Raw genomic sequence first — 72,089 nt, 5'->3', positions numbered from 1 at the left:
CCTAACCCACCCCAATCTTTGCCGCCTGTGACTAGCTGTTGGGGTCACAACCTTGCTTTCAGGCGGGCTTCATAAAGCGGAGTTTTAACCGAACGTATTGATGTTGAAATTCGGTCATCTCAGGATATTGATTATTGTACCCACAATTCGTCATTTTGTCTGTTCAATGCCGGCCTGTAACCGTCTCAGAGGCATATTGAGGCGTGTGTTTTGTTCAATTGCATAATTAGTGATTGTGAGTTACCCCAGAGGCGCAAACACCTTGGCTTCTGTGTGCAATTGCATCACATGCTGTTCATACATGATGCGACATTGCAGTGTGATTAGATGTTGTGTTCAGATGCAGCCATGCACGTACACCTCAACGATAGCGACATTCATATCATTTGCTCCCGTATTATTTGTCAGTACAAATATTTTCATGATATTGCCAATGATTAATTAACTACCTTATTCAAGTGTAGCAAAACAGTTTCCCTACAGTCGTTTCAGCTATCGTGTTCCAATGCATTCTACAATCATTTAAATATTCTGGAACACACAGTGTCCATACATCAGCGCCATAATGAGTGTGTGCTTCCAGTGATCTGTTAAGGGCATACACCCATGGGAACTACCACTTGGTTCTATTGAGACTCAACGATCGATCAACCATGCATGCAGTCATCAACAACTATTGCTGTGTGTATTTGCACCCCGGTTCAACAAACATCCAAAACAGATTATTTACCTGTAAGTGTCATCAACCAAGACGTACTTTGATATCGTTTTTCGAACAACACCTAAATTGTATAACTCACTGCATCGGTTGTGAGGTGAAAATGTCCCCTTTATAACACGGATGTCCGTGTACTTACTGCAGAGTTTTGAACGTTGTGGTCTTGAAAAAAGAGCCTCAATATGAATAAAACATTCGGATATTGAATTGACAAAAAGAAAAAGAACCGTGTGTGAATAAACTTAATTTAGTGCTGGACCTCGACATTCGCTCTCAGCAGTGTAAGTCGCACTGGTGGGTCTACATGATGGGACATGTACACAAGTGTTAGTAGTCACAGTAGTCACCGCGCGGCATTGGGTCTGTGTAGATCTGTACAGGTTGTTCTGTTTATATCCACTTTCTCAAATCAGAGGGACGCAAATTGACACTCCGCAGAAAGCAATCCCAGCGCTTCGCCTACTGTACCTCGCATACGATAGTCAACGTCGCAACGCTGAGATCGCTCGTGTGAGTTAGTGAGTGGGGGAAGGCTCCTATGTGCCGTGTGCCGGGAGCCACACAGAGGTGCCAGTAAGCGTGAACCCAGGGGAGAGTTGGGTTACATAGACTGGCGGCAAGTCTCCCTCGCCATATCCCTTATTACGAGGCTGTGGAAATATGGGACGCCCCCAGCTCACCATCTGTCTCCAGAACTCTCACGCCGACTTCTTGAGATTTTTTCAATGTTCTGTACTTTTTAATATCAAAATACACTTAATGTTTGTCAGAAGAGTTAGTTACATACTTAATCAATTCTAAGTCGATTAAATGGTTTGTTTACGGTAGACGAAATTACATGACCATAGTGTCATTGCCAAACCCTTCAGTTCAATTCTAATTGATCAAGACTGCACAATATCGGGGGAAATCATCATTACATCTCTAGTTTTTTTTTGTACCTTTAACGAAGGCGAAAATATTGCATTAGTGTGTCACATCATGTATGACGAACAATACGCAATACATTACTTAAAATACAACATCTGGCCGATTCAAATGACGGGGATTGCTAATTGTAACAACCTGTAAATACCTCCTATTGTCGTTGAGACGCCAATTATGCATTTCAGATCGAAGTGCGGCGAGGGGGTTAAGAAAAGTAGAACTTGATATTAAATTAATGTACAAGCTTTTCAACTACTACGTATATAAAGTTAGATCTAGGGAAAGTAAATCTTTCCCAAAATCTAAGACCATAGTAAGATTGAAAATGAACTTCATCTTCAACAGTATCACAATAACAGAATTTACAAAAATCGTTTTTTAAGTGGGCATTTTAATGATATTTTTGTTTAAGTATTTTTAACAATCCTATTTCGTAAAAATGATTTCTTAGCTATGCTTTGTTAAAACCTACATTTGTAGGTTTCAATGGGTATAGGCTGCCTGATGAAGACAGTGCCTTCTCACGTTAGCAAATTCCGACCCTCTTTGATGTTATTGTTAGACATCGGGGAATTCGTAATTCGAATTGATAACGCAATCACGCGGCATACGGACGTTCATTAAGAAATGAAGGACTATTGGCTTGGTGGTGTTCATCCAGGCGTGGTCACCCGCTACTAACAATATTAACCCGTGAAGCGCCGTGTTAGAATTGGTCGTCAGCAACCCATGCATGTCGTAAAAGGTGACTAACGGGATCGGGTGTTCGGCTCGCTGACTTAGTTGATGTACGTCATCGTATCCCAATTGTGCAGATCGATTCTCATGATGTTAATCACTTGATTGTCTGGTGCAGGTTCGATTATTTACAGACGCCGTCATATAGCTAGAATACTGGTGAGTCTGGCGTTAAACAACAAACACACAAATGTAGATCTACAGTCATTTGGTGTAGCCTACCGTGAGGACGAGCGCAGAATTCTCTGGAATGCAGAGAACATCGCAATCAATAGGTACAAAGCTTTGAAATTCATTTTGCCTCCAACATTTGAGAGAATTACCCCATCGCATCAGCATTGCGCATTCATGCAAGGGTTTCTTGACGTTCATTGTGTAGTGCAGTGGAATATCTGCTTTAGACTTCATGAAGTCATTGTTTTGACATCCAGGCGAAATTAACGTTTTACTTTTTGTGGGGTCAAAAGTTAGTCTGATTTAGACATAGGTCCGTATTAGGAATAGTACATGTATAACAGATGATAACACATGTAAATGGAAACAAAGTTCAAAGAAGTGTTATTGTTAATCGGAGTACATTCGGCACAACTAATATCGCCTTGTATTACAACGCTGATTAGTTAAAGTCCTGACTCGACAGTGTACGCGGTAATATTTGAAAATGTAATATGTGTGAAGAAAATATGTCCATATTAGCGATAAAGTAGCTCAGTGTCTCAATCAAGTTTTGGCACGTCACGCCCAAACTGCCAAGCTCGATTCCTTTCATCGGGGTAATGTTTCTAATGAAGCCCATTCCTGCAGCCACCCGACGCCGTGATATAGCCGTTGAAGCGTATAACACCATACACCTGTATTAAGTGCACTTATAAACTGATTTGAAAAAAATATTTTCACATTCCTTAACTATTTAGGCACAAAATAACGTTAAAGGAATCGCTCTGTACCCCGTTTGGATAACTTTACAGCTTCCCTTTAAGACCATCTAAGACTGTCTATGCAAACGTCTCTGTGGAAAAAGCTTGAAAACTTTGTGGCACATCTGGGAGCCCCACATTTTTCGCATCAAAATACTTTTAAATACGGATTGAAATACTATTTTCTCCTTCCTTAACTATTTCGGTATAAAATGAGGTAAAATGAGTCGCTCAGTACCCCGTTTGCTGAACTATACATCTTCCCTCTAACACCGGTGGGTGTCTATGCAACTGGGAGCCTCGCATTTTCGCATGGAAATACTTTGAAATACGGGTTTGAAATATTATTTTCTCTTTCCGAAACCACTGAGGCATAAAAATAACTCTAAAACAGACCCTCTATACCCCCATTTGGAAACAATATTGCTTCCCTTTAACACAAGCTGTTGTCTGTGCAAACGTCCCTATGGAAATAGCCTGAAAACTTAGTGGCACATCTGGGAGCCTCGCATTTTTCGCATGGAAATAGCTTAATATACGGGTTTAAAATATTATTATATCTTTACTTCACCATTTAGGCATAAAATGAAGTAAAAGATGTAGCTCTATATCCTGTCTCGGAAACTATATAGCTTCCCTTTAACACAGGGGGGCGTCTTTTCAAACGTCCCTTTGGAAAAAGACTGAAAACTTAGTGGCACATCTGGGAGCCTCGCATGTTTCGCATGGAAATAGTTTAAAATACGTGTTTGAAATATTATTATCTCTTTCTTGAACCATTTAGGCATACAATAACTTTAAAACAGTCGCTCTATATCCTTTCTTGGAAACTATATCGCTTCTTTTTACTGCAGGGGGTCGTCTATACAAACGTCCCTTTGGAAAAAGCTTGAAAACTTAGTGGCACATCTGGGAGCCTCGCATGTTTCGCATGGAAATAGAGTAAAATTCGTGTTTGAAATATTATTATCTCTTTCCTGAACCATTTAGGCAAACAATAACTCTAAAACAGTCGCTCTATATCCCCATTTGGAAACTATACAGCTTCCCTTTACCACATGGGGTTGTCTATGCAAACGTCCCTATGGATATAGCCTAAAAACTTAGTGGCACATCTGGGAGCCTCGCATGTTTCGCATGGAAATAGTTTGAAATACGGGTTTGAAATATTATATACCTGAGTCTTATTGAGAGTATATTGTGATATGCCCTGAGTATGTAGAAGATCTTAGATACTGTGATTATTGTCAAGCTAGAAGTGTTAACATACTTGAAGATGAATTTCATTTTCTATTAATATGTCCCAAATATAAAGATATCAGAGTAAAATATATACATAAATACTATTGGGAAAGGCCATCTGAATTAAAACTAGTTAGCCTGCTACAAACAAGTTGTAAAACACAACTATTATACATTTCTAAATATATTAAATCCTTCTTACAGTAAATATGAAATCGTGTCCTTCCTCCATTGTCAATATATTTTTTTTTTTGTATCTGTTATACGAGGGGCTGAAGTCCAAGTCATTTTCATGAATAAATACATGGTCTGTTCTGTTAAAGGCTGACCACTGTCTAAGTTTCCAACATCTGTAGCTAGCTGGTGTTAGCACTCTTATCATGCAGCAGGATGCTCCTTGTTTATACGTATCAGTTAGCCCTGTCAACTCCAGGAACTTCACTCTTACATAAGGTCAACTGCTGGCCCCATTCCGGGTTTCAGGTAGTATAGTACCAGGCCAAATGCAAGAAATGTGCTTATCTTTTGGGATCTCACAGAAGCACTAAATGTGTCATCCAGTTATTGCTGTGACATCTCTAACTCCCTGGAAACTCCTCTAGGATCTGGAACTTGCCACGGAAAGTATCATGTTACAATAAACAAACAAGTCCCCTAACAGACCCTATAAAGAAAGGGTCTAGAAAGTCTAGACTTTTTGTTTCTAAAAATGAAGAAGTTCATTCTGGATTAAGAAAGGGCTACCGAACATCAAGTAATGTATTTGTTCATAAAATATTTATTTAATAGTTTCAACAAAAAGTAAAAAGAAAAAAGTATGCACTTGCTTTGTAGACTTTCAAAAGGCCTTTGATTCAGTTGACAGAGCACTACCCCTAACAAGTCTATTTCAAATAAAAAGTCAGGAAATTCTAGTTATGGATAGATATAATTATTTATGAATAACATTTAAAGCAAATGGTAAACAAAATAATAGCGCCAAACATACCTTGAAAGAGGGCCTAGGTCCTACCATAAGCTTCAGTCTACCAATAAACTACTCTGGGGTATAGAAGCAATCCCCCTAGTCTGAACAACTTTGATTAATTAATCCCCGAGAAACTGCTGCGCATATGTTGTAAATCCATGTTAGGTGTCAACAAAACAACACACAATTGGGCAAGGCGAGCAGAACTAGGATTCTATACTCTTATGTACACAGTACTAATATAAATTACGAAATGATATCACTATGTTGGTTCTTCAACATAGTGAAATTCTGGTTCTGGGATGGGAATACCAACTCAATCTATTCTCAGAAAAACAAAATATGTAAGTCTTTAAAAGAGACAATAAAGTCTAAATTCCACTCCCTCTTCAAGTGAGTTAGGTTTCACGCCGCTTTGAACAATATTCCAGTTATATCACGGTGTGTCAGTTCCATGTGAGAGTGAGTGAGTATGGTTTTACGCCGCTTTTAGTAATATTCCAGCAATATCACGGTGGGGGACACCAGAAATAGGCTTCACACATTGTGCCCATGTCGGGATTCGAACTAGGGTCTTCGGCGTGACGAACTAAGGCTTTAAAGACTAGGCTACCCGACCGCCTCGTTCCATGTGAGAGGAAAGCCCGAAGTGATGCAGGTGTCAGACGTCAACCACTTCGGTGAAACCCACGAGCACGGTTGTCGTACTGACAAAATCTAGAAACATAATCGGGGCGAACCGGGATTCGAACCCACGATCATAGATTTCTGGCGTGCCCAAGGGACGCTCATTCCGGCACAGCGAATTGCTGCGACTGAGCCAACCATGCCCCTAAAGGCGCAAGAAAAAACTGAGGACATTCAGGACAGTTAAAAATGAAATGAAATTAGAATCCTATTTCAGTCACTGTAAAATAAGAAAATATCGAGTGCACTTTTCTAAACTAAGAGTAAGTAACCATAAATTAACTATAGAACTTGGAAGACATACAAAGCCACCCTACCCACAACATCAGAAACTATGTCGTACATGTTCAACCATTGATGAGGAAAAACACTACCTACTTTATTGTACCAAACACACAAAAGAAAGAAATATACTATTTGGAAAAGTATCCACACAAAATGTAAATGTCCACAATAATGAAAATATATTATTTCACCACATCCTCTCAAATATTGAGCCATCAACATCAATTGCATATGTCTCAAATGGATGATGTCAAGCAATAGATTCATGTTGATCAACCTATGACATTTTATGTATAATATCATCAAATCTGTACTGTTGATACTTTCTATACATTAAATCATTTCTTTGTGTTTTCAGGTATGTATGTCTGTCTGTATATGTGTATGTATGAATTATGATGTGTGTTTTTTTCGGGAAAGGAATGTTTTCTGCAATGAATATCCTTTCAGATACAAATAAATCAGATATCTAGATTGCTGCAGTATCAGGGTTTGTACAAATCTGCTGAATTCACAGGCCTCGTAATCATCAGTTAATCTCCAGCTGGTATTAGTGACACCACACCAAGACCTCCTGCTCTTCCCCCTGCCACTCGAGCACTGGCCAGACATGTGTGATTTTGGAGACCTGGTGACATATACGATCTTTGTATTTTCTTTACTTTTTTAATTGGTTGGCATTTCCGGTTAAAATTAATAGGAACATTGATGACTTAATTGCTTTATCACCAAAGAAAGCAAATATACAGAGCAATCCGTCTTCGGTTCCATTTGATTGATATAAAAAATAACAGTCTTTTCAAATGACTTCACAAGTTGGCTTAAAATATTGTCCACTCAAGTTGCCTCACATAAACATGTTCGACACACGTTATGTGAAGAACATTCTCGATGTACTGCTCTTTGAAAACTTTGCAGTCAGAAGGAATGTCTCTGTCTTAGAACTTCCAATAAAAACGTATATTCTGTTCGATGCTACATCAATCAAACTGCCATACAACAATCAAGTCTCGTTAATCCGACAATCGGCTTTATCCGACACTAATGATGGGAACCGATTAAATCAGTGCTATTTAGACCCGTTAATCCGACAGTCTCGCATTCCGACTCCGACACACCTAATTTGCAACGAATCACCGAAATCACTCATTAATCAGTCTCGTTAATCTGACACAGTGATCAGCTTATTCCGTGGTCATCTGCCCTTTACTTCTATTTTAAGTGAAAGAATTAATAATTATCTAGAAAATAATAATTTGTTATCAGAATCAAAAGGAGGATTACGATACGGATATTCTACTGTTGATAACATGTTCGTATTGCACTCCCTCATTGAATACCTCAGGACACACAAAAAGAAACTGTATTGTACATTTATAGATTTCTCTAAGGCCTTCGATAACGTTTGGTGCTTTGGACTCTGGCAAAAATTAATTAAAAACAAATGTACAAGGTAAACGTTTCGAGATCATATTTAACATGTATCAAGGCATAAAGTCGTATGAAAATTCATCGTTTTTCTCTAGTAATATCGGAGTTAGACAGGGGGAAAATCTATCGCCAATTCTCTTTGCCCTGTACCTAAATGACCTTGAAGAATATCTAAAACAGAAAATATGTAAAGGTATTGATGTCATATCGGAAGATGAAGTAGTTAGATGATACTATTATACTTGCAGATAACCCCTGTGACCTTAGAGAAAAATAATATGAATGTTTTTTTTATGAATATTGAAAACAATGGAAGTTGAATATTAATAAAACTAATGTGGTTGTATTCTGATCAAGAAAGAACAATAATGTGTATGGATAGGCGATAATGTTGTTGTAGTAGTAGATAAATATAAGTACTTGGGTCTGGTTTTTAAACGAAATGGAAATTTCCTAGCAGCCAAGATGTTGTTAGTGGCTCAAGCTAGAAAAGCTATGCACTTATTATATATTAGAATACGTAATCTTGACTTGCCAATAGACTGCCAGCTATTATTATTTGATCAAACAATCGTACCTATATTAACATATGGTTCCGAAATTTGGGGATTTGGTAAACTAGATATGATAGAAAAGGTTCACACAGATTTCTTAATATATATACTAAGGGTAAAAAAAGCACACCCCACTATTTTTTATATGGTAAGCTGGGAATAACCCCTATAACGGATTTAATTAAACAAAGAATGGTGACATATTGGTCTAAGATAACTTATAATAAACCAACGAAATTGTGTACTGTTATGTATAATGTATTATTTGCAGACTCCTGTAACCATAAATAAAGACTATTCGATGGATTAGGCCTTAGTTTTACACGGACCCAACAATTCATGCCAAATATAAACGGATTAAAATATGCTATTAAACAACTATCTTTGATCAGACGTGGACAAGTTATGTAAACAACTCTCCCAAGGCAGTATTTTACCGAATATTTAAACATAAACTCCAGTTGGAAAATCATCTGCTGTCGCTACCCTGAAGACTCAGTACCCCGATTACTAAAATAAGATCCACAAACCATAGATTACCAATAGAAAAGGGGCGATGGGAAAATATACCGCGGGAAGAATTTGTAGTCACTGTAATAAACATGACTTAGGTGACGAATATCACTATCTACTAATATGTCCTTTTCTGCATAACTTGCGTTAGTTATATCTTCAAAAGAAGTATTTTACAAGACCTAGTGCGATACTACTTGATATGTTACTCAATACTGAAAGTTTATCAGATCAAAGAAAACAAGCACAGTTTGTAAAAGAAATCCTCAAGATGCTTAATTAAATGTATGAGTGTGTTGCAGTTAAACGTAAAGTCCCTTGCCTCGTGTCACCATACATCTCCATTTGTACCTTCAGCATGTCATAGCTATGACCTTGAAGCGAAATATACGTTTGTTGCTTGTTATTGTGTTGTTGTTGCCCGCGAGTACACAGCCTTGTGTTTAGATGCGAGACGAGTCCGCGAGTAGCTGCATATTTCAACGGCTTCAGAGATAAACTTGCTCAACAATAAACAATTACTGCTTTAAATAAACATACCTCAATCTCATAAAATCGGATACAAGTTCTCGCTACCACTGAGGACATCCCATTACAAGTATATATAGTGCAAACCGTAAATAACTTTGAAATCGTTGTCGGATTTTTCGAGAGATTTCTGGACATTAGACACTTAACCTCTCTCAACTGCCCACGACTGACAGTGAGAGTGTGTGTGTTTGGGGAGAGGCAGTAGCGTCAGTAAATATTCCTGTCAGACACACTTTCAGTGGCCTGTCAGTGATGGGTGATAGCATTCTTTACGTGTGTTTTGAATTTCCTGGCAATTATAGCTCTACAGATTTGTTTAGTCTCTGAAAATGAAGAGTGTATTTGTTATTAATATATTTCATAATTAATATTTAACAACTGGTTTTATCTATAAAATATGTTAATTTCAGAGAAAAGATGTTCGTCTAAGACATAGCATGTCGTCATTGTTACGGTTTGTGGCTGCTTTAGTTTTGAGGCACACTCACCAAGAAAGGGTGATGACCAACAGTAACACACCCCGAGACACCAACCAATTCCAGATGGGAAACGAAGAGATTGTATAAGAAGATATGAAGATAAAATGGAGTAAAAGATATAGCAGAATCGCTGCAAACCCCCCATCCCCACTCCTAACCCCCAACACCCACGAGAGGGAAGTTATATAGTTTTCACCAGGTGGTATAGAGCGACTCCTTTTACGTTAATTTAAGCATGGATGGTTAAGGAATTAGAAAATATTATTTCCAAAAATATAAGATATATATCGAGCGACTGTTTTAAAGTTATTGTATGCCTAAATGGTTCAGGAAAGAGATAATAATATTTCAAACACGTATTTTAAACTATTTCCATGCGAAACATGCGAGGCTCCCAGATGTGCCACTAAGTTTTCAGGCTTTTTCCAAAGGGACGTTTGTATAGACAACCCCCTGTGTTAAAGGGAAGCTATATAGTTTCCGAGACAGGATAAAGAGCTACACCTTTTACTTCATTTTATGCCTAAATGGTTAAGTAAAAATATAATAATATTTCAAACACGTATATTAAACTATTTCCATGCGAAACATGCGAGGCTCCCAGATGTGCCACTAAGTTTTCAGGCTATTTCCATAGGGACGTTTGCATAGACAACCCCCTGTGGTAAAGGGAAGCTGGAAAGAGATAACAATATTTCAAACCCGTATTTTAAACTATTTCCATGCGAAACATGGGAGGCTCCCAGATGTGCCACTAAGTTTTCAGGCTATTTCCATAGTGACGTTTGGATAGAGAAATCCCCGTGTTAAAGGAAAGACATATAGTTTCCGAGAGAGGTTATAGATCGAAATGAATAACAACATGCATAAGATCAATTTTACAGGTTGGGAGTTATGCAGATGAATCATATGACGTGACTGTAATTGTAACTGTAGACGTAACTGTAAGATAATCGTGTTTACCCTTGGAAATACTAGTATATTTCTTTACCACTGTGTTGTATTTAACTTAGATTTTATGGTAATGTTGCAACCATGTTTCATGTGTTGTTTCCAATGAAACTTTGATGATTGGTCACATTACATAACATTTGTAAAAGACGGGCATACAAAAGAACTACACAAAGGTCAAACTACTGATCCTTTGACTCATATAGTAGCTTCACGCGATGTTATGCTCAGTTGGTTTATAAGATTATTTGATGAGAAACAAATTCATTATAACACAAGAACACACTGATATATATCTTTACTATCTATATGGCTACTTTACCTGTTTCATTTGGCACGCTTGGTGATATAATAGGTGGAACTAATTGAAGATCATATTGTATAATGTAAATGCATTCCCAGTCGGAAGTAAAGAAAGTAAAGACAGCTTCCAGATTAATTATCCTGCCGTCCTTGTCTTAATGAGTTAGGAGGTGGGAGATTTGTTCATGTGGACCTTCACTGAAGGAATTTCTTCTTCTAAGAGACCCTGATACAAATATATATCAAATACAGCCCATGCAAGTCTATAATGTTTGGCAAGTCTAGATCACTGCAGTATCAGGGCCTGTACAAATCTGCTGAATTCACAAGCGAGCACAGAACTTGTAATTCTCAGTCAATCTCTAGCTGTCATTAGTGTTTAGTATTAGGATGTGGCGAACCTCACCCCCCACTCCCCAAGACCCCACACTGAGACAAGACCTCTCGCTCCCGGTCCGGCCCTGCCAACTCACTCAGGCTAGAGAACCTGTGGGATTATATTGGAGACTTAGTGACATATATAAATTCTAGTTTCTTAACTTGTTTCATTGTTACCCTGGTGGGGAGAGAGAGGAGGATTTCTAAAGGTTTTACATTGCTGTGTAAGAATTGCTTTTATTCTTTTCTGCTTGTAAGAATGAATAGGAACATGGATGAGCTTATTGCTTCATCACTGATGAAACCAAACAGAGCATACATCCAAATCAAAAGACAGTCATTGAAGGTATTTACATGGTAAAGATGTTTTGTTTAGCTCTCCAACCGGGAGTGGTAAATCGTTGACATTTGAACTTTCTCCCTATTTATACAAGGCAGTAGAAAACACAAGCCATGCTACTGTCATTGTTGTGTCACTCTTGATCCCACTTGTGAAGAAACAAACTGAGAAATGTGTGTCAAAAGGACTCATACTGTGTACCTGAATGATGTCGCACAGAAGGCAACACTGGCGAATGATGACAGTCTTGTATCTACCATAGAGAAGTTGACTGTCGATGACATAAGGGATGGATAAGGTCAAGTTGTTTAGCCATGGGAATCACACTAAATGCTGCCCCTAAGCTGGTACCTAAGCTTGCTCTCAAAATAGATTTCTGAACATTTGATACTTTCTGCCCTCAAAACTGACCCCCTGCTTCCACTGGGAGGGTGTGTGTTGGGGGAGAGGTGGTGGGGGCAATAAATTTTCCTGTCACACACACTTTCAATGGCATGCCAGTGATGGGTGATAGGATCCTTTACACTTGTTGTAAAATTCCAAGAAATTATAGCTCTACAGATTTGTTTAGTCACTGAAAATGAAGAGAGTCACTGGGCTCCTTTTTATTATATTTTTATTAAGATAATTGAACCACTTTTTTGTGTACGATATGTTCATTTCAGAGACTATATGTTAGTCTAGTTCCGGGACCGCGCTGCAGTTTATTTGGAGATGTGGTATCAGATTACAAAAGTGCTGTCATCATTTGGCCTAGACGTGTCGACGGGAGACTGGCGTTGAGCAGCCGGCGGGGGTGGGGGTGGTGTGTGTGTGTGTGTGAGTGTGAGTGTGTGTGTGTGTGTGTGTGTGTGTGTGTGTGTGTGTGTGTGTGTGTGTGTGTGCGCGCGCGTGTGTGTGTGTGCGTGTGTGTGTGTGTGTGTGTGAACCAGAGGGGAGAAATAGAATAAAAACGCATAATTGAATTCAAAAGAAAAACACTGGAACATGCATGCTGAAACAGAGCAGCGAACTAAAATGTAAAACTCTAGGTGACTAGAGGGGTTGGTGGTGGGGAAATTAAAGGAAACATTATTCAGGAGTTCTTAACTGTTTGGAGAATATTTTTAAAAGAGTTCAATTTAACTATATACCCTATATATATTCTATGTATAGGATTTCTTTGTCAAACTCCTCTCACGGCAGCATTAGAAATTGGCACTAGTCCTATAGTCCTTGCTAAATTGCCCAATGGTAAAGGTATCATAAGGACTAGTAGAAGTTGGCCTTTTTAAGGGTTTTGTTATATGCTATCATCATAAGGACTAGTGGAGGAAAACTGATAGTTTCTAACCATGCACGGTATTTACTTTCGAAACAAGAATGTTATATGAACAGGGTGTTATATACTACCTAAATAATGTAACATATGAATAAGTATAATATATGTGAATAAGTACTATAATAAGACACAAAAAATGTTATCAATGTTTTGGGAAAAGCCTGTGTAAGTCTATGTCTCCTGACCCCCGGTTCTATCAGATAAAGGACAGTCTCGCCACAACACAGCTGTTGCTGAAAGGGGATATAAACAATAACACAGAGATGTGGGTCAGCTCACTGGCACTTTTTACTGGCACATGTGCCGATCAGTGGCATGAGCATTCCCCATATGGAGTTAGTCCTCTCACAGGACCACATAATCACAAGCAAGCTCGCAGACGAGGCCATGCGCAAGCATTTGCCTATATATACAGCGGCAAGACATAGTAGGTGTTTGCTCCATCAAATCAATATTTGGCGTAATATCATTTTCTGATAAATATTTTAGACATAATGGGGTTCATTAAATCTATTAAGACATCAGCATTACAATTTTGGCCGATTGCATGTCAACACACCCGTGAAGATCCGGGTTAGAATAGGTCATACATGTCAAAGGCACTTTATCCTACATAACACAAGAACACACATTATAGTTGAAACATTATTAAGTACAATTTTCTCGGACGTTTCACCAAAGGGTCATATGTGAATGTGAATTTCTAGACCTGATCTCGAAACAGGAGCAGCGGCCAACCATGAAAATAGAGCGAAATTTACCAATGTTTGGCTTATTTTTACTTATAACTCAATTTGTGAGAGGCTATAATAATAATAATAATATTAATAATAATAATAATAATAATAATAATAATAATAATAATAATAATAATAATAACAATAATTCAAGTCTACTATGTGTAAACTATAACATAAATGATTAAAAAAAATTAGGACTCAATGCATACACCACCTTTTTAGGGGACGTTTTATTATTTCTCTATTTTTACAACAGAAATGAGCATTTTGAAACAAAAGCAGTATCTGCTACCAAAACATTTGACAACAACCATCATTTTTAATTCTGTTGGATACAAAAACATGGAGAAAATCTAAGTTTGCTTTGTTCTACTATGGGGCGGTGTATGTCGGCAGTTTCAGGGTCTGGCCACTACTCAACTTGTGGGACGCATGTAAACGTTCAACATTAGAGTTACCTCCCTTAGACTTCGCCAAAATACTCATCAAGCCACATGGAAGGCGGGTCGCTAGAAAAACAAGATGTAGAAAACGGCACAGAATGTCAGATTTCAGATCTTGTTTACGCCTTGTCCAATTTCAAAGGACTTGGTCGTGACCAGGTAACTAATGGTACTTGTGAACAATGGAGTAATTAGACTAGTACATTGTATTCGTGAACGCGGAGGTATAATAAATTGTACATTTTTCAGTGACCATGAGACTAGTTTGTTGCCGATCTACTTTATAGTGTTACCCATGTGTATCAATACTCGAGTGGAGGCACTGTCGCTGGTACAGAAAAACATATTTGAAACCAGACACCCAAACATTTCAAATAAATTTGAGGCACATATTAATACATTTGTTTAACAATGGGTCGCCATGGTCATTTTGGGTGATCTGGTGTTCCCTAGGTTTGACAAGGATACTTGCGTGTATATCTCTCTCTCCCTCTTTCACTCACTGAATTGGATCATTTAGTCATAATAGTGTCAGCGAGTGTTTATTTCTTTGGAGGGGTCACAGGTGGCCCAGCGCCACAATTCAACATGCAGAGTTGTGTCCCTTTGGCAAGCCATAAAGCTATTATCGTGGGTTTGAATCCCGGGTTTCGCCCCGATTGTGAACTTGGTTCATACCCGTGCTCACCAAAGTGGTAAATGTCTGAGACCTGCATCACGTTGGGCTTTCCCCCCACATTAAGCAGACACGCCATGATATAACTGGAATACTGTTTAAGCTGTGTTTCACCCAACTCAGTTACTCACTGTTTTATAATATATGTCTTGGAATGTTGAAGAATCAGAAATCAAACTTTGAATAAAGGATTAAAAGAAAATGTTCTGCCCTTTACAAATGCTGAAGAGACTGGTCATGTATTATAGGGGAGTCTTATAAGCGAAAATATGATGCCTTCCTGACACCATCCTGCCCTACATAATAAACGACCACTCCCCTAAGTGCCATGTTGCATGAGATATAGCTATACAGCTATTCAGGTGTTTCAACCAGGTTAGGTATTTTCTCATCCGCAGGTGTTAATACCTTGAATACAGGTACTGATTGTTAGATACCTGGAAGTTCACTTGGTACAAATCAACTACATCTTGTTATTTCCAGCTGTCTTTCGTAACTGGCGATAAGATCTGTATTCTCAAGAAAACTAATGGTGACTGGTGGTGGGGAGAGAAGGATGGTTGCCAAGGATACGTACCTGTCAATCATTTGACTTACACATCAACACAAGAAATATTCTGGCAAGATCAGGAATATTTTGGTAACTATGGTAGCCTGGTAAGAATTTTTTTATGTGGCATCAGAGTATTTAAAGACAGAGTTATTATATGATAAAGGCCAAGATGTAGTCCATTTTAGAACATTCTTTTTAGAAATAACAATCATTTTAGTAGAGATACAGAAAATAACAAGATCTTGATGATTATAATGGAAGATTGGTTTACTGATTAAGGGTAACAATACTGAACATTGTTACATGTTTACAATGTCTTTCTTAAAATAAAGAAGAAAATGATATAATTTTTTAATCTGTGTTATCAGAACTACCACTCTGATACACTATGAACTATAATCTTTACACCTGTTGTAGAAACTTCATCATGAAATGCTCAGCGACCGTCCCAGAAACTTGTGTTACCAAAAGGCTATCCAGAGGAATGCAGAGCACCTTAAAGATAAGGTCAGTTGGACTTTTTTGAACCGCATGCTTATATGTCATTTTGACAAAATCCTAATCTTGACCACGCCATACCATGGCAATTCTAGATCAAAACAGGCCTCCAGTACCCTATACTGTCTAAGGGAGCAGTTCAAAATTTTGATGTTGGATAAAAAAATAATTCCTTTAGTTCAGGTGTGGCTGTGTGAGAGGTCTCTGGGGTGGGGTTAATGGCCCTACATGTTTTCCATCAGACAAAATCAACTTAACAGATTTCTCATTATCTTATATAGTAACGGGATTGAACAGATCCTGTTTCCATTCATATGCCGTTCGAGGCCACTAAACCCAGAAATTCAACATTTTCAGAATTATGTTGAGGATTAGGGGATATGTCTTAAAACTTAAGTTTTTTATCGGACATCAAACTTTTGAACTGGCCCCTAAAGAGGACCAGGTGGTCAGAGAGTGGGCTGATTGCTTTTCATCCTAAGGATCATAACAGTTGTCATCCATTGTTGATTATTTTACCGGTCGTCAGGATACAATGACACTCCCTCACTCACTCACGTCTGCTCGTCATGCTGATCTGTGTATTTATATGTTTTACTGCATTTCTTATACAGAGATGTAGGTGATATTACCAATATTGTATCTCTTTCATTGAATTTGAGATACTATGTTTAGAAGATTGTTGCTCCACCCACTTGTTCCTTTGGGGGGCGCTGGGGATATAGCGATCACCATGTCCATCCATCAGCCATCCGTTTTCAATTACTGGTGCAGAACTTCTGGATGAAACTTGCAATGCAGATCAGTCTTGTGGTGAATATTTTTATGCTAACCTGATATGACACCATAACAAATTTATCATGCCGAAAAGTTGACACTGTTTGGTATCTTTGTCATACATGTCATGTCAAAACTTAAAGCTCAAAACAACACCTACAACCTAAGACATTAAGGGTCAAAGGGAGACTACTCTTCAAACCTCAGCGGCCAAACCTTGTTGATTATTTTAACTTTGTATAATCTTTAATAAAGTTACAAAGTGATAAAAAAAAACCATTAATGTCCTTGCCCATCAAAATTAATGATATTTAACCTCAAAACAGTGTCGAATGACAGAATCAATTTCCGTATCAGACTTTCATGTGAAATAAGTGAGGTGGGTGTTGGAAAATCCCAAATGGCTGTTACTGACAGTCTACGGTCTCATATCAGGTCAGTAACAACCATCTCGGATTTTTACTGATGGTATACAGGCTTTCATGGGGTATGTAGTTTTGCTCTCTGATTGGAATGTTTCCAGGAATGCCAGGAGTCGGATGATGACAGTTTTCACCCGTGAAATTTTGTCTCCGATAATCTGTGTGTACAGTTGCACATGACTGTGACTGTGCCATACACGAGGCCTGTGTTTGTCAACTAGGACTACCTTCCAGTCCTCCTGCTGCCTCCTGCAACAGGGGGCGGTCGGGTAGCCTAGTGGTTAAAGCGTTCGCTCATCACGCCGAAGTCTGGTGTTCGATTCCCGACATGGGTACAATGTGTGAAGCCCTTTTCTGGAGTCCCCCGCCGTGATATTGCTGGAATATTGCTGGAATATTGCTGGAATATTGCTAAAAGCGGCGTAAAACCATACTCACTCACCCACTCCTGCAACGGGAGCACCAGCCCCCATTAAGACAACGCCTGTAACACCATTCCCACCTGGTATGACGTCATCCTTCCCTTAGGTGCCTGGTATGACGTCATCCTTCCCACCTGCGCCTGGTATGACGTCATCCTTCCCACCTGCGCCTGGTATGACGTCATCCTTCCCTTAGGTGCCTGGTATGACGTCAACCTTCCCACTTGCGCCTGGTATGACGTCATCCTTCCCTTAGGTGCCTGGTATGATGTCATCCTTCCCAACTGCGCCTGGTATGACGTCATCCTTCCCTTAGGTGCCTGGTATTACGTCATCCTTCCCACCTGCGCCTGGTAAGACATCATCCTTCCCTTAGGTGCCTGGTATGATGTCATCCTTCCAACCTGCGCCTTGTATGATGTCATCCTTCCCACCTGCGCCTGGTATGACGTCATCCTTCCCTTAGGTGCCTGGTATGATGTCATCCTTCCCACCTGCGCCTGGTATGACGTCATCCTTCCCTCAGGTGCCTGGTGTGATGTCATCCTTCCAACCTGCGCCTGGTATGACGTCATCCTTCCCACCTGCGCCTAGTATGATGTCATCCTTCGTTTAGGTGCCAGGTATGATGTCATCCTTCCAACCTGCGCCTGGTATGACGTCATCCTTCCCTTAGGTGCCTGGTATGATGTCATCCTTCCAACCTATGCCTGGTGACGTCATCCTTCCCTTAGGTGCTTGGTATGATGTCATCCTTCCCTTAGGTGCCTGCTATGACGTCATCCTTCCTTTATGTGCCTGGTATGATGTCATCCTTCTCTTAGGTGCCTGGTATGATGTCATCCTTCCCACCTGCGCCTGGTATGATGTCATCCTTCCTTTAGGTGCCTGGTATGATGCCATCCTTCCAACCTGCGCCTGGTATGATGTCATCCTTCCTTTAGGTGCCTGGTATGACGTCATCCTTCCCTTAGGTGCCTGCTATGATGCCATCCTTCCAACCTGCGCCTGGTATGACGTCATCCTTCCTTTAGGTGCCTGGTATGACGTCATCCTTCCCTTAGGTGCTTGGTATGATGTCATCCTTCCCTTAGGTGCCTGCTATGACGTCATCCTTCCTTTATGTGCCTGGTATGATGTCATCCTTCCGTTAGGTGCCTGGTATGATGTCATCCATCCCTTAGGTGCCTGGTATGATGTCATCCTTCCCTTAGGTGCTTGGTATGATATCATCCTCCCCTTAGGTGCCTGCTATGACGTCATCCTTCCTTTATGTGCCTGGTATGATGTCATCCTTCCGTTAGGTGCCTGGTATGATGTCATCCATCCCTTAGGTGCCTGGTATGATGTCATCCTTCCCTTAGGTGCCTGCTATGATGTCATCCTTCCCTTAGGTGCCTGGTATGATGTCATCCTTCCCTTAGGTGCCTGGTATGACGTCATCCTTCCCTTAGGTGCTTGGTATGATGTCATCCTTCCCTTAGGTGCCTGCTATGACGTCATCCTTCCTTTATGTGCCTGGTATGATGTCATCCATCCTTTATGTGCCTGGTATGATGTCATCCTTTCCTGAGGTGCTTGGTAAGACGTCATCCTTCCCTTAGGTGCCTTGTATGATGTCATCCTTCCCTTAGGTGCCTGGTATGATGTCATCCTTCCCTTAGGTGCCTGGTATGATGTCATCCTTCCCACCTGCACCTGGTAAGACATCATCCTTCCCTCAGGTGCTTGGTATGATGTCATCCTTCCCTTAGGTGCCTGGTATGATGTCATCCTTCCCACCTGCACCTGGTAAGACATCATCCTTCCCACAGATACCTGGTATGATGTCATCCTTCCCTTAGGTGCTTGGTATGATATCATCCTTCCCTTAGGTGCCTGGTATGATGTCATCCTTCCCACCTGCACCTGGTATGACATCATCCTTCCCACAGATACATGGTATGATATCATCCTTCCTTTATGTGCTTGGTATGATGACATCCTTCCTTTAGGTGCCTGGTATGATGTCATCCTTCCTTAATGTGCTTGGTATGATGTCATCCTTCCCACCTGCACCTGGTATGATGTCATCCTTCCCACAGATACCTGGTATGATGTCATCCTTCCCTTAGGTGCGTGGTATGACGTCATCCTTCCTTTAGGTGCTTGGTATGATGTCATCCTTCCCACCTGCACCTGGTAAGACATCATCCTTCCCACAGATACCTGGTATGATGTCATCCTTCCCTTAGGTGCTTGGTATGATGTCATCCTTCCCCTAGGTGCCTGGTATGATGTCATCCTTCCCACCTGCACCTGGTATGACATCATCCTTCCTACAGGTACTTGGTATGATGTCATCCTTCCCTTAGGTGCTTGGTATGATGTCATCCTTCCCTTAGGTGCCTGGTATGATGTCATCCTTCCCACCTGCACCTGGTATGACATCATCCTTCCCACAGGTACTTGGTATGATGTCATCCTTCCCTTAGGTGCTTGGTATGATGTCATCCTTCCCACCTGCACCTGGTATGACATCATCTTTCACACAGGTACTTGGTATGATGTCATCCTTTCCACCTGCACCTGGTAAGACATCATCCTTCCCACAGGGGCTTGGTATGATGTCATCCTTCCAATCTGTACCTGGTATGCCGTCCCGTCATCTTTCCCACCTGCACCTTGTATGACATCATCTTTCCCACAGGCGCCTGGTATGCAGTCACCCTTCCCACCTGCCCCTTGTGTGTCTGCTCTGCCTCTCGTGTGCCAAGTGTGAGTGTTGTTAGGTTGAAGTTACTACTTGCATTCTTCTGCCAACAGGTAGTTCTGGATGTGGGTTCTGGGTCAGGCATCCTCAGCCTCATGTGTGCCAAGTATGGAAATCCAAAGAAGGTATAGATGCTGTTTGTAACTAAATCACTGTTTTATCTGATCAATCATTCCAGATATTAATGTAAAATCGATACTATTAAAATATCAAGTAAAAAATACAGATATAATATTCAGAACAAATCAGTCCCTTAAGGGGGTCTGTGAAAATATGATGTGCAATTCTGAATGTGACTTAACAAATATATACTTTCTGTCTTGATATTTGGGGATGAAACATGCATTTTTGACAATTTTCAATGTATTGGAAACAGGACAGTAATTCTGAAATCTACCAGCCCAACTGTTCCAGATCAGATCATTTGTTTTGGTAATGATAGTGCAAAGCCTCATCACAGGTTTTTATCAAATACAACACATCAAAATGAAATTTTCTAAGTCTTTTGGGTGATGATAACTGAAGTTACTGTTGAAGGATGACTTTGTCGTTTTTTCCAAGTTGTACATTTTCCCCACGGTGCACATTTTTCCCAAGTTGTACATTTTCCCCAGGTTGTATATTTCCCCCAAGTTGTATATTTCCCCCAAGTTGTACATTTTCCCCAAGTTGTATATTTCCCCCAAGTTGTACATTTTCCCCAAGTTGTACATTTTCCCCAGGTTGTATATTTCCCCCAAGTTGTACATTTTTCCCAAGTTGTACATTTTCCCCAGGTTGTATATTTCCCCCAAGTTGTATATTTCCCCCAAGTTGTATATTTCCCCCAAGTTGTACATTTTCCCCAAGTTGTATATTTTCCCCAAGTTGTACATTTTCCCCAAGTTGTACATTTTCCCCACGGTGCACATTTTTCCCAAGTTGTACATTTTTCCCAAGTTGTACATTTTGCTCTTGTTTTACATCTTCCCCAAATTATACATCAATGCATTTACCTGTGAAGATCCTGGTTAGAATTGGTCTTCAGCATCCCATGCTTGCCGTAAGAGGCGACAATGCTTGTCATTAGAGGCGACAGATGGGATCGTGTGGTCAGGTTTGCTGACACCGTCATATACATGTAGCTGGAATATTGCACACATAACAACACACAAGCACATCTATACATCAGTTCTATTGTGCAAGACTTGAATTCTCCCCCAATCATGTGGCTGATGTTTGTCAACATTGTTTTGTCAGCATTGTCTTTGTGTATTGATCATTACAAGAACGAATACAAATTTATGTCTTAATGTCAAATGAATTTATCAGTTACACATAGGAACTTTTGACAAGTAATACACAAGGTCGAAATGCTTTGATGATGATCATACTAATTCATTTTCTCAAATTACATAATTTTCCTAAAAAGTATTTCTGAGGACAATATGCACTCTGGAATTCTTTAAGGACTGGTATGTGTTTATGATCTACATAAATATACATAGACTTGCCAAACTTCATTACATAAGGGTGGTGGGGTAGCCTGGTGGTTTGAGTATTCACTCCTCATGCCAAAGGATTGAGGTACAATATTTGATGCTCATTTCTGGTGTCCCTTTCAGCATGTTCAGTGATATTGTTGGAATAGTCCTAAAAGCAGCATAGTTCCCAACCACGGTCATTACCTGAGACATTGTTTACATTCAGCCTAAAACTAATGCTTATAGACATTTGTCACCCTAAGCAGGGCTCCAGATAAAGGCTGTATCGGTGTATGTACTGATGAAAATTATGCATGATACGGTAGGGGATAATTTATAAAATGTATCAGATACACATCACAGAATACATCTTTCTTTATAAACATATTTCTAAACAATTATGAATTTTTACTTATCCTGCATTACTTAATGCATATTATTAGAGCTGTGTGAAGATCTTTGCTTTAAGAAGTTGTTTCAACTAGCTGAGAGGCCAACCCTATCACACAGCTCCCACTTGACCAAGGGAAGTGACGTCATGGATCCTCACATTACTCTTCACTCCTCACATCACTAGCATAACCCTCACATGTTTTGCTTCTTGAGTTAATGCTCATTGTGCTTGTGTTGTGCATACGGTTTGTATCTTGTACATTGTTTGTTTTAAAATGTTTTAAAACTTTTTGACACCTGCTGGCATTTTCTTAAAAAAGAAAACAATGGTAAACCCGGGTGTTTTGTTGTTTGAAGTGTCTATCTTGAATATTTTACGTGACCACGAGTTATGAACTGCCTGATGTTCTACATCCTTCTTGCTTGGTACCCCACCATTGTTGTACCTTTGCAAGTACATGTACATTGTTTTGTCATTGTACGTTGTCTTATGTTTGTCGTAATATTTGTTTCATAAACCCATGTAATGGGATAAATAATCGCGTAGGGATGCATTGTGATTTTACACTGCTTCACTGCAGATAACATGCCATCCTGTTCCAAGTGCCGTCGTAATATGTCGGCGTGGGATCCCCAACCTTTGTGCCTTAATTGTAAATCTTTGGGCCTCCAGGCCTCTCGATGTAAAGATTGTCTCCCACTTTTCCCCACAGCTTTTAGGCAATATGCCTGTGTGTCACAAAAGCAGAGATCGCAGCAGCTAAGGAAACTGCAGTGTAAGCAGCTAAGGAAACTGCAGTGTAAGATGTCCGAGAATTCGCCTACTTTCGCTGCTTTGTCGGCTACCTCGGACACAAACTCCCCGGCCTCCACTGTTACCTTGATGTTGCCCCCCTCCGGTCTCAGTCTCTACCAAGAGCACTCTGACGACCACCACTACATCTGTCTTTACATCAGTGGCCACTACCATGACACCAGGTGTGGCTCTCTCTTACCAGATGGCGCCTATCCAGTCTATCTGACAGATGCCCTTGGGCTATGGCTTCCAACAGGCGCCCCCACCTATGTCCCAGTTGATGGACGCCTTTCTCCTCACTCCCACCGACGGACCCTACCTCACTCCCACCGGACCCTTTGATCAAGGACATGATCTTGGCCCTGGATGAGGATCTTTGCAAGCTTTCACTGACACTGTCCTTTTGAGCCCCACGCTACAAATGGAGCGGCTATACGATGCACTCTCTCCAGGTCGCGGACCACCTCCATGAGTCAGACGAGGATCTGCATGACGGGGTCCAATCGTCCCACCTCAGTACAAGTTTCAGACAACAAACTCACTTACGTGGAAACTGAGAGTCGTCGCTCTCTTAAGCCACTCTCGCTCATGGCGTCGACTTCCAGAGCCATTCTCCAGGAGGATAACCTGCACCCGATAGACCACCTAACCACCTTCTGAAGGTACCTCCAACAAAAGGTCGAGCATATGTGCTCCCATATGTGTGCCGCTGTGATTGAACTCAGCCTTGGCAGCCTTGCTTGGATTGGGACCCCGAAGTTAAGTGAGACATACTCCGTCAACCCTGGTCTTCCTCTGACAGGACCCACTCCCGAGTTTCAGCCTTAGCCCAAGACAGCTCTCATGTCCCTAGCTAGGGTATCACAGCCAGCCTCTCTTAAGTCGTCCCAATCTGGCTCTAACCAGCCGCGACACAACACTATCCAGGCCCAAGGGTGGGGTTCCACCTCAACCTTTCAAGGTAGAGGCAGAGGCAAAGGCTCAAATCAGTCCCACCGTGGCCACTCCAAGGGAGGAAGTGGTGACAGCATGGACTTTAAGTAAAACGTCAGACATGCATGACTGGGATCTCCCACCCACAGCCCTCCAAGTTCAATCGGTGGGAGACCGTGTCGATTCTGGAAAAATTGGGAGATCCTGGGGATCCATATGTCACCAACATCATCCGACACGGGTACAAGCTAAAACTTATAGACGACCCACCTCGTCCCCCATAGCGGACGTCTACCCCCCCACTCAACAGCAGCTACTATGCCAGAACATCCTGTCGCTGTTGGCCAAGGAGGCTATAGAGTTTGTACATGTTCCAGCCATAACACCAGGCCTCTACTCACCTATCATCCTTGTCCCCAAGAAGGACTTGGACAGACAAAGGATGATACACAACCTCGATCAGACACAGCTCGATCTACTGTCTGTACCCAGGTATCAGTGGGAGCGCATACATGTCCTCCTGGGCCTCCTAACCTCAGAGCAGGACTTGACGTACAGAGGAAGGCTTCAACTACGCCCAGTTCAGATGTTCCTGGCTCCCAACATCAGGCATCAGGACCCCTCGATGTCCATCGTCCTCCTGGATCACCTCAAAAGCTTCTACGGTGGTGGACAGTGGAATCAAATGGAGCTGTGGTCTGCCATCATCGCCTTTGGCACATCAACAACCTCAAACTGGTGACGCTTATACTGGCTCTTGCTCATTTGAAACAGGCCATCAGACACGCCCGGCAACAACATAACCATCATCTGGTGTCTATGGAACGAGGAACGACTCACTCACTCTCACTCCTTCAACATACATTCTGTTTCTTTCACCTGGTGGATCATCCCGGGGATCCATTTCCAGGTCCAACACATTCCGGAAAGTCGCAACACCCTCATGGATGCGCTTTCTTGGCCAGGAAAGGTCGCTCTCACGTAGTGGAAGCAACATAGACCTGTTTGCTACCAGCCAGAGCTACCAGATACTGACAATAATATGGCCGGTATCGGATCGCCCTGGCTTGGGCAGTCGACGCCTTCAGCGTCCCCTGGGAAGGACTAAAAGCGTACACTTTTCCGCCACATGTACTCCTCCACAGGGTCATCCAGAAGACCAAATCGACGCAGAGCCTCAATCTGACTTTGTTCGCGCCCTGGTGGCCGGCGGGTGCTTCGTTCGTCAGAGAATTAGCCGACACCGACCCGCGGCCACTCCCAGAAGGGCCAAACCCGCTGATTCATCCACAGCAGGCAGCCACACCCAGGCAGTCACACCCAGGACCAGACAAGCTATGTCTTTACATCTGGTCCATTTACATAGAGCACTGAACACCAAAGGTTACTCAGCCAGATTGGCGAAGGCCATCACAATGGCTCATCGCCCAACCAACAGGAACCTTTATGATGGCAAATGGCTATCCTTCAAGAACTTTTGCAGGGGAAAGGACCCCACTTTTGCAGGGCAAGACCACACTACTTCATCGCCTCAATTCCTGGCCGAGTTCCTGCTCTATCTTCGCCACATGCATAGACTCAAGGGTAGTACCATCATGACCTACCTTGTGGCACTCAACTCCGTCCTGGCAGTTCCAGAAGATAAGCGCATGATGAAAATCATCAGGCTCTGCTCCTTTGGAAGACCAAAAGGCGAAATTTCGTACACCAGCTTGGTACCTGAATGTCATTCTCAGCTTGCTGAGAGAAGCGCCCTTCGAGCCCCTCGAAAGAAAAAAGGTCTTCCTCCTTGGGCTCAGCACAGCAGCCCATGTCAGTGAGCTACATGCTCTGGACGTCATGCGTGTTCGCTTTGCGCATAGAGCACATGAAGTCATTCATTGCGGACTGTGCTGGGACTTCATTGCCAAAAAACAGCTGCCAGATCAGCCTGATTGATCATTCCTCATCCCTCCAATATCTTGGGCGCAGAAGATGAACAAGAGCTCTGGCTGTGCTCCGTTGTAACATCCGTCGTCCAAGGAATGCCGTAGACAGCGCCACCACCTCTTTATACCTGTATCTGCGACCTTTTCGAGTGGAAGTCAACCGCAACACGATCGCCTTCTCGCTATGAGCCATCATTCTCCAGGCCTACGAGGCCACAGGGTTGGACCCCCCACGCTCCAACAACCTGCAGATCCGGGCGGTCGCCTCCACCATGGCGCTACACAGCAACTGCTCTTTACGTGCCAACATGGAAGAGTGCTTCTGGCGATCGTCCTCGCCAGTCACTTACCTGCGAGACGTCCATTTGGACGCATAGTTTTGGTCCGTTAGTAGAGGCCCAACAGGTCACCTCTACTACACACCTCTCGACCCCCCCCCCTGGCTTAAGTGCCCTGAAGTAGAAGGTTCATGCCCCACACATACGGCTCGGTACGTCAGTCTACAACTTTAACTTGAGTAAGGTTATCGTCTATGGCTGTGTCGTACCTGGACACACCGCATACCTGACTCTTGGTTCCCATCTACGGATTGGTCATTTTCTGCCGACCACACAGCCGATGATTGACCAAGTCCTGAGATGAAAGTCCACATCTGAAGGTATACCCTCCACTGATTCCGTCAAATAAAGATGTATTAAGGAGAAATGTAGGATAAGTAAAAAATCTAATAAAATCCTAGATATTTTTTATATTTGTTTACTTACCCTGCATTACTGCATCTAAAGAGACCAGCCCGTCTCAGAGCCACGATCCGTCTCAGACCCAGAGCCAGAGCCACGTGCCGTCTCAGACCCACGATGTCTTCCGATGTTCTGGACTCGAGTAATGTGAGGATCCGTAACGTAAATATCTAGGATTTTACTTTTCTGATTTCAAGCAGCATGTTTTCTTGAGGATAGTGCACACTTTTAAAAAAAAGCTGTGTAAATGGGGTGCGCATTATACTCGTTAAAATGAGTTTTTATCCCCAGCGCAAATACATTACCATGAGCACTAACACCGGAAATGCCATGTCAACAAATCCGTACTGAAGTACACAAATTAATCATGTAATTACACTGTCTGGTAACATAACGTTTTCATTGAAAATCTGGACTCATGTTTGTTACCTATATTAATAATTTATACAAAGTTTCATGCAATTTTGTTTGCATTAATTTGGGGGAAATCGTGTATGAAATGAATGGAGATCGCACAACTCACCATGATTTACAGCAACCACAGTCATATAACAATTATCAATGTTTTGAAACAAACTTCAGTCGACAGAAAATGCCATAATTTGACTCGTTAAAAGTCATATTTGTTGTAGTTGGACTGATATATGTAAATATATGGTTTTCACAAGCGCAAGCGCGAGAGACTCAACGGTGACTGTTTATATTATTCAATAAAAGTTACTTCTACACTTATGGTTATTATTATTTTAAGTATATATAGTAAAGCTGCCACTATAATGCGAGTACCCTGATATTGGACTATGTTATTCCTGATAACATAATAGTTTCAGGTACATTTCTCAAGAGCATTGCTTCAAACTTCTTTCACTTATATTATTGTGTAAATTTTTACCAAATCACCGTAGATAGTGAGAAAATGTGTACAAATGATTGCTGTTTCTGGCTTAGTTTACGAGAAAATACAACCTTAATCTCTACATATAAAACAATGCCTAGTAGAACTGGAAATACAAGTTCGACTATAAGTTGTCATGTCTAGTGATGTTTTATCTCAAATTTCAAATTTGTATTAACCATGTTTGTTATCAACTGTTTGTTTATCTGACTTTACTTAAAGGATACATTGTAAAGAAACATCTCCTCATAATTCTCATTTTTTTCCCTAGAGGGGGGTGCGCATTGTACAATAGGCATCCATTTACAATGAAAAAAAAGTATTGTTTAATGACCTGTTGACACGAGAGTAGAAATGCTGTGGTGCATATCTAAAATGAAACACATGATTTATCCATTAAGTTCCATTCAGTACTTTAGGTGTACTATGTAGTTTTGCCAATACTCCTATATTGAAATAAAAAGGAGTAAGTACTCCTGATGCTGAAAGATTATCTGGAGCCCTGTTTAAGTGAGTGTGGTTCCAGTTCTGATTAGAAATTGAACATGTCTCATATTCAAACCTGCAACCTACCGTTACCATAGTTACAGTTGCCATGCTGCTGTCCTCTGTATTCAACAGGTGTATGCTGTAGAGGCCAGTGATATGGCGGAGAAAACTGAAGGTGTTGTCCGTGATAACGGATTTGAGGACATCATCTGTGTCAAGCGCAGCTACATTGAGGATGCTCATCTGGATGATGAAGTTGATCTGATCATTTCAGAGTGGATGGGTACAATCCTCTTGGTACGTTATGCACACACTAACCAGACTTTAAACATGACATACACGCTTGTACTGTGTCTCTGTTGTAGTGCCATATATGTGTCTGTTGTAGTGCCATATATGTCTCTGTTGTAGTGCCATGTATGTGTCTGTTGTAGTGCCATATATGTGTCTGTTGTAGTGCCATATATGTCTCTCTGTTGTAGTGCCATATATGTCTCTGTAGTGCCATGTATGCGTCTGTTGTAGTGCCATATATGTGTCTCTGTTGTAGTGCCATATATGTGTCTCTGTTGTAGTGCCATATATGTGTCTCTGTTGTAGTGCCATATGTGCCTCTGTTGTAGTGCCATATATGTGTCTGTTGTAGTGTCATATATGTCTCTCTGTTATAGTGCCATGTATGTGTCTGTTGTAGTGCCATATATGTGTCTCTGTTGTAGTGCCATATATGTGTCTGTTGTAGTGCCATGTTTCTCTTAGTGCCATATGTGTCTATGTTGTAGTGCCATATATGTTTATCTGTTGTAGTGCCATATATGTAGCAAGATGTACGTGTTTCAATAGTGTTGTTCTATGTTAAAAGTTGACACCATCGGAGTCAATCTGATGTCTGGTGATAATGTTGATGTGTCACCGACTAATATAATTATTCATTCACTGCTGATAGTTGCAAATGGAGGTTCAATAATCTGTATGTGGTCTGTTTTGATGGGATAAGTACATGCAAATTGTAAGATTCATCATTGATTTTAACTGACCTGGACCAATTCATGACCTTTGTAAACAAAGTGACAAAACCCTGTCCATGTTCATCAACAATCTCGGCATGAGGCCGACAGTTTCCACAATGTCATGAGAAGTGTTTATGAATCATTGTCAAAGACAGATGATACCAGGTATTCACAAAAAGGTGAGCATCTTCTGCCCTAATGGTGGCACCCTTTACAAATGCATGCCAAGGCAAATCAATTGCTCACCTGGAAAAAACAACATGAGGTACAAGTTAAAGTAGGGCATTGCATCGTACATCGTTTTTGTCACTGATGCATCAAATTTGGAAATGTTTTCCACATGTCAACCATAAAACTTTTTGAAGCTGTACTGAGGCCTTGATTGTTAGAACATATTGTTATTAGGTCTGTTTTAGGTGAAATATCAGTTCGCGTTAGCCTTTAATTTGTTATTAATAGTATTTGCTACTGTAAACTTAATGTGATAATATATGGTAAAGCAGGAGGGACTTTTGATGAACTTGTAGTTTGTTATAGCTGCGTTGGTTAGGACCATGTTCTGCTGTAAATAACATCATCCTTGGAAGCAAATTACACATAAACTGTCAGGAATTTACCAGGTCCAAGGCAGGAACATCAGGGTCCCAGCCTGTGACATGTGGCATTCCTCACAACATCTACCAAAAGGTTATTCGTGTCATATAATTGTCCTGATGTCTTAAGCTGATTATGGGCAGGAGTTTCAATGTTATTTTGAGGAAAAGTGACTTAGGGAATTATTCACTTTGAATGTATTTCTTACCAAAATAAAATGTCACTTAAAATGTCAGTATGTAGTATGCAATCGACACTCTTAATTAGTTTAAATGATTCAAAACTGTCAAAAGACCCCCTGGACTCAAGATGTATAGTGTTCTTATCATTCACAGTTTGTATGCTTATTGGATGCAGTCTTATGCATCTGTTAAAAGCAGCAATAGAAACTTAACTGTTTTTGTCCACTGGTCCTCATAATGATAACATATAGCAAAACCCTTAATAATGGCAAATCTCTACTTGTCCTTAAGATACCTTAACTATTGGGCAGTTTAGCAAGGACTGCAGGACAGTTGACACTTTCTGATGCTGTCAAGGAGCTGTCATGACCACAGACCATGCAGTACTGTATTGTCACATGCTGTCAAGGAGCTGTCATGACCACAGACCATGCAGTAATGTATTGTCACATGCTGCCAAGGAGCTGTCATGACCACAGACCATGCAGTAATGTATTGTCACATGCTGTCTTGGAGCTGTCATGACCACAGACCATGCAGTAATGTATTGTCACATGCTGTCAAGGAGCTGTCATGACCACAGACCATGCAGTACTGTATTGTCACATGCTGCCAAGGTGCTGTCATGACCACAGACCATGCAGTAATGTATTGTCACATGCTGTCTTGGAGCTGTCATGACCACAGACCATGTAGTAATGTATTGTCACATGCTGTCAAGGAGCTGTCATGACCACAGACCATGCAGTAATGTATTGTCACATGCTGCCAAGGAGCTGTCATGACCACAGACCATGCAGTACTGTATTGTCACATGCTGCCAAGGTGCTGTCATGACCACAGACCATGCAGTACTGTATTGTCACATGCTGTCAAGGAGCTGAGTACTGTCTGCTGGCCTTTACTGTCATGACTACAGACCATGCAGTACTGTATTGTCACATGCTGTCGTGGAGCTGAGTACCGTCTGCCGGTCTTTACTGTCATGACCACAGACCATGCAGTACTGTATTGTCACATGCTGTCAAGGAGCTGAGTACTGTCTGCTGGCCTTTACTGTCATGACTACAGACCATGCAGTACTGTATTGTCACATGCTGTCGTGGACCTGAGGACCGTCTGCCGGTCTTTACTGTCATGACTACAGACCATGCAGTAATGTATTGTCACATGCTGTTGTGGACCTGAGGACCTTCTGCCGGTCTTTACTGTCATGACTACAGACCATGCAGTAATGTATTGTCACATGCTGCTAAGGGTTGTACTGGAACTATAAGTTCTGAAAAGATTTGTCATATTTCACAAAGTAGGTGACATACTGATTTGTCATGCCACTTTCACTGTTTCAGTTTGAAATGATGATTGAGTCTGTGATTATTGCTCGGGACAAGTTCCTGAAGAGTGAGGGTGTGATGTGGCCGTCCCGGGCTAGTCTGTACCTGGTGCCATGCATGGCTCATGACAAACACAGGGACTTGGTACAGTTCTGGGACAACCAGTACAGCTTTGACTTCTCATCTCTCAAGTAAGACCAATTAATTTTTATGCAAGGTTAAGGGAAAATAAAAAAAAGATATATGTACATGTTTGATCCTCCTTTGTGGCTTGCTTTGTTACATACATTCATGACTGATATGCTGAAGTTATGTTGAAGACATGTTGAAGACAAACTGTCCCTTTCTGCAGTCAAATTCTTCCGCCGTATGTTTAAAATGTATGCCCTCAGTGGATTTTGTATTTATTTACATATTAATGGGGAAAAAGGGCTTTTCTTTATTGTTGTCAACATTTGGGAACTTTTGCATCTATGGACCTGTAAACCAAGTATGAAGACAATGCTGAATGTATTGGCCACCCAGAATCTTGTTCTGTGTGAGTCGTGGGAGGAACAAGGGGTGACTGACTGATGGCAAAGATTAGTGAAACCCTCTCAGTCATGGGTTTGTTTGATGCCCATGTGAAACTCAATGTAGGCACCCGTGAAGATCCAGGGTAGAATAGCTCATCAGCAACTCATGCTTGCAGTAAAAGGCGACTGTGCTTGTTGTAAGAGGTGACTAAAGGGATCAGATCGTCAAGCTCACTGACTTGGCTGATTCGTGTCATCATATCCCTATTGAGTAGATTGATGCTCATGATGTCAATCACTAGATAATCTTGTCCAGACTCGATTATTTACAGAACACCTGTTTCTGGCTGGAATATTGCTGAGTGCAGCGTTAAACAACAAACAACAACAACAACTCAATGTAGGCCTCTGTAAATAGTGCTAGTCATTCTGACACCAATGTAAAATATCTGTCACAATGAGTTGGGATAAGACAGCATGTATCAAATGTTTATACATCTGTAATTATTTTTAAACAGAACATCCACACATGAAGACCAAGAAGGCTGGACAGTTTAAGTAAATGTTTTCACATCACATGATGATCATCCTTAGGTTTCTGTCATTTGGATCATGGACCATGCAGCTATTGCTTGTGTTTTCAGAGGTCCTGCCAGTAGTGAGTTCTTTGAGAAACCATACCACAACTATGTCCTGCAGAGGGAGCAGTGTCTTGCCATGGAGACCGAGCTCTTTTCCCTTGACCTTCACACAGTCATCATTGAGGACCTGGAGAAGATCGCACAGCAGTTTGAATTCCAGATAACCAAGGATGGCCAGCTCCATGGCTTCTGTACCTGGTTCCAGACAGACTTCAAGGGGCTTGGGTCAGGGGTGAAAATGACCATCCTGAACACCGGACCGGATCATGAGTAAGACATTGTAGCTGATTGTTTAGTGTTGTAGCCAATTCTGTAGCACTGTAGCTGTTGGTGTCCTTTAGACTCCAGGTTCCAAGACTTTAACCTTGATAACTTTGGGGAACTATGCCTTGTGGAATCGGCAGAATAAATAGAAAATTTGAGTATCTCAGCATGCCCAGAAGTATGAAAAGATATGGGATTTAAATAAGAACATGCAGAAATGTTATTGTTTGGTTTGTCGCATTCATTGTTTGGTTTCTGCAGGTGTGTTCACTGGTTTTTCATATAACAGAAAAGGGTGGATTTGGAAATGTCAACAGTCCCCTAAAGATAGCTGTTTGAACTGTGTAATATGACATCTGTTTTGTGCAATAGAATCAAGTTAAACCAGCATTCCCATGTCAACTACCAACAACCACACAATCATTCCAAGGTCAACTCCCAACAATCGCACAATCATTCCTAGGTCACAGCTACACACCTGGCGCAGGCATCTCACTTACGTCACAGCTACACACCTGGGGACAGCGATACAGCTGGGGCAGGCTTCTCACTTATGTCACAGCTACACGCCTGGGGACAGTGATACACCTGGAGCAGGCTTCTCACTTATGTCACAGCTACACACCTGAGGCAGGCTTCTCAATTAAGTCACAGCTACTCACCTGGTGACAGCGATACACCTGGAGCAGGCTTCTCACTTATGTCACAGCTCACACCTGAGGCAGGCTTCTCACTTATGTCACAGCTACACACCTGGGGACAGCGATACAGTGAGAGTGAGTGAGGTTAGCAATATTCCAGCAATATCACGGCTGTAACCTGGGGCAGGCTTCTCACTTATGTCACAGCTACACACCTGGGGACAGCGATACACCTGGAGCAGGCTTCTCACTTACCTGACAGCTACACACCTGGGGACAGCGATACACCTGGAGCAGGCTTCTCACTTATGTCACAGCTACACACCTGGGGACAGTGATACACCTGAGGCAGGCTTCTCACTTATGTCACAGCTACACACCTGGGGACAGTGATACACCTGGAGCAGGCTTCTCACTTATGTCACAGCTACACACCTTGGGACAGTGATACACCTGAGGCAGGCTTCTCACTTGTGTCACAGCTACACACCTGGGGACAGCAATACACCTAGGGCAGGCTTCTCACTTACATCACAGCTACACACCTGGGAACAGCGATACACCTAGGGTAGGCTTCTCACTTACATCACAGCTACACACCTGGGGACAGTGATACACCTAGAGCAGGCTTCTCACTTATGTCACAGCTACACACCTTGGGACAGTGATACACCTAGGGCAGGCTTCTCACTTACATCACAGCTACACACCTTGGGACAGTGATACACCTAGGGTAGGCTTCTCACTTACATCACAGCTACACACCTTGGGACAGTGATACACCTGAGGCAGGCTTCTCACTTACCTGACAGCTACACACCTGGGGACAGCGATACACCTAGGGCAGGCTTCTCACTTACCTGACAGCTACACACCTGGGGACAGCGATACACCAGGCGCAGGCTTCTCACTTATGTCACAGCTACACACCTGGGGACAGCGATACACCTAGGGCAGGCTTCTCACTTACCTGACAGCTACACACCTGGGACAGCGATACACCTAGGGCAGGCTTCTCACTTACCTGACAGCTACACACCTTTGGACAGTGATACACCTAGGGCAGGCTTCTCACTTACGTCACAGCTACACACCTGGTGACAGTGATACACCTAGGGCAGGCTTCTCACTTACCTGACAGCTACACACCTGGGGACAGTGATACACCTAGGGCAGGCTTCTCACTTACCTGACAGCTACACACCTGGGGACAGCTATACACCTAGGGCAGGCTTCTCACTTACCTGACAGCTACACACCTGGGGACAGTGATACACCTAGGGCAGGCTTCTCACTTACCTGACAGCTACACACCTGGGGACAGTGATACACCTAGGGCAGGCTTCTCACTTACCTGACAGCTACACACCTGGGGACAGCGATACACCAGGCGCAGGCTTCTCACTTACGTCACAGCTACACACCTGGGGACAGCAATACACCTAGGGCAGGCTTCTCACTTACCTGACAGCTACACACCTGGGAACAGCGATACACCTAGGGCAGGCTTCTCACTTATGTCACAGCTACACACCTGGGGCAGGCTAGTCACTCACTTCACAGCTACACACCTGGGGACAGCTACACACCTGGGGCAGGCTTTTCACTCACTTCACAGCTACACACCTGGGACAGGCTACTCACTTATGTCACAGCTACACACCTGGGGCAGGCTAGTCACTAACGTCACAGCTACATACCTGGGGACAGCTACACACCTGGGGCAGGCTTCTCACTCACTTCACAGCTACACACCTGGGGACAGCTACACACCTGGGGCAGGCTTCTCCCTGACTTCACAGCTACACACCTGGGGACAGCCATACACCTGGGGCAGGCTTCTCACTTACGTCACAGCTACACACCTGGGGCAGGCTACTCACTTACAACACAGCTAAAAACACCTGGGACAGGCTACTCTCTTACGTCACACACCTGGGACAAGCTACTCACTTTCGTCACAGCTAAACACCTGGGACAGGCTACTCACTTACGACACAGCTAAACACCTGGGACAGGCTACTCACTTACGACACAGCTAAACACCTGGGACAGGCTACTCACTTACGACACAGCTAAACACCTGGGACAAGCTACTCACTTTCGTCACAGCTAAACACCTTGGACAAGCTACTCACTTTCGTCACAGCTAAACACCTGGGGCAGGCTACTCACTTACGACACAGCTAAACACCTGGGACAAGCTACTCACTTACGACACAGCTAAACACCTGGGGCAGGCTACTCACTTACGTCACACACTGCCAGGAGAAGGTATTTCCCTTTGAATTTACCCTTCAAATGAAAATAGAAATATCCTGTACCCAGAGGTTATGCTACACTACAACAACACATATAGTAGTGGAACATGCCGTGCCCTGGATGCTGAAGAGATACAAAGAATATTAACTTCAAACAACTTCTTCTTGTTTCAGCCTGACACATTGGAAGCAGAACTTGTTTATGTTGGACACTCCACTAGACGTGAAATCAAAGGACCGACTGGAGGGAGTGGCAACGCTTACACGACACCCAGAGTGGCGGCGGCATCTCAGATTCCGGCTTAAGTTTGATCACATCACCAATGAAACAAATCAGGTAAAGTAGGGGTACAAAGTTGAAGGTGGTTGCATCATTTTTTTCCATGGCTGGGACACGCTTGCACATCTAATTTCTTTCTTTTGACATCACAATCACACCAAAATTAATACTGTCATTTGTCTTTTCAATGATACACATGGGGTGGAGAAAGTCTTGAGAAAACTTAAAGCGGTTGACTGAAAGTATTAGATGAAACCTTTTAGAAAATATGTTATTTCCTATTTGTTAAAAGTATGCAGTGCGTTAAATAACTGACTTTGTAAATATTTATAATAATACATAAAAAGCAATGTGAACACCAGTTTGGCAGTAATATCATGGAATCATGCACCCAAGTAATCCCTGGATTCCTTGTGTATTTTCTGTTGTTCTTGTTCATATTTCAAGCTGCTTATACTGGTATAGCAACAATACAACTTTGGGATTGTCTTTGAAAGCAGTTAAATGTGGGCTTAGCAAATATTTGGTATTTTAACATTTTGATTATGTACAAATTATTACATAAGTGTCTGTATCATTCTGACGTAAATACAGTGTGACATCTCTATTTATGTAAACCATGGCTCATCTGTCTTTGACCATGTGGCAACTGAATGAGTTGTTAGTCAATGCACCACTTGGCAATGACGAACTTCACGGGAAATGTGTGTCACCAGCAGGTTTTGAAGATCAAGACTGAAAGTAAATCCATTCATGAACAAGGATATTTGTGATGCTACCATGACATTGATGAATGCTTGATTCTTATTGGTTAAAAACAGGTTTCCTTTTAGCTACAGAAACCTCTTTCAAATATATTAAGCCTTTTAACACAAAAAATGTGCGTATGAATACATCGATAGCCTACATATTGATTCATAAAAAATGGCTGCCAATTGATCACCCCCACATGAACTGTAAAACATATCTATATTTCCTCTATTACACGCTGGGTCTCTAATTCAAGCCAGGTCTCTAAAACATGCTGAGTCAAAGGCTTTTGGGAAATTAATAGACGGCCTAGCGTCTAATAGAGGATAAACGGTAGTTTGATATCGGATGATTTTGGCATTCTAGGCTGCAACCCTGACTGCTACGTTAATGACATTGCAAAATTTAACGAAGGCATATCATTTCCCTACATATGAAATTTTTATGAAACTGTTAGGGACATTCTATGGCGACCAGAATCGGAACAGGCTATTTCCTCATTGAAACAACTGACAATGACAGTATGATAAAACATTAAAAAACATGTTTGAAGAAACTTTATTCATGACAACATGTTGTTAACAAACCTTTTTGTGATATTCATTGACATCTCCGTCTACCACCACCGTAAGGATTTGGCAGGAGAGGATGTAAAAGTCCATCAGAAAACACTCAAAGGTGAAAACTATAGCCTGACATCACTGAAGTCAAAGCACCCTTGATCATAGCAAGTTATCTGATGAGATTCATTTCAGAACATGCACAATTATGAAAATCATACACGAACCACTGTTTCTGGGCCACGATAGTCACAATAATTTTCTTTCACGTGCTTGCATGAATCCGTGAAAACTTCAAATTGACAGATAAAATCATGCAGATTCCTCATGTCACAATAGCCGGCTTCTCTGCAGCCATAAAAGCATCTTGTCTGCAGCTTAAAAAAACGGCTGTTCAGCCATACTCCAGTTCTATTAGTAATCACATTGTACCAGCAGGCTCATTCCCAGTGAATCTACAGGTTAATGTTAAACCACATCATAGATCGGGGTTGTCATCTTGCTTTGTAACCTGTCTGCTGAGGCACGGAAAATGTAAACAGCTTTGAAGTGTGAGTACCTGTGATGTAGGTCAAGTTCTGCCACATCCAAGATGTGCGTGGAGTGGCGTTTATTTTGATTTTTTATTATATACTCATTACTGGGTGTAATTGCTGACAAACTACACATGCAAAATAAATAGTAGAATGTTAATTCATAAAGTTTGTTGTAGAAATATATTCGTTTAGCATTTTAAATAACTATTTCTATAACCTATCACCCTTACAATGGAAATGGTATGTTTGATTTCCAAGAAATGACCTCTCTCGCTGATTTCCAAGAATTGACCAAACAGTGCACAGCAGGTTGGTAGAAATAAAACATCTGTCTTTGGACTAAGTTTGGAGGGTTATTTCTCAACTTCTTTTTGAAAAACTATGTGATTTGAACACTTATTGACAGGCATCAAAGTTGTGACTAAAACGGTAGCCAATGCGACTTAAATTGCAGTTTGTCTACTGTCTAAAATTCAGAGAGAGCCAAATGACCACCGTATTTTCTTGAGTATAGTGCGCACTTTTTTTCCAAAAAACACAGCTGTGTAGAAGGGGGTGCGCATTATACACGAATTATGAGTTTGGATGTTTTTTTCCCCCATGGAAAGACATTACCGTCAGCACGAAACACCGGAAATACCATGTCAACAAATCCATACTGAAGTACGCAAAATAATCATGTAATTACACTGTCTGTCTATAAAAAGTGTTCTTTGTATATCTGGACTTATGTTTGTAACTTATTTCCTTAATTTTATTCAAAATTCCTTATAATATTGTTTTTATCAATTTCGGCGAAATCGTGTGTGAAGTGATCGGAAGATCGATCGCACAACTCACCGTTATTAACAGCAACCACGGTCAGAATACCGCTATTGACGCCTTGAAACGAACTTTAGTTGACAGAGAATGGATACATATATCATAAATGACATACTTTGACTCGTTAAAAGTCATATTTGTTTTTGTTTGACGATTCTATGTCAACATGAAGTTCTCGCGCTCACGTGATCACGTGCGCGTGAGCCTTGACGGTGACTGGTCACACATGTTCCATGTAAAAAATAATACCCGGGAATAGCGATCAGCTGCTTCGCTTAGGGTTATTATTATTTTAAATATGTTTAGTAAAGGCTGCATATAATTGAGAAAATAATGGAATATATTATTCCTGATAAATAAAATAGTTTCAAATACAATTGTTGCCGATCCTTGCATTAAAAATCCTATAAAGTTATATCATTGGGTGTGTCTTGACCAGTCACCGGTCGATTCCAAGAAAACGTGTGTACAGCTGATTGCTGTTTCCGGCTTAGTTTACGAGAAAATACACAAGGTAATCTTAATCCCTAGATATAAAACAATGCCTAGCAGAACAATAAATACTATTTAAACGGTAAGTAAACATGTCTGGTGATTTTTTATCTCAAATTTCGAATTTGTACTGACGAAGTTTCTCAGCACCCGTTCGTTTGCCGGACTTTGCTGAAAGGGTACGGTGTAATTTCTTTCTGCGCATAATATTAAAATTTCTTTTTTTTCCAAAATATTGAACCCGCTAGAGGGGGGTGTGCATTATACATGGGTGCGCACTATACTCGAGAAAATACGGTACCTAGAAAAAAATATCTTGTGGCAACTAAATTCTATTGCTACACATCTGTAGACATAAGAAATAAATTACAGCTGATATTTGAAAACACATCTGCTAATAATTGTACTCACAAATAATTCCTTCTTAAGTCGACAGTGAACCAAAATACATAAAAATGAATGTAATTAGTACTTTATTTCAGTTGGCAATGCTCATTGGCTAAGCGAGGGTATACCTGTATTATCTAGTAACATAAATTGCATCATTGTTCAAGTCACAAGTAACAAAATTCAATTAGAGTTTCCATTAAGATACAATTTCAAGACTAGTGCTGTAACTTGTACATATTATAATAGTTATTTGATAAAGATAATTTCAAATGCTTTTGGCTACCTACAATACTGGCTTGACTTCTTGATTTTACCACTGGCTATCTAGAAAAAAATACTTGTAGCCATATGACTACTTGGTAAAAATTTAAACTTTGAGGCCTGTTATTTTGAACTACTCAAGACTGGTGTTTTTAATCTGGAACTTTGGTAATATTTGTTAAATATTAACTACCTGTGACCACTTTTTGGAATGTTCTAAGATAGCTGCTGACCTTTGTACCTTTGTTGTTAATCGTTGCAAGAGAGCTCCGTTTTGAAAGTGTTGTTGCTGTCATGGTAGAATTGAAATAAACCTACTGTGTTTTGAAATTTGATGCAGTCCCTCCTCTTATTTATACATTTGAAACTTCACGCTAAAGCACTTGGTTCCAAATTAAAATAAGAGGTATCGACTCAACAGTGGGACTACAACAAGTTTCAAAACACAGTAGGTTTATCTCCTTAATAAACCATGAAATATGACTGTTGTTCATATGACACCTGACAACATCAATAAATGCTGAACTGAATGCATGGTTTGTGAATGTAACTAATCGAGGCTATGCCATGACACCTGACAACATCAATAAACACTGAACTGAATGCATGGTTTGTGAATGTAACTAATCGAGGCTGTGCCACGACACCTGACAACATCAATAAATGCTTAACTGAATGCATGGTTTGTGAATGTAACTTATCGAGGCTGTGCCACGCCACCAAGTGCTTGATAACCTGCACATGTCAGCATGTGTATGTCATGACCATCTGTCAACTGTCCCGGCCAGCGTTTAGAATAAAAAACATCAGGACTCAAAGACTTCAGAAGCTGCAGGCCCTGACTAAACTCTTTAGGTCTTCATTTACAAAACTGCAGCTTATTGTGACAAATACACCTGTATATTTATTGCAGGTCATAAAGACCCATACGACTGTTTAACCAGGGGCCAGACATGAAATCTACCTGCCATGGCCTAAGGACGAGTGCTTATTATGAAGACTGGCCTGGCATGGTTTCTGGTTTAGAATACTGGTCATAAGAGGTGACCAAATAGATCATGTTTTTAGACTCAGTGACTTGTTTGATAGCGTGTCTTCATACCCTGATGGTGTGGATCATTGCTCACAATATCAATCACTGGATTTTCTGGACAAAACTTGATTATTGTGGGCCACTGTCATATAGTTCAACAAAAAACATACACAAACACATCAGTCATCTGTTTAACAATTTACATTTCATTCATTGAGTAACTTACTTATTTTCCATTTCAGACTGAATCCTATGATAAAGAGTTCCTGGTGTGGAGATGAGTAAGACGATCACTAGGATAACCCTCCTGACATTGCTCAACATTTCATCAATTTAGCTGAAGGTTTAATTTGAACTGCACATGGGGTCCTGGTATATTACTCTGGCTGGAGAGACAGAAGTGTTATTGCTGCCAGATCTCAGTTGGCATTACTGATAGTCTGTGTTTATTGTTGTTTCTGACCACAAGTATTTTAGAGGATGGCAGAACATTACAGCATCTTCAATGTAGATGATGTTAACTGTTCTACATGTTGACCTGATGTTAACTGTTCTACATGTTGACCTGATGTTTACACTGTTCCACATGCATGACACAATGTTCCTCTGTTCCCCATGCATGACACAATGTTACACTGTTCCCCATGCACGAAACAATGTTACACTGTTCCACATGCATGACACAATGTTACTCTGTTCCACATGCATGACAAAATGTTACACTGTTCCCCATGCACGAAACAATGTTACACTGTTCCCCATGCACGAAACAATGTTACTCTGTTCCACATGCATGACACAATGTTACACTGTTCCCCATGCACGAAACAATGTTACACTGTTCCACATGCATGACACAATGTTCCACTGTTCCCCGTGCATGACACAATAACACTGTTCCACATGCACGACACAATGATAACACTGTTCCACATGCATGACACAATGTTCCCCTTCTACATGCATGACACACTGTTTCACATGCATGACACAATGATAACACTGTTCCACATGCATAACACAATAATACTGTTCCACATACATGACACAATGTTCCACTGTTCCACATGCATGACACAATGATAACACTGTTCCACATGCATGACACAATGTTCCACATGCATAACACAATGATAACACTGCTCCACATGCACGACACAATGATAACACTGTTTCATATGCATGACACAATGATAACACTGTTTCACATGCATGACACAATGATAACACTGCTCCACATGCACGACACAATGATAACACTGTTTCATATGCATGACACAATGATAACACTGTTCCACATTCATGACACAATGTTAGACTGTTTCACATGCATGACACAATGTTCCACTGTTCCACTGTTCCACATGCATGAGACAATGATAACACTGTTCCACATGCATAACACAATAACACTGTTCCACATGCATGGCACAATTGTCCACTGTTCCACACGCATGACACAATGTTCCACTGTCCCACATGCATGACACAATGATAACACTGTTCCACATGCATGACACAATGATAACACTGTTCCCCATGCATGACACACTGATAACACTGTACCACATACATGACACAATGATAACACTGCTGCAGGTGCACAACACAGTGTTACACTGTTCCACATGCATAACACAATTATAACACTGCTCCACATGCATGATACAATGATAACACTGCCCTAGGTGCATGACACAATAACACTGTTGCATATGCATGACACGGAATGAGGGTCAGTGTAAATATCCAGGCTCTCAAAGTGCTCATCTTGGCATGTTTATTTTGTCAAATGCAATGATATTATCATCCCCCACCACGAAGGTCCCGTCAAGTATTGTTTTACAGAGTTATTGCCCTTGCTCCATACTTTTCAACTCAGTGCATAGTGTCTGCAATGGGGACAAGTTTTCTCAGAAACTACTGACGTTACATGAATGAAACGTTGCAAGTTTATCTAAGAGATACTTTTAAGACTGAGTTAAAAGAATTGTCCCCTCATTAATTTTTTTAGAGAGTTATGGCCCTTGCTCCGTACTTTCAAATTAAGTTCATACTGTGTGCAATGGGGACAAGTTTTCACAGAAGCTATTCAAGTTAGAGAAAGGAAAATTTAGGCACTGATGTTACCATGGTTACTGGCCACGATCTCATATGAGTTATAACATTTTCCCGTAATTATTTGTTTACAGAGTTATGACCTTTGATCCATGTTAATTTTCTTGCTGCATAGTATGTGCAATCGGAACAAGTTTAATCAGAAACTGCTGGAGTTAACTTCTCTAAGTATCTAAGTTATTTTTCAACATTTAATCAATTTTTCTGATGACAAAAAGCGGTCAACAGGGCTATCTCTTTTTGAAGCTTTATAGGACTTTTTTTAATAATTTATATTCACTACTATAAGAACAGACAAAATTCTAATGTGCCCTATGGCGGGGGATAGTGATTACGCTGTTTCTTGTCAAATAGTTTTGAAAGGTATGTTCTTTTTGTTCATGTTCAGCATGTGTTAAGGGTACAATGTGTGAAGCCCATTTCTGGTGTCCTCCGCCTTGATATTGCTGGAATATTGCTAAAAGTGTCTAAAGACAAAACTCACTCCCTCACTCACTGCAGTAATATTGGTATTTTTAACAAACCTTTATCAACAAGGAACTGACAAGTCCCTATTCTATCTTGTCTATTCTTTGTACTTTATATTAAAATACTATTTTGATATTGATTGACAGTATTGACTATTATTCAGTGTTTTGCCATCACAGTGGCTAGCTGGATAACACATGACAAGCTACAAGACATGAACTAAAATGCATGCATCTAAATGGCATTGCCTCAGCTTATTAACATCATTGACAGTTTTTCTTACCAGTATTGCCTTGTTAATTGTCTTTGACACTATATTGTGTTATTTATCCATCTATATCTGCACTAGCAATAATGGAATAAGAAATATATGCACACCAGAAACAACCTATGGTTGTTGGTTCGAATCCTGATTATGTTTCTATGTTTGTCAGCACCAAACGAGTGTTTCGCTGAAGTGGCAAACGTCGAAGACGTTCATCACATCACATCACATCACTTGCATCAAGTCTTGGGGCTTTCCTCCACCCTTAAGTTGACATGCCATGACTGGAATACTGTTAAAAGCAGCATTAAACACAACTCACTCACTCACTCACTCAAAAATCTATGAGGTGGTTGTCATTCTATTTTTACTTCTATTTTTGAACAAAGTTTCTGTGTACACTAACCATCCATAGATCTGACTGGACTATGTATGTATGGTGTATTTCTTCAAGTGAAATAAGCAGGGAACACAGTGTTTGTTTCTTCTGTAGGTATTTGGGGGCAATATAATGAGGCGGGGTCTTTGGTACTGTGGTGGGTGGGTTGCAATTCTAATAATTAATATATTGATTGGTTTAGATGATAATTCTTTCTATGGGCCATGAACCCTATTCCAGTGATACAGGGACACTTATGCAAAGGCTATTAGCAAGATGGGTGTTTCATTATATTGTTTATGCCTTTATGTTACTTGAGTTATGTACCTTCATTTTACTCAACAATGACTGGCTCATGTGCAATAAACTATTTTAGTATCATGTGTTGGATCATTATTAGCTGAGACCAGTGTTTTGTTTCTGGTTTCGGTGAGCTCTATGCAGTTCACATTGTTTTGGGGGCCATTCATTGTGCACCTAAGCAGAATAAGTTGAGGAGAGTTCTGTTGGTGGTAGTTTCAACATTTCTACTGACACACACTGTCTTGTCTTACTGCTTCTCGTATTGTGAATGGATTTCGATTTTTTCTGATGTAGTCATTTTGAAAAAAAGCATGTGGTACGTATATGATCAGATGTTCAGTTGTCTGCGCATTTTCCTTTTTGACCTTGCTTGGGGAAATGGGGGTAGCCTTGTGGTTAAAGCGTTCGCTGTTCACACCCAGGACCTTGACCTAGGATAACGCAGTCACAGGGTGAGGCCCGCATCGTTGACATTTTTCATTCCCGGTAAGATAGGAAAACGGACAAGCGTGTATTCCTGTAATGTATGAAACACATTGCTGGTGTCCCACCGACAGGATATAGCTGGACTAATGCTAACACCACCCAAATAAAACAACTCTCTTCCATGAGCTTTTCACTTCAAATACCCCAAAATAGCTTCATATTTTCGAAATCTGCTCTGAAACCTTTTGATGTATGGCGCTTACAATGTGTGTATAGAACAAGCATCTGCAGAATTGACAACCATTTGAACATGGTTATATCGTACAGCGAGTTTGTGTTGAAATACAGGAATTTTGTCGTTAATAGTGTGTCCTGTTTGTGACCTTAACTTTGGCGTAGCCCTTGAATCTAGTGATAGATTTGTGCCATCACGTGGTGGATCTCCCACCCCCTTCTGAATATGAGGTATTGAAATTGAACACAATGACGTGAAACCAAAAAAGGATACGATGCCATGCCGTATCGACGTTTCGAAAATCTATTATATGTCTTCGGAAATTGCAGTAGTCGCTTCCTCACCAGAATAGTTTTGAACTGCTCGCATCACAAACGTATCCCTGAGTCCCGTAGGACCGGCAGTTATGTGTTATTCAATGTCGTATTATAATGAGCGCAGCGCACAGACTGACTCGAACGATCTCAGTCACCTCATCATTTCTCTGTTCAAAAGAAACACTTGATCCTACGCTACGCGTTTTTAGTATAGATCTACGGTTAATTGAGTACTGATACACTGAAAATGTATCCCCGTTGGGATTATTTGCGCAATGAAAGATTTCCTTACACAGTATTCGTAATAGAGTTGAGTTAATTGGGGTCTTCAAGCTACAATGGCTTCTTGGGGGAGCGAAACTAAAATGAGGCCCCACGGGGATGCGCGGGGAGAAAGTAGCCCCTGCGCTTGGTAAGAGTTGATTGAACTTGTGATTGGGAGTGGGCCCTGGTGTGGTTCAGCGTGTCCCGACTCCATCGCTCATGCTAACAACCACTGGTTTGTGTACTTCAGACTTGATAAGTTACAGGTCGCTTACTAACCGCTCGTGACTTAAACGGTGCCAAACCCGCTGATGGAAAATTAGTTTCGGATATTTCAAACGAAACAGTAAATGTTTACACATTGGAAGTGAAGGCACTTAGGATGTTACAAAGTTAATATGCAATTGCCCCCAATTTCCGAAGTAATGGCATATGAACCTAATACATAACGTCCCCTTGTCACGCGAATCCGGGTAAGAATACGTCCCAGTGATGGTTCGGTTGGTCAAGCTCGGTGACTTGGTTGATTGCGTGTCGTCGTACCACGATCGTTTGGGACGTTGCTCATGATATCAATCACTGGATTGTAACTAGTCAGACCGCCGTTATATAGCTGAAATATTGCGGCGTTACACAACAAGTATTACAGCCACATGCAACAGTTCGTTTTGCTGTCAGTCCTTTACCACGTTTGTATCTCTGTGTGCCAGTGCGCGTCAATGTCAAATACATGCAATGCCAAATACATCGCGCCAGTACCAGTACCCCATGCCACCCGATGGAGCAAGTGCAGTGGGGATTTATTGTGGACCTAACCCCGCGGACAGATGTGCGAAAACTAAATTACACGCATTCTCATTATCGAAACGATTATAACATATGGTGAACGTTAAATGAAGAACTCCGTCATTCCACCTTCCACAATAACTATTAACATTGGAATGTCATTTAGGAGATAAACATACTAGCTGTGTTTTCAATGTAGAGCTAGGTTACCTAGACTGAAGCGCTAAATTGAAGTTGGAACCTAACGCGAAGCATTAAAAACACCGTATGTTTATCTCCATTCTACCATGACTAAATAAAACACGAACTCTTTGGTGTTAGCAAATATATTGAGTGAAGCGGCATGGGTTGAGTCCAGTGTTTCGAGTGGGTTGTCGATGTGAATTACGGATTCACCGACAACCGTCTATGGCGCTGAATACGCTCAGGCAGTTTGTTTACGCCGTAATACTTCACTCGAACATGTGACAGCATGTAAGCACGGCAACTTGGAAAGCTAACATGAGGTGGGCACCTCTAAGGAAACCTAAGCAAGCTTTGCAAGGCTTTCGTTCTACACCGAACGTCACCATTATAACGTCATATCGGTCATTGTGACGCAAAAGATATGACGTCACAGTCGTGTGTATATATAGAAAAGCGCCAAATTCCAAGCTCTCTGTTGTCCCCCAAACACAAAATACATTCTCTTTGACTTCTGTCGTGTTTTCCACAGGAAATATATTGCCAAACATCCTTTGAACTTTGTAGTAACCGTATCTTTGCATTTTGTTACCTATAATTGTAGGTATAATTATTTAAATACGCAATGACTGAAAAAAAGTACTATTCTATGAATATTAGCTTCCGCGGTGATGCGGCCGTCAAACCAGCAGTTTCAATCAGAGGGAGTTTAGTGTGATTTTAATAGCCTCTGACTGACCCATCAGAATCCTCATGATATTTAATCACAGGATTGTCTGGTCCAGATTCGATTATTTACAGTCCGCCGTCATATAGCTGAGTGTGGCGTTAAACAACTAACAAACAAACACAACAAAATAAAGACCTAGAATGAAATTGGGCAACAGACGGTGGAGCCGAAATTGTATTTCATTTTGGCGCAGTAAGATAAATGCCTAACAGTTCTATTTATAATGGCATTTCCATTTTAACAATGCATTTGGAACTGCATCTGTCAACGTGAAGCTGAGCAACCGACGCCATTACTTTTTCTTGAGATGAACTGTTTACATCTGTCTGATGTCATAGTCTCTGCGTGCTACCGAAAACGAAAATTTTGAAGTCGGTAACTGTCGGGCAAGTCTGTCGGATGTATACACGTTCCTGTATATTTGTGAACAGATGTGGCTGCAAAGATGGCCTATAAACTGCATGACCACTGGGACACATGCTCCATCTAACCAAGCCGGACTCCAGCGTCCTGTCAATCTGGTTAGGCGCGAGAAACAACATCAAAATAATAAATAATGTATTTCTGTGGGCGGTAGACGGTCTGTCACAGGAGTAGGTCTAGCCAGAGGTGGAGCTCTTGACACCTTTTTATGTAGCACAAGACCTTCAGGTATGTATGGATTTGGTTGACTTTGTCCTCAAGGGTATTTTGTGAGGATCGGTTTACGCTGCTGTTGATAATATTCCTTCCATATGACGGAGGGACACAATGGATATGTTATACACATTGTACTCACCGACTCTCAACCCACCGACTGAAAAGGGTGTTTAGACTCTGTTTAGTTGCTTGTCAATGCACGACCAGCGGATCCTGGCAATGACTAATGGTCACAGAAACCAAATATACTCAGCAACAAAAGTTCCTGTGACACGATATTAAACAAGAACCTGATCAGAGTAGACGCACACATCTGAAAGAATTCATTTTTTCAAACACACTATGGACCAGTAAAACAAGTTTACACATTTAATGAGACAGATCTGGAGAGCGAGCAGGCCATGGGATCACATTCACGTCGTTCTGTCCAAGTGCTTGTTGAACAATCCGGCCTACATGGCAGTGTATTGGGACCGATTTCGCAGATGGGTGGTTCGAATCCAACGATCTTGGCGCATGTTCGTAACGGGGGGCCTGCCGCTCCTTGGTCGGTCTCCGACAGTGTTTGTTTGCTGCCATCGCTGCCATAACGTCCAAATGGGCCTAGCAACTTCACGCTGCGACGTCCCGACTGGAGCATACCAATGGCTCTCACGCGGTCATTTTGAGATTGGCATAGCATCTCAGTGAAACAAAATATTTTCGCATCAAACACCAGTGCTTCGGTCCAGAGTAAGTCAATTTGCCATTTGTATCACGTGCTCAGGCCAACACTGTCCCTGTGTAATACAACATGAGTAGAGGCGAACGAGCCAAATTTAATGTTGTGGTATGTTGATAATTGTTTATACACGCCACTGGGTATCACAAGTGGCAGGAATCGAACAGCAAGGCCCTTGAATACTTATCCGTCAAGGTGCTGCAACTAGTACACTATGGCAGAGTCCATAAGGCTTAGATCCCCTGCTACAGTCCACGGAACAATGTCGTGAAATAAAGCAAATGATATGTGAAACTTATGTCATGGTTTTACTTGAAAATAGGTTTCCTGTGGTTGATGCGTGGACTAAACTACAGCCTATTTATTTACGTCTAAGGCGAGTTGAGTCTAGGAACTGTGTCACCATGGGTTTTCCTCTCACATAGAGCTGACGCACTGCGATATAACTGAAATACAGGCACATTGTGATGCGATAGTTCTGCAGAACGACGCTATACAGCAATGGCACGACGGGTCGGAGATAGAGCTCCATCAGCTAAGACCCAAACGCTATGTCGCATATCGTGATATCACGTGATTGAAAATACACCTAAAAAGCGTTTAAAAATATGATAAAACATACGTATTAACATTTATATTTCTATGAATCACACATCATTAAATCGCAGCAATGTCTTCACCAACGGTTGATAGAAGGGATTTTTTCACCGGCAACCGGATGTCACTTCTTTTGCCTATAAAAATATTTTTCAACTTTCCCGTGTCATGTGAAGCATATCTGTCATCAATAAGCTGACACACTTGACCCAGCTGGCATTGTATGAAAGAGGCGAGTTCAGTGTGTGCCAGTTATGTTCTTTGGTCTTCTTGGTGGGAACAAATATATATCTCTTTTGTTTTCGATGCAAAAAGATATATTATCCCGAGAAAAATGTGCCTGAGAAATTTATCATTTTGCTATCCCTCAAAGTTGCACTTTGAATTGCATACCGGCATTGTTATAAAACTGTCGCTCCGAAAGGGCGCTTCCAATTATCGCTCTGTTGTTTCGTGAGTGAGTGAGTTGGGTTTAACGCCGTTTTTAACAGTATTCCAGTTATATCGCGGAGTGTCAGCTTAATGTGGGAGGAAAGCCCGAAGTGATGCAGGTCTCAGACGTTTACCACTTCGATTCGAACCTACAATCATTGGTTTCTGGCGTGCCCAACGGACGCAATTCTGCACGGCGAATCGCGGCGCCTTAGACGACTGGGCATCTCGTGCCCCCTTCGCAATATTGAGTTGCATGGTAGAGCCATTAAGCATTGTGTTTGACACGGTACAAACTGACATCTATGTTGTCGCGTCGTACGAGACCCGTGAACTGCTGATAGCTGCTGCTTCATTATTACATTGTATGTCGTCTAAACGAGGTTTAGTGTAATCTGAAAATTGATGTATGCTTGACATGTTATTTAAACAATACCAAGCAAAATAACCTGAGGATAAACTGTCACACACACAAACACTCATCATAAACACAGTCTACCCCAAATATATATTTTCATGTGCATACACGCTTCACGGATCAGGTTACGACGAAACAGTGTGCACAAATACTTGAACCTGACAACCTGTAGCAGTGTGCAACGCCTTATACCGAGGAGAACACCGCACCACAACATACACATTCATCCTGTTGGGTATGCAACTACGCTGAAGCGATGGAGTTGAATCGAGCTTTCCAGTTGTTGGTTACAGCTTCCTTATTCGATGTGTACACTTGTAGTGAAGATATTGTGTCTGTCGTACACAGAATGGACCGCTTTGAGAAGGAGCTGATGGCTAGCAAGGTGAACATGATCCACGTGGAAGCAAAGGTGGTAAATATCGTAGATAGTGCAAAGATATCACTGAGAGCAGAGTTGAAGGATAGCATACGGGATCAAGTGAGAGAAGTCATGTCTGAGATTCTTCAAGAAGACTCACTTCAAGACATGGTGAGGAGTCAGTTTGTCTCTGAGTTGCGGCATCTGAAACAGGGCTACCATCAGACGAAGAGACAGCTGCATCATGTCTCAAGATCACTTCAAGATTTGCAGGACGAGACAGGTGTATTTCACGATTCTGTACTAATGAAGTTGGGAGTTTGGAATCAAGATAACTCGAATGACTTAAGACTGGAAAAAGAACTCCAGAAATGTGGTGTTTACGCTGCCGATCTCAAGGCCGAAAATGAGCGGTTTGTAGAATTGAATAAGACATGTCAGTCCGAAGTATCACGACTGAAAACAGCTCTTGCTGTTCCAACCTCTACCACAGGAAGAGAATATTTCCAGTCTTCCCCCAGGGGACCTCTACCGACAACGTCAATGATGACACCGAAGCCGGAGGAGAGGAAAAGTCGGATCCTGATTGCTCCACGCTGGTCAGGCACCCAGCACCAGTTCCGTCAGCTCAACCTCGATAGGAACTCTGTTAATGCCTATCAGTTTCACAACAAGGAACACATTGAAGCTGTTGCCTATGTAGGAAGGACAAAGAAAGTTCTAATTGGGTTTTATGGTCCTGCTATTATTGTATCATCTACCCTGGATACAAGTCACGTGACGGTGCTCAGAGAAGGCGTAGAGACATATGGCATGGCAGTGGATGAAGAACGGGACATTGTGTTTATGACTACATTCAGGCCTAAATACACAATCAGCCGCATGTCTACCCAGGGAAGAGACTACAGTGCCATCATCGATTTAAACAAATACGGGACTTGGCCAAGTGGAATTACACTGGACATAAAACGGAAGAAGATATATGCGTGTAACGGAAAAACAATGTTCATCGTGACATATGATGGTCAAGGTCTGGCAACATTAGCCACAGGAAGCAACATGTATGCTGTTGTCATGGATCAGATAGCCGGCGTGTTGTATTATAACACTGAGAGGAAACTGATGAAGATGACAGTGTCCAGCAATATGAGTACGGTTGTGGCCACCCTGGACGTTATCCCCTGGAACACGAGACTGTACAGGGGCACCATCTACTACAGCAGCTACAGTGGTACATCTGTAAACTCTGCTTCTGTAGGCGCTGTTGATGTGACATATAACACTGTAGCATATCGTCTACATTCAATATCCATGAAGGCCATCAGGGGTTTTCTTATTTGTCTGGTTCCTTGACATAGTAATGCCGACATTTGACATGGAGAACTACTCGTATTTCGTTCATTATCCATTTAATGTTTCGATAATCCGTTAAATGCTTTTTCAGTGATTTGATATAACATTATAATAATGATGATTTGCGGCTTCATTAAATAGGAAAACATTCGGTGTTTCTTTTTCAGATGTGAGTTATATTTTGTGTTCGATGCCCCTAGAATTCATTTGGAGCCAATGTTGTTAGCTGGAGGTTTAGAAAGACAACATTTCATTAATACAATTAAAACAAATATAAACCGTGACAATTTACACACCTTCATATAGTCCTGATATTCGCGCTTGTCACCTCTTTTTTAGCGTTCTATTCCCTTACCCTCATGTGAAATATTGCCAAAAGCGGCGTAAAACCATACTCACTCACCTACTCACTCATTACATAAGAGTTTCATTTAACAACATTGTGTCCTGAAAAATTACATTTATTATCGTGACAAGTGACAAGTATATATAAGTGACAAGTATATATATGTCACTGTTTATTCTACACTAATCTAGGAGCGGTTCGCTCGTCGCACCGAAGACCCGGGTTCGATTATCGACATCGGAACAATGTATGAAGCCCATTTCTGGTGTCCCCCGCCGTGATATTGCTGGAATATTGCTAAAAGCGGCGTAAAACCATACTCCCTCACTCACTCACTCACTCACTCACTCACTCTACACTAATTTACACCCATATACGTTGATACATTTGCACCAATGGCACCTGTAAGACCAAACCCTATTCTCAGGTGTGCTCTGTACAGTGAACTCGCTTTTCAGTTAAATCAACTGTTTTAACATCAGTGTGTGAATGTTGTCAGCAATTGTACAGCTATTTATGACAAAGGCCTTTAAATTGTCGAGTCTGAAAAGCATGAGCATTGATCCCCGCCCTCGGTCCACGATGTGACGCAATTAGCCGTGCCTCAACACCCGATCCCCATTGGAGGCGCACCCGGGATCAACCCAACCATGAACAACAACATTATATAAACAATTTACAAGTGGTGACATGGATTTAAACAAATGTTTGTGCTTTTATGTTTCAATGAACCCGAAAACCAACAGGCCACTCCCACAAGAGGACTATTTTAGTCGGCTGTATTGCATCAGTGCGCGGAACGAGGTCACTGATTTCGTTTCAATGTGTATAGTTAATAGAATAATGATAAACCAGTCTGTGAAGTTATTATTATCGACCTATTTATGATTAAGAAATGCCTTAATATATTGATTCGGTTTATGGCGGTGTAAACGTACAAGAGGCCCATAGGACCTGTATCGCTCACCTGGATATTTACGCAATCATTACAAAATATACATATGCACTGAATCCCTGGGTGTGTGGCAAGACCCCAAGGTCAATTCTAATATCATCATTGTGTTTGTCTCTTTATGCCAAGCAATTGTGTATATGGTTATGGGGTGGGGATCTCAACTGTTTCAAAGTTATGACCCAGGGGTTAAGCCTCCAGGGGTGGAGCAAGACCCCCCGGACCATCCTGGTAGCATATATGCATTCCTCTCATTATACACTGGTCAGCAATTGTACCCATGGTTATACGGTGGGGATCTCGGCCCCTCCATTTCTCCAATTTGATTTCCCACCATTGGAGAATGCTATGGTTGATATCTATCTCTTAGTTCAAGAGAAGAAGTCGTTTAAAACAATAACGCCAAATAACCCCTATTTGCCACATGCTTCCAGTCAAATTTCGTTAATTTCCAATTTGTGGTACAGAAGGAGAAGTCGTTTGAAAAAAAAACGGTTGACGTACGTACGACGGACGCCACGGTATGCCATAAGCTCACCTTGGTCCTTCGGACCAGGCGAGCTAAAAATTAGGTATGTACATTTTGCTTAAATCAATCCTCACAGTGTGGGCACCGTTTGTACGTTTATACCCCCACAAACACAAGCTATATTGACGTCAATACTTAAATAAATACGTGTAGCTGATCATAATGGTACAATCACTTTTTACGGGTAAACTTGCTAACTGTGGTAAAAATGTTAACTGCAACATACCACTCTTTGCATGACGAGGAAAACCTCGAACATGTCTGTGGATCGTGCTGAATAAACATAATTATATGAGGATACTTCATAAATATATGTAGGATTTGTTTCCGTTGCTTTGTACTGAACCAAATTAAAAACTTCACAATCCTAAAATTTTAACTTTTTGACCAGTTATCATTGTGGGCCGTTATTGTGTATTTAAACAGTAATGGCCACGTATTGTCTTCAGATAACACCCGTTTTTGTGCAGGTGAATCGATCAAAATCATGTGCACAGCACTATAGTGGCTAAAGGATTTTTTCACGTGCAACTGGTCACGTGGCCATAATACCGCACGTGTTTTCAGCCATACTTGTTAGCAGTCATTAACAAAAAAAAAAGAAAAACACAAGAAAACAAAAGTCTGTACGGCCATTTGTCATGCTACGCCTTTCAAATGTGCAACGTGAACGTGCCATCGGCATGTTGCAGACGTTAACGTCCGTAGCTGAAGTCGCAAGGACGATGGGTTGTAGTCGACGGACCGTTTATGATTAACAGACGCGTCAACAGCAAACGGGTACCGCCGCTGATCGCCCTCGGCCAGGTCGACCACGTGTGACGTCACATGCAGAGGATCGTCAGATTGTCTTACGTCACCTTCGTAACCGATTTTTGACGGCTACATCAACCAGAAATGAACTGTTTAGGGGTAGACTGAGTGCGCAAACTGTTCGACACAGTCTGAGAACTGCTTACCTTCAAGCACGACGGCCATACTGCGGGCCGATTCTGACTCAATTACACAGACGTCAACGTCAATTGTGGGCACAGCGACACTTACGATGAACTCAGAGGAATTGGAATCAAGTCGTCTTCAGTGAATGAATCCCGATTAAATCTTCGATTTGCTGATGGTAGGGCGAGGGTGTGGAGGCGCCGTCATGAACGTTACGCCCAGTGTTGTGTACAGGAAGTTGACAGATTTCGAGGCGGAAGTGTCATGGTGTGGGGTGCTTTCTGTCGCAATGCACGTTCCAGGCTTCTTGTCATCCGTGGCAACCTCAACCCTGCTGCTCAGCGCGACCAGGTACTGGCACCAGAACTTCTGCCTTTTATGACAGCACATGGACCCAGTTTGATCTTCCAACACGCCAATGACAATGCCAGACCCCACACAGCAATTTTGACAAGGAATTTCCTTCAGAATGCGGGAGTCAACGTTATGGACTGGCCGTCAAGGTCTCCCGACCTCAATCCCATCGGACACGTCTGGGATGCTCTTGCAGAAGTCTGCGCACTCTCCAGAACCAACCACAGAATTTGCAAGATCTTGGCACCATTTTGCAGCAACAATGGCGTCGTCTTCCCAATCACGTGTTCACAAGCATCACAAGGTCCATGCGGAGGTTTTTTGTGGCAGTTGTCAACGCACATGGTGGCCATACACGCTACTGAACTTGTGTGCCATCAGATCCTCGTGCTTGGGACTTACGATTTAAACTGTTGATGTTATTACCGAATACAGCAGGTGCTTGGAACAGATTATGGTTACCAACGTTAATTAAAATCCTTCTTTGGACATTAATGATTAAAAATTACCTTCTCTGATACATTTGTCCGTTGTATATCATATATGGGATTACTTTTAATAATGTGAAGTTTTTAATTTGACTCAGTATATATTGAAGGGCGAAAATCCTCCATCCTGTGTCCCTTGTGATGAAAGGTTCACTGTCAAGCATGTCTTTTCTATCGCAAGGGATAACTTTTATCATTCAACTTAATTAAAGGATCTTTTTACGAATGTCGGTGTTCGTTTAATTCTTGCCTTTTAAAGAGACACTGAATTATTTGATAAATTTTGAATTATTTTAGAAGAGTGTAATATTTTTCATCAACGGATGTTATTGAAGGCAGGGACACCCAGGGGGTTAAAGTAGTGTAAAATTATTGTCCGTGAGTCCATCCATACTGAAGTATATAATATTGACTTGTGTTTTATTTCCCTGATTGTATATAGTTTGTTTTTTAATATTGGTTAGCACTACATACAACCACTGGTGACCAAAATGAGGGCATAAATCATGCAGGAAGCAAAAGCACTGTAAGTCCCCATGATCCCCAGTTGGGTGGTCTAGCTTTGATTGCCAGTCGTCTATAGCCTGGTTTTTAATTTATATTAACTAATTGACTGAACAATTCTTTGTTTTCATATAGACCAGGTTTGTTTTATAACTAAACTGTGATATTTACCTTACTGTTTTACTGTCCTTTGTCGACATGAATTTTATTATAATCAACTTGTTCTCATCGCGATATGGCTGCCATATTGCCGATGCGATGTTAAGTTATAACTCACTCACCCACATTGTTGTCAGTAACGCACCAGGTTCAGGGCCATCATGGTCCGTGACTTCACACATCTCTGTCCACGGCTGCAGGTCCCACTAAATCACCACTGCTCGTGTTCCCCGGGGAGGTCTGGCTTGCTGGTAATGACGTTTCTGTAGGTCGGCTTTAAGTGGAGTAGTGGTTGTCGGTGGCCTGTTAGTTATAGGGGACCTGGGGATACTGACACACGACATGAACGGGCAACTGTCCTATTGGAGTATCTGTCCACACAGTTGAATCTATTGGTAGAACCATTATTCAGATGTCCCAATCGATTTCTGTTAAGAGACCTTTTTGTAGTAGAGTTCCCGCGTATTATACAGACGTCCTCGGCTTCTGTCCATGTAGGAAACTATTTATCCATGACTTCATCTAATTTTATCGCATCCGACAGTGCTATTAACATCATGGTCTAGTTCATGTCGCGTGAGTCAGTAGTGAAGTGTCTCTCGCACTTGCAGCAAGGGATGGAGCTGTGCTCATGTGATAGGCGTACTGAATACAATCACATTCAGGCAGTGATGCAGGCATGAGGTCAAAACCAAGCCACTGTCTCCACTGCATCATAGGTGGAGCAAGTTGATGTGAAACATATACATGTGAGTCCAAATTGACAGACCAATCCCCGACTACAAATGACACATCGGAGGTCCAAATGTCTCTAGTCAGCATGTGTCTCTTGTGCTCTTCTGGTTATTTTCAGTTTCGTCACCAAGGGCGTCTTGTTAACGATGCGTGACGTCTTGCAGTTTTCCATTATTAAGGAGAAATAGTGAATCAGCAGACCCGAACCAATATCATTTCCCCCTTCCGCCCCGGGGGCACAGGTGGCCCAGTCGTCTAAGGCGCCGCGATTCGCTGTACAGAGTTGCGTCCCTTGGGCACGCCAGAAACCTATTATTTTGGGTTCGAATCCCGGTTCGCCCCGATTATGTTTCTAGGTTTGTCAGCACCATACCAGTCTACCAAGCTGCGCCAAGCACTTAAGCCTGCTAACAGAAAATAACGTCACACCCCTATCCCAATCACGGCTGCAGCAAACACATATATTTTACCGGTCTTTACTTATTATACCCTAGGTGCTTGTAAGACCCACATGAATGCGGTGTTATGTAGTTATTAGTACACTAGCCGATACAAGGGTGGTTGAAAAGTTTTGATCTCAACAATGAAAGATGTATAGTATACCCTTTACAGTGTCCATGTATTACGTACAATACTTCCCATGCTTACAGGTATGGAAACCGCGATACTGCCATCAAGTATCATCAAGTACTGCCATCCATGCGAACATGGTGTCAACGTAAGGCATGGTGCTCCTTACTTTGCCACTGTTCGGTGGAGTGGAAGGGACAGCCTCAAAGATGATCCAAGATCACGAAGATCTTCAACTGCCTCCACTGAGGAAATAAATTAAAACAATATATGACACGCCTCGACTCGCCACACTTTAAACAGCCAATACAGTAGACGTCTCTCATTAGAGAGTTGAGAACATTGAGGAATAAATAGGGCATGACACAGGTTTGGGTTCGTTGGATTCCAAGGCTTCTGGCGCCTGATCAGAAACGCTTCAGGTTCATCATCTCTCGCGAGAATGTACGTTGTGTCGAAACAGAGAAAGCAAATTCTGTTGTAATCATGGATGAGTATCAGTCAGCGACTAAAGAACTGTAAAGGCAGTGGAAACATCTGATGTCTCCCCCGCAAAGAAGGCAAAATCTGTTCAATCAGCTGGCAAGGTAATCTGGAATTCCAAAGGAACCCTTACCTTGGACTGTCTTCCGAAATATCAAACCAATGACCAAAACCATCAATCTACGCAGATGCACTTAGAGAATATCAAGGGTAAACGTCGTGGAAAACTCACTAAAAGTGTGTTACACAAGTCTGTTGTCGCCATGGCTGCAATGCATGCACCGCCTCCGTGGTCTGAAGGCAGAACGTATGCCGCGTCATACCAAAGTACGTTACAAGGTTACGGTACTGGTTATTATCTGCCTGGCGCTCGGCATTAAGGGGCTTAAACAAGTACTTGTCGGCTCGGAGTCCGTGTACTGTGTCTGAGTGGGGTATTCGTGTTCAACTGAGGCATGGCATCTCAGTGGGCTAGCACTATAAAGTCGGCATCAGTCCGGACTAGTACGGAGAGAGATTTCCATCCAGAACTGTTTGGCAAGGATTATACAAATGTTGATGATGTCATTTCTGCTGTGGAGGGCGTTGTTCAGACATAATAACACCATTATAAATATCAGGTCGCGTTTGATATCTCTATGAAGACGACTATTATTTCAATAGATTTGCTACAGAGGCGTGTGACGTAAGAGGACAACAGGACCTGATGTGGAGTGCTGCCCGAACACTGCTGTCAGGTGACACATACAACATAACTATTGTCCCTCCATATGAATCTAAAGGTACCTACACTAGATGACAAAAACAAAAATGAGGCTGTTTTTCCATGTCATGGTTAGGTTTCGATAATTGAGGCAATTCTGGCGTCATAATGGTGCGGTGAGGTGAAATAGGAATTAACATCGCGTTTAAGATGATTGCAGTTATATAGTGACGCGCATGCACGTGTGTGTGTCTGCTTGTACTAGCCCTAACTACTGCCAGTTTTATAGCGCAAGCCTACTGCGGTACCATGCCTCAGTTTAACATGGATACCCAACTCAGACGCTGACTCCGAGCCGACCAGTACCGAGCACGAGGCAGGGTAACAACAAGTAGGCTCAATACTGCACCAATACCGGCCCAATTCAGCATATATGGTAATGTGCCAATACTGATGTATATGAACCGGCCCAGGATTGGCAGTGATACCCGGATATCACACTGTTATAAAGAATTTCCGGACAAATGCTAGCTTGATTATTTTATTCACGTTATAATGCAACACCCAAGACTGTGAATTTTATGAATCAACTTAAGTATTAGTCCATTATGTAATGGCACTTTCCAAGTCTATATGCAGTTTATAAACGATAGTCTTCATCATTTCACTTACTACACAAGATACTATCACTCACTTTTTATAAATGAAAGCGTGTAGCTTAAATTCATGAGTGAACAGCGTAGTTTTTATCCCAAAAAAGAAAGCGTGCTGTCACTGGGTTATGCGCTAATTGTTTGAATATCATTTGTTATGAGTCTTTTCAGAATATAGAGTTCGAATGAAGTGGGAATGGGGCCCATATACGTAGGCCCTTACTACGATCAGTAGTGGGTCGGAACACACAACTCTGTACTGGACTGTAATAGTGTTCAGTATAGCCTACACGTGAACATGCCCCGTTTTGGGCCAGGAAAGACATACCTGCACTGGACATGATTGTGACCAATGCATGCTAAACGATGTTGGCCCCGAGATTTGATCGCGTGATTACAATCCGGGTTAGAATCGAACTATGCCAATATCGCTTTGTATACTGCTGCACGTTTTGTTTCTTCCAGTTCGTGCTGGTAATGAACACGCTGCTAAACATAGCCGCATTAGTCACCTGACACTGCCGACCATTACCTGGATTGTTTTCACGTGATCCAAACTCGATGATGATTTTTATCGCTAGCAAAAAGGTTAATTTTTTAAAAGCCCACTTTGCAATTCTTTTCATTACTGAAAGTACTATTCCTTATTGCCGAAATGGCTACATTTTCACTTTATAAGTGTACGCACACATGTACATCTATCTTCGTTAATTAATAATTGCCCTATCTAGTGATTCTATTTCCAGTGACGAGGACGATAAGGCCAGTATACACCCTTCTGAATTTAGAATCCTATGCAATCAGAATGCTCACAGTTTATGAGTCAAGATGAATATTCATGACGGTATGGTCAGATTTCCCCTATGTTCAGTAGTACATTCTTTCAATCAGACGTTGCCTAGTGCCCTGTTTGTTCGACTGACCATACCAGGGTCATAATTTGCCATTGTGGTCAAGTCACACGTTCTAGCACAACAGTGTGGCGAGGGAAAATATTCCCAGCACACCAGAGTGTGTTCTTCCCCTACCACCTCATCGTCTCAAAACAAACCCAACTCTCAGCGTTTTCGATCGATGGGAGGAAGATCATTACATTGCAGCAGAAGGATACACGCTCCGTACGTTAGACTCTGTGTCGTCTGCGGCGCAGGCGCAGACGTTAGCCACCAGTTCCACGCCCAAGGCAAGCGTGAGTAACAGTTGGTTTGTAACACAGTGAAAAAGGCGAGTGTGAGAATTTGCTACACCAGCAAGTTGTAGGAAGGTAGGCGACGACTAGCAGCAACATGTCGAGTCAATGGCAGCACGGACTATGCGGATGTTTTGACAACTGTGGGTTATGCATTATTTCCTATTTTGCACCATGTTACAGGTTTGGGAAGAACGCTGAAGCGGTTGGAGATAGCTGTGTTTTGTGTGGCCTTCTATTCTTACTCCCTGGAGTTGATCTGGTTCTCGGAGCTGTGATTAGAGGAAAAATTCGAGAATCTAAAGGAATTGAAGGGAGCTTTGTGTCAGATTTGTTAATGTGGTGTTGTTGTCCCTTCTGTGCGCTTGTCCAAGAGGCCCAAGAAGTGGATGGAATGGTCCCCCAGGCTATAGCGAGAGAATAACTCACCATCGACTGCATGCCTTAAGAACTCCCGCCAAAATGCAAGTAGCATTCATTGCTTGCATGCATCTTCCATGAAGCTTGAAGAGTGTCAACGTGAGGTACTTCTGCAAGACGAAATGAGTTCTGTTTCGGTGTATACTGTCAGCCCTGTTTTAAGCTGGTGCTAGGCTGTTGTTGCAAGCTCCCTCTCTGATGCATCCAGTCAGACCTTATGTTTGCAGTATGCTAATTGATACACTGATGGCACAATTTGGATGCCGTTTCGGAACAAGAACAGCTATACGTTTCAAGGATCATTTGTATATCTCGGCTGATATTTTTGTAAAATCATTTAATGTCATGTCTTCGATTTACGATGCTGGTAATGGGGTATTATACTGATTCATACCAAGTGACATTTATGCTTCCATTTATGATCTAATTTTCTTACATGTATGAAATCATGCACATTCAATCTGTTTTGCCGTGCGTTTTAGCAGGTTAAAACTATTTAATACAACCTAAGCCAGTACTGTATGTGTGTATATACTTGCCCTCTGATCCCGGTTGTTAGGATAGTTTACTCCTCAGTGGATTATTTTCTGAAGCAGTGTTTCAACGGATGCCGTGACCGAACGTTGAGTGATCCCAGTAACTGCGAGCATTGTTTCCGACAGAAACTGATATACAGTCAACTGTCAAAAACATTTTATGATGTTAGGTTTGTCTTAGTATTCACAGCTGCTGGGTACTGTTTGTGAGCATGATGTGTCGGTTTTATTGATATAACACGCGATCGCCCCACTACTTGAACCCTTTGTATTAAAGGGAGATAAATGCTGTTTCTATTTTCGTATATTTCGGTAACAGGGATATATACAGCATGACCATGTTTATCAGCATTTTTCTTTCTTTCTGTGTGTTATTTAAACGTCATTCTTATCAATGATGTTTTCTTTATGCTATATAAATAAATGCTAAACGAATAGCCATTGTGTCGTCGTGATTGTGCATGCATTTTGTAATTTACATCAGTGTTTATGAGATGGAAGCGAGCATGATGTTTGTGATTAGTTGTACATGTTTCTAGGGTATATGCATAACTAATGCGTTACTTCTACGGAAAAAAATGATATTGTAGGGTCAGTCACTGTTAATCGACTGTAGATTAAGGTTGTCGGGTAGCTAGGTTGTGAGAGTATCCAATCGACCTGGGTTCGAAACCCTGTTTAGGTACAGCGTGTGAAGCTCATTTTGTGGATGGTGTCCTCAGCAATGTTGCAGCTGAAATGTGCTCAAAGGTATAAGTTCAGTTCACTCTTGCACAGTTTAGGGTGATGGGAAAGCCGTTCAACGCCCGCTCGTTATGCTGCAGACCAGTGTTCGGTTCTCCACATGAGCACAATATGCTGAGCCTGTTCATTGTGTCAATATGGCGGAAGGATTTTACATACACCCTTTCTGTTATTGACAGCTATCTATGAAAAGGTACTTACAGTTTAGGAGTATAAGTGGTATAAATCAGTTCATTTTGCTCCAGATGCTTTAGACTTGTTGGTTATTGAGGTGTCCTACCCGTCGAGGACCCGTCGGTTTCTCACAACGGTACAGCCTGAGGACCTAATGTCATATCCCCCGCAGTGATATAACATGGAAATTGCTAAAAACGACCATTAACAATATTTCTGACGCATATATGTTTTGGTTCAAGTTCTTAAAATTTCACATTTAAACTGATGCATCTCAGGGGTAATAATATAACATCACTATACTATCAGGAATTGTGCACTGAATACTTTAGACAAATATGCGGATGTAACTTGCATACAGTTATCCATTATCTGAGTGTTTTCAGTGGGATGATGCGAAGTGCATAGTTGACTGCACTCCCTCCCACCCCTATGGGAATTCCAGAGTAGACGTGGTTACAATAGCCAATGTTTGTGCCCTGATAGGGTGGATCGTTTCTACTGCTTTCAGTCATTTCAGGGTCGCCACGATACCGCCGGAGTAAGTGAGTGAATCTTGCTTAACGCCGCATCATCAATTTTGCAGCTTTTCGCGGCGAGGATAGCGCTGGAATAGTGTTGACTGGGACATTAATCAGCGTTCATTGTGTAACTGTGACGAGTGCCCAGCGGTGACTATCTACAATAATATTGTTTTAGTTACATTGTAGTAACATTGTTAATGTACTCAACACGCAGAGTCGCTACCATGGTTTCGCCCTGAAGCATCCACAGATGTAGGAATGTTATTATCACTTAAATTATACCTCACTATTTGTTAAGTGCAACAGCCTATTTTGGTTATTTTTCTCTGTTGCATCAATCATCTGTAATAAGGAACACTTTTAGTTGTATCCTCTGCATTCTGGACGGGCGTCCAGCTAACCGGAGGACTTAATTGAGATAGATAATTGATGATATGATCAAATATGACATGGGCAAAATTTTAATGGTTCTGGGCGCCGTTCCACAATGCGATCTTAGCACTAAGTGGATCGTAACTCCCATACTTTCACATAGACTTACGACAGTCGTAGCGCTAAGATCGCTTTGTGGAACGGAATCCTGCTCCATAAAGGTTTAATGAGGATGTGTGCTTTCATTACCTCATGCTTACCGTCTACGATATAAAATATGTGTACTAACTATACGTACCTCCTGACATAGTGTTTTCTTTATCACCATATGTCATCGTCAGTATAGATGTATGATGACGTATTTAAAAGACGATAACTGACAAGTAATACTTCTTTCAGAGACAGTTTTGCTTTCTATTTCCTTAATGGGCCGTTGATGCCTCTGACCCTGTTATGTGGGTTTAAATGAGGTGAGATCCTTGCGCTTCAAGCTCATGTCAGTTGATTTACCTAGTTAAGGTAACGCTGATATTGCCACTACGAGAAAAAATGGGAATAGTGACACCCGATCGTGTGGTTTCCAAATAACAAGTGTTTGTTGAAGAGCTTGTACCGTGGAATGTAAACTATGTTGACAGCTCTGGTTCCATATATAGAGCATTCTCTACCCAAACGCCAAAACATAACATTTTGGTGAGATACAAATACATTGTGTTCTTGCACGTGTCAAAGTCTCGTGACTTGCGCCCCACATCATTGGTTGAACATTATATTTAGCTTATCTGACTTGTGGTGAACGCACACTGGCTTTGTGTTGACATCCTTGAGACAACAGCAGGCGTCTGGTGCAGGTGTGATTCCTCTAGTAACGTTTATCTTGCAAGGTTCGTTAAAACTGGTGATGAATGCTTGTTTTCCATTTGACGTAAGTCTTAATTAGTGACGTATGCTTACCATCGTGGCCACTGTGATATCTAGTGTGGTATGTTCATCGTGTAGTACGTTAAGGCTGATGACGTATGTAAACTAGTAGTGAGGACTCACGTAGCTTTATGTTGTTTCTTCCTAGCGGCGTAATGTTAAACCTATGTACATATGTGACATGTGACGTAATTTTAAACCTATGTAATATGTGACATGTGTCATAATTTTAAACCTATGTACATATGTGACATGTGACGTAATTTTAAGTTACATGACGTAAATATGTCTAGGCGCGTGCGTTGTCTTCCTGTGATCTTATATTTGTAACAAATAGCATATGTTCTAACTGATGACGTAAGCTTCACAAAGTCATGTATGATTTTAAATAAAAGCGACAAAAATAATTCAACAATCATAAGAAATTTCTACTAAAATTAGATCCCCGTCTACGTTTTCGCCTGATTCGTCAGTTCACCGAGACTGTTTATTCTCTGGCGTTGACAGTTTATATTTACTAAGTGACGTAGGTGTGCTTATAGAGGGGAATCTTTTACCATGCTCAGTTACCTAAAAAACGTTCGTTTAGTCGAGTGACGTAGACCTACCTAGTTTGACATGCAGCCAACACACATACGTATGTTCAAAGTGAGTGAGTGAGTTGGATTTAACCAAGTGACATGCGAAACAAAGACTTTTTAGCCAAATGACATCAGAGAACATAATCTGCCCAGTGTATATTCTAGCCATTACGTCGCAAGGTATAATATGCCCTCTACTACCAATTGTACCGTCTGTTGGGATACTAGGAGGGATATATAGGATGCAAATGTAGTAAGTTATGGATAGAAACACAAAACGGAGAAAACATTCTTATTACACTGACTCAATCTTATAGAATGGTGTGTTTTATTGGTCGGCGACATGCAAATCTAATGTTAATATTGTAACGTAACTGCCGCCTGGACAGCAAGGGACACTGACCGCTGGCGCTTGGTGATCGATAGCTGCATCCCAGTCTCTTCATATCTCTCTTACTACGTGTTCGAGGTGGAACAACAGAAATTCAAACGTTTATATACCGACTACATTTGTATACGGCTTGGAGTTGACTGCCTACCCCTCGCGCAATGCCAGCACAGCAATAGAGGCTTCACGTACAAGTAACCTCTTGTCATTCTTCCCAATACTGCGTTGAACTTGAGGGAAAATTCGCGAACCCCCTACGTTCACAACGGTATGAAGCATGCTCCAGCCATCTGTTTTGGCTGTATTTCCTGATAGCTAGAAAAGACTTTGCTTCTGGTAATGATACATGTACACCAGAAGCCTTCTTTTCATTTTCTCGCGAACCTTGGTATCATTGCTAGTTGACAGTGATACATATCTACATGCCGTCGGAATCGTGCAATTGACTCGGAATGTAAATGAATTTGATAATATGTAAATCAGAAAAGGAACTTACCATTTTACTATATTAGGTGCCAAGTCCATTGGATTGCCTTGACTGTTTGGAGGATGGTCAATGTATTTATTGTGGTTCGATGCATGATTTAGCGCTACCAGTCTACCAGTAACGTACCCAAAGAACGCTAGTCCTGTTGCGATTCGTGTGGTGACCATTGTCGATGCCGAAAATAACCTGGAAAAGCACATATTGGTGCCCTCGTAGCCCAACGTGACGGATCGATACACCAGTGATCACTTGTTTCTTTTCAACAGACCATGATGACAGCTTATAGGCCGTCGTGGTGATATGGTAGGAACTTTAGTGATTGTATGTCGTACAATCCCCATTCATTCTCTGTCGTATGAATGATGTTTCTAACAGTGCATGAAATGAAATCTTTACCCACTCAATGTTCCAACTTGCTTCGAACGTTGTTATTGCATTTATTGACTGTACTTTGATCTCGGCGCCATATGATAAATACAATCTAATATAGTTCTTTAAAAAGGACTTTAAAGTGATTATTTCGAAGGAGAAATCGATCAAACTTAGCCTTACACAACACAACACATTTATCATCCATGCCATCACATAATGAGGCCTACCGCCTAAAGCTGATGCTTATTGTCCCAGTCCGTGATGCCGTTACAAAACAACACTGTTTGCCTCAGAACTATTGTGACAGCGTTGTCACTATCAGTTTGCTCCACAAAACAATATTGCTTCGATCACCATGTCAGAACAACCGACAGTTGCACTTTAGAAATGCAACCATTATTTGAAAATGGTATGATCTTTTTGAAAGACAAAACATTCCTGGTGGGTATCATAAAGAGGAGGGATAGAATAATGCACAGCGTGGTGTAGAGGACACAGAGAGAAATAGGTGAGAGAAAGAGTGGGTGTATTTGTGGGTGACAGAGTGTGTGAGCGATATATAGAATAATAAATATTGACGATTTAGAAGACAGAGAGCGATAGTTAGAATAATGAACAGCTTGATGTGGAGAGAGAGAGAGCGATAGATTGAATAATCAAGTAATGGACAACTTGAAGTTGAGGAGAGAGAGGGAGAGAGAGCTTGTTGTGGAGAGAGAAATGGAACAATGAGTAACAATTCACCGGGTGCAGTGGAGAGAGGGAGAGGAAACAATCATAGATTAAGGACGATTAATTTACTAAAGAGTGAAGCCATGATATATTAGTGGATAGTGGAAGTAAATATGTAGATAGGAAGAGCGGTAACTGGTCAGACAGACAAACAGCTGTCATGCTCTACAGCTACAGACCTCGTATCCTGACAATATATTCCCTCGAGGTCATCTACGGATTGATAAAATATTCTTCAAAGTCAACTGGTCGATGTCAGACATGTGAGCGCCGATATCGAGACAGTGATATCATTATTTGTACAACTTGCTGATGCAATCACGTTATTTGGAAGTCCATATGATATATCTTTGTTGTAAATCATCCATTGCCATGACAACACGTCACATGGGACGGGGATCCTGTCCGTGACCGCATGACCAATGTCTGCCCGTCAGCAATTATCTTCACACACAAATAAGTGCACCTCCCACCGTCATTTCCATATTACGCATATTTTCATGTAATTCTCCAGAGTTAGATCTCTGCGGAGGGAGCCCCTCTTAGGTTTTACAAGCGCTCATCCCGGTTGCTATAGGAACCGATTTTCACCCATTTACAGCGAGAAATACGGGCAAGTTGTTCCACAACCACCACTACGCAGAACGCAAGGTCGTCGCTGTACCGGAGATGATGGCTGTCGGTGGCTGGTAATTCTAACTGGTAATGTAAAGCCATCAAGCCAGACGTGTACATACTCAATCAGAGGTCCATAACACCTGTCTTGTGAGTGTCTCAATCATGACATGGTGTCGATGTAGTGGCCGGGCTCTTGAAGATAGTATCACTGATAGCTCACTTCATATCATGCCAGAGTTGAAGAGTATCATTGCTGTACGAATGCCCAGGAATATCTTGGGGTGATGGTGGTTGAAGTGGCATAGGAAGAAACATTAATACTACACCATCAAGCATGTCATGCATTGTGAACCCATGATCCATTTGTCGGTTCACAGCGGGGACTGCCCGGAAGTAAGTAGTAGTGGCCACTGCAGCAAAAGTCGTAGTAGTTGTAGTAGTAAAAGTAGTACTAGTAGCAGAAGAAGTAGTTATAGCAGCAGCAGTTGCAGTAGTAGCAGCAGCAGTAATAGTAGAAGCAGCAGAAGTAGTAGCAGCATCAGTAGCCGTAGTGGAAGGAGCAGTAGTAGTACTAGAAGAAGTAGCAGCAGCAGTAGTAGTAACAGCAAGAATAGAAGTAGTAGCAGTAGAAGCAGCAGCATCTGCAGCAGTAGAAGTAGTAGTACTACTAGTAGAAGTAGTTGTAGCTGCAGCAGTGGCAGTAGTAACAGTAGTTGTTGTAAAAGTAGTAGTAGTAGCAGTGTGAATTGTGACAGTAATAGTTGTTGTTGTAGTAGTAGTAATAGTAGAAGTAGTAGTAGTAGCAGCAGTGGTTGAAGTAGTAGCAGCAGTAGGTGGAACGGGAAGGAACAGCAGACGTTGCAGTAGTAGCAGCAACAGTTGTAGCAGCATTGGCATCAGTGGTATTTATAGTAATAGCAGTACGCTAGTAGTAGTAGCAGCCACAGTAGTTGTTGTAGAAGTAGTAGTAGTAGCAGCAGTGGTAGGAATACTTGATAGCACCAGTAGAGGAATAGTAGCAGTAGTAGTATTCGTAATAGTAGTAGTAGCAGCAGCAGCAGTAGCAATAACAGAGATAGTAGTAGTAGTGGTAGTAGTAGTAGCAGTAGCAGCAGTAGCAGTAGCAGCAGAATTAGGAATAGAGGCAGAAGCAGTAGAAGCAGGAGCAGTTGCAGTAGTAGTAGCAGCTGTGGTGGTAATGCTTAATAGCAAAGTACTAGTAATAGTAGTAGTAGTAGTAGCATTCGTAATAGTACTATCAGACTCAGTTGTAAAAGTAGTAGTAGTAGTAGCTGCACCAGTAGCCGTAGTAGCAGCAGTAGCATTCGTAATAGTAGAAGTAGCAGCAGCAGTAGCAATAACAGCAATAGTAGTAGTAATAGTAGTAGTAGCAGTAGCAGTAGCAGCAGAATTAGGAATAGAGGCAGAAGCAGTAGAAGTAGCAGCAGTTACAGTAGTAGTAGCAGCTGTGGTGGTAATGCTTAACAGCAAAGTACTAGTAATAGTAGTAGTAGTAGCATTCGTAATAGTAGTATCAGACTATCAGTTGTAAAAGTAGTAGTAGCAGAAGCAGAAGCAGTAGAAGCAGCAGTAGTAGTAGCTGCATCAGTAGCCGTAGTAGCAGCAGTAGCATTCGTAACAATAGTAGTAGTAGTAGTAGTAGCAGCAGCTTTAGCAGCAATAGTAGAAGTAGTATTAGAAGTAGAAGTAGTAGTAGTAGTAGTAGTAGTGGTGGTGGTGGTAGTAGTAGTAGTAGTAGTAGTAATAAAAGCAGCAGAAGTAGGAGGAACAGCATTAGCAGTAGCACTGATATTATTATTATTAATGTTAATAGCAGCAGCAGCAGCAGCAGTAGTAGTAGTAGTAGTAGTGGTAGTAGTAGTAGAAGTAGTAGAAGCTGTAGCACTAGCAGTAGTAGTAATAGCAGCAGCAGTAGCAATAACAGTGGCAGTTGTGGTAGTAGCAGCAGCAGTAGTAGTGGCACTTGTGGTAGTAGCAGCAGCAATAGTAGTAATAGTGGCACTTGCGGTAGTAGTAGTAGCCGCAGCAGTAGTAATAGCAGCAGCAGTAGTAGTAATACTGGCAGTTGTGGTAGTAGCAGCGGCAGTAGTAGTAATAGTGGCACTTGCGGTAGTAGTAGTAGCAGCAGCAGTAGTAATAGCAGCAGCAGTAGTAGTAATACTGGCAGTTGTGGTAGTAGCAGCAGCAGCAGTAGTAATAATAGTGGCAGTTGTGGTAGTAGCAGCAGCAGTAGTAGTAATACTGGCAGTTGTGGTAGTAGCAGCAGCAGCAGTAGTAATAATAGTAGCAGTTGTGGAAGTAGCAGCAGCAGTAGTAGTAATAATAGTAGCAGTTGTGGTAGTAGCAGCAGCAGTAATAATAGTGGCAGTTGTGGTAGTAGCAGCAGCAGTAGTAGTAGTAGTAGTAGTAGTAGTAATAGCAGCAGTTGTGGTAGTAGCAGCGCCACCACCAACAGTAGTAATAGTGGCAGTTGTGGTAGTAGCAGCAGCAACAGTAGTAGTAATAGTTGCAGTTGTGGTAGTAGTTGCAGCAGTAGTAGCAGTAGTAATAGTGGCAGTTGTGGTAGTAGCAGCAGCAGTAGTAGTAATAGCAGCAGTTGTGGTAGTAGCAGCAGCAGCAGTAGTAGTAGTAATAGTGGCAGTTGTGGAAGTAGCATCAGCAGAAGTAGTAGTAGTAATAGTGGCAGTTGTGGTAGTAGCAGCAGCAGAAGTAGTAGTAGTAATAGTGGCAGTTGTGGAAGTAGCAGCAGCAGTAGTAGTAGTAGTAATAGCAGCAGTTGTGGTAGTAGCAGCGGTAGTAGTAGTAATAGTGGCAGTTGTGGTAGTAGTAGCAGCAGCAGTAGTAGTAATAGCAGCAGTTGTGGTAGTAGCAGCAGCAGTAGTAGTAATAGTGGCAGTTGTGGTAGTAGCATCCACAGCAGTAGTAGTAATAGTGCCAGTTGTGGAAATGGCAGCAGCAGTAGTAGTAGTAATAGCAGCAGTTGTGGTAGTAGCAGCAGCAGCAGTAGTAGTAATAGTGGCAGTTGTGGTAGTAGCAGCCACAGAAGTAGTGGCACTTGTGGTAGTAGCAGCGGCAGTAGTAGTAATAGTGGCACTTGCGGTAGTAGTAGTAGCAGCAGCAGTAGTAATAGCAGCAGCAGTAGTAATAGTGGCACTTGTGGTAGTAGTAGTAGTAGCAGCAGCAGCAGTAGTAGTATGATCACAAATCACGTAGGCGTATCTGCAGGGGATTCATTTTCTCTCGGATAGTCCCGATGTCATACCCCTTCTTGTAGAGTTTTTGTGTACATAACTGGTAGCAAATCATTCCAAACTTTGAGACACAACTCAAATATAGCATTTTAGTGCTGATAATACGGTTACACGTAGAGCCCTTTATATAATGCGACCACGTGTGTCTCACAATGGCGAACACCGTGTCACGTGGTTTAATTAAATCCAGTATCTTACTAAACCGACCTTGCCACAAATATCAATATTCTACCGACTTAAGCGTCCCATTCCTAACTCGCCGCGGTAATGGTTTACTTCAAACTCCAATAGGCATGTATTTGCTTTTTAGAAAGCCAACAAATGCACGCAAAATACCTGTAGTTTTCAGGCAGTTAAACATTCAGCCAGTGCAAGTGTTTATTTTGTCTTTGAATTAGACCACCAGCTTCACTCGGTAAATATGATGCGTACGTAATAAACTCTTTAATCAATACGTTCGAAGGAAAACACGCGATCTGGGGCCTGGTAAACGAGGAAGACTTTTCTTGAAGAGACACATTGAAGGTGCTGACTTGGTCTCACTGTATGAACGTCTACAGTGTTTCCTTTGATAGAACTGGTCCTACATTTAATAAAAGTGCACCTTTGACATTCAGGTCGCCCAGTTCACATTCATCACTTGGAAGCTTCCCCAAATTCAGAGGTATTAACTTGAAGTTGTGGTATGGGCGTCTCGACTGCCTTTCTTACATTAAAACTCTCCCATATCTAAACTGTCGTGTGGACGAGTACCTTCCGTACATGGACTAAATGCCCTTCATTTAAAGTTGTTAGCTTGGCTTCGATGTACGGGAATTAGAACACCCTCCTTCTATCTAAACGTGCAGGCCTAGCGCTGTTGTAGGGACGTCTGATTTTTATGCTTTATCTCAGGCGGGGTCATATAAATGACCTCTTGGTCATATTGTGAAGCCATTTTTTAATGTCCTCGTCGAAATATTGTAAACCTCACTCTGAGAAAAGATCGGGCGGTGGGGTAGCCTAGTGGTTAAAGTCTTCTCTCGTCTCCGATGACACAGGTTCGATTTCCAACATGGGTACAATGTATGAAGCCCATTTCTGGTGACTCCAGCCCTGAAATAGCTTGAATATTGTTAAAAACGGCGTAAAACCACCGAGAAAGAGTCCTGGTTTGAACCAGTCATTTGATAGTAAAGAAACGTCGAGGCTGAAAGAATGAATGAGGTTTTGATAATATCCCCTCAATATCACGGCGAGGGGAACGCCAGTAATTGGCGTCACACATTGTACTCTTGTAAGGAATCGAACCCAGCCCTTTGCCGTGACGAGCGGACGCTATAACCGATAGGCTACTCTGCAACCCCGGGTACTCAGCATCCTGTGACGGCTACATGAGTTGTATACGCTCCCTTGTATGATTGCAGGAACCTGTGCAAATACTTATCCTTATTCCACATGCGGCAGCCAAACTAAGAGAAATCTATTTAGCGAGCTTCTTTAATCAATCGTTACAACGTTGCAAAACGTAAACGAAATGGTAAAGACTGACATGGATATACTCATTCATGAAAACTGTTGATACTACTGCTACAGTTTGGT

General features: G+C 41.7%; 2 protein-coding genes across 5 annotated transcripts; both read left to right on the top strand.

The window, feature by feature from the left end:
* The first annotated feature begins 14,509 nt into the window (after positions 1-14,509).
* Positions 14,510-44,379, top strand: LOC139473473 (protein arginine N-methyltransferase 2-like). 4 transcript variants are annotated; one of them, XM_071256067.1, is made up of 10 exons: positions 14,510-14,624; positions 15,625-15,798; positions 16,112-16,201; positions 20,619-20,690; positions 26,864-26,980; positions 28,335-28,499; positions 31,338-31,513; positions 32,482-32,748; positions 35,819-35,981; positions 41,011-44,379. In XM_071256067.1, the coding sequence occupies exons 1-10, from the start codon at positions 14,517-14,519 to the stop codon at positions 41,047-41,049; spliced, it is 1,371 nt and encodes a 456-aa protein (XP_071112168.1). In that variant the 5' UTR covers positions 14,510-14,516; the 3' UTR covers positions 41,050-44,379. The 4 variants fall into 4 exon arrangements, with proteins under 4 accessions (XP_071112168.1, XP_071112170.1, XP_071112171.1 ...); XM_071256069.1 differs by lacking the exon at positions 26,864-26,980; XM_071256071.1 differs by lacking the exon at positions 14,510-14,624 and having other exon boundaries at positions 15,706-15,781.
* A 5,926-nt stretch (positions 44,380-50,305) lies between these two features.
* LOC139473432 (uncharacterized) lies at positions 50,306-51,763 on the top strand. The gene has a single exon (XM_071256003.1). The coding sequence runs from the start codon at positions 50,306-50,308 to the stop codon at positions 51,761-51,763; it is 1,458 nt and encodes a 485-aa protein (XP_071112104.1).
* The last annotated feature ends 20,326 nt before the right edge of the window (positions 51,764-72,089 follow it).

This window comes from Haliotis cracherodii, unplaced genomic scaffold, assembly GCF_022045235.1.
Source record: "Haliotis cracherodii isolate W230 unplaced genomic scaffold, xgHalCrac1.p SCAF_29, whole genome shotgun sequence".
NCBI classification, from domain to species: Eukaryota; Metazoa; Mollusca; class Gastropoda; order Lepetellida; family Haliotidae; genus Haliotis; species Haliotis cracherodii.
Note: the sequence above shows the minus strand (reverse complement) of the source record. Positions and strands in the feature narration are given on the sequence as shown.

What these genes read in the sequence shown, in the direction of transcription:
- LOC139473473 (XM_071256067.1), top strand. Translation starts at nt 14,517, where the DNA reads ATGGAAGGCGGGTCGCTAGAAAAACAAGATGTAGAAAACGGCACAGAA. An exon ending in CAGAGCACCTTAAAGATAAG is followed by an intron (nt 16,202 to 20,618) that starts GTCAGTTGGACT and finishes TTCTGCCAACAG; the next exon opens with GTAGTTCTGGATGTGGGTTC. An exon ending in GGATGGGTACAATCCTCTTG is followed by an intron (nt 28,500 to 31,337) that starts GTACGTTATGCA and finishes TCACTGTTTCAG; the next exon opens with TTTGAAATGATGATTGAGTC.
- LOC139473432 (XM_071256003.1), top strand. Translation starts at nt 50,306, where the DNA reads ATGGAGTTGAATCGAGCTTTCCAGTTGTTGGTTACAGCTTCCTTATTC.